The 72,089-nt window shown below is 47.0% G+C and overlaps 1 long non-coding RNA gene and 2 pseudogenes across 1 annotated transcript; all 3 read left to right on the top strand.

Annotated features, from left to right (window-relative positions):
- The first annotated feature begins 9,161 nt into the window (after nucleotides 1-9,161).
- On the top strand, nucleotides 9,162-17,377 carry LOC125539494. Its single transcript, XR_007296890.1, has 3 exons — nucleotides 9,162-9,471; nucleotides 15,776-16,995; nucleotides 17,077-17,377. It is a non-coding gene; the product is annotated as an uncharacterized LOC125539494 (long non-coding RNA).
- A 282-nt stretch (nucleotides 17,378-17,659) lies between these two features.
- Nucleotides 17,660-20,656, top strand: LOC125533909 (annotated as a pseudogene).
- A 7,100-nt stretch (nucleotides 20,657-27,756) lies between these two features.
- LOC125537706 lies at nucleotides 27,757-32,190 on the top strand (annotated as a pseudogene).
- Nucleotides 32,191-72,089: the final 39,899 nt, after the last annotated feature.

The raw sequence follows: 72,089 nt of genomic DNA on the forward strand, positions 1-72,089 counted from the left end.
TGCACGTAGCGTGCCCCCACTGGTTCAGATTCCACTCGACATGGTCCGCCAGGACCGAGTGGAAGAGTGAAACAATAAAGACATTTTTTATCAAGACCTCTGCCGAATCACACATTCGACGGTGGCCTCGGGGACTACACCTAGTGGGTGCACTATGCGTGCCCCCACTAAACTAGAACTACAACTGACACAACCTTGTCGACTCAGCTGAGTAAGTTACTCGACATAAATTCAAACACCTAGTGGGTGTGCAGATGCGAAGTGCAGAATAATAGGAGGATGCATAAAGAAAAGTTTTCAGGTAGCATATCCTAACAGAACAAGCAACAAGATAAGAGTTCAGTCGGAAGCCAACTTACCTGGACATTGGCTCAAAGGGCCGCATTGGCGTCATAAGCAACCTAACTGTTTTCATGCACCACCTTCACTCGCTCCATCATTATGCCAGCTTGGCGAATGGCTTCTGCGACGGCGCCTGCCTAGCCTTCTGGAATGTGATGAGTAGTGAAGAATGGGGTTGGCAGTTCAGTCGCGGCAGCTTGAAGTTCCGAGGCATGAGGCTAGATAGTTGAAGCAAACACTGGTGTAGTTGACGATGTGGGGCGTTCACTTGATACTGGAACAGCGAAAGTAACAGAAGCCCGAGTCACATCTTCAGGCTGTTGAATCACTGGCTCTGCCACCGGCACCGATTGGGATGTCTTGCCAGTTGATGCCTTCTTACTCCTCCTGGGCCTCAGTGGCACGTTCTCGTCGTCATCCGGAAGATCAATGACATGGGGGGAGCTGCAAAAAGAATTAGTCATCAGAATTCAGCGGTCAACAAAATGGCTGAGAAAGCAAAGGCAAGTTTGCAAAGTCATACCTGGGTTAGAAGCGACCATGTCTTCTACGTCCTCATCACCATCCCTGTAAGCAGAAGTCCCAGAAGTAGCAGCTCTACAAGTTTCAAGATTCACTCGGACAAATGAGAAAGAGAGTCGACAGCACAAATCCTCGATCGAAAAGTGGAGACAAGACATTTACGCAGAAGCAATGGGGACGTCAATCTTGATCTTGGGCAGGGTCTTCCGAGGCTTTGGTTCTGTAACTTTTTGCTGCTTCGGGGCTTTCTCAGTCAGCACAGGGGAAGAGGTCCGAGTGCACTTGGAAGTCTGTCCGGTCGGCCTAGCTACTTCTCCATGGACACTCGCTGGGTCGTGCTTATGCTTGGAACGCTTTTCGATGCGAGGTGGTGACTCGACGTCTTCACCACTGCTCGAGTCCTCAGTTTCCTCCTCCTCTTATCCTCCATCAGATTGCCAATTCATGCTTTCGCCTCCGCTTTCCTCTCCCTCTTGGTGCTCCTCTTGCTCCCCATTTGGCATTGAGTACGTCTCCGTATAAACCTGAAAAACAGAAGAGATGACCAGAGGAAAGTCGACTCAGTAAGCAACGGCAAGTCAGAATGAAAAACACTCGGAGATAAGAGACAGGCCTTGTCTGCTTGGTTGTTGGTGTCGAATTGTAAAACTCTTCGGGACCCCCTGGGGTTGTCCTTGTTCCCAGTCATGCTTTGCACCCACTGTGCCACCGTCTTCTCATCAACGTCCTCCGGATGGATCCGAGTGGAATCTTCAATTCCCGAGTACATCCACATGGAGTGGTCACGGGCTTAGAGGGGTTGAATACGTCGACTGAGGAATACCTCGAGCAGATCCATGCCAGTCACTCCTTCATGAATCAGCTGAACTACTCGCTCCATCAACATGGGCACCTCCACCTTCTCTGCTAGAGTCACTCTCAAAAAAGTGGGCTTCTGGACGCGCGCCAAAGAAAAGGGGGGAGACCTGTCGAATGACCTGGGGTCGGCTTGTCTTTGCAATAAAACCAAGTCGACTGCCACCCTCTAACTAAGTCGGGAAGTCATCGCAGGAAAAGCACTCTTTCCCCTCATATGGATACCTAAGCCCCCACACATATGGATCACCTGGGTTCTCTCGTCACTCGAATTGGCCTTTTTCACAGTTTGCGAGCGGCACGTGAAGATGTACTTAAATAGGCCCCAGTGCGGTCGACAGCCCAAGAAATTCTCACACAAGGAGACATAAGCCGCAAGGTACGTGATCATGTTGGGGGAGAAATGGTGGAGTTGAGCTCCAAAGAAGTTCAAGAATGCTCGGAAAAGGGGGTGTGGAGGCAAAGAAAAATCGCGGTCGGCGTGAGTGGCGAGCAAGACGCACTCACCCTCCTAAGGCTGCGGCTCAGATTCATCCCCCGGAAGCCTCCAAGAATCATGCTCGATCAGCCCACTCTCGGCCAGGTCTTGCAGATCATCCAGCACGAGTGTGGATCGGATCCAGTCGCCCTGGCCCCAGCCGCGCGGCAGAGCAGATCTTGATGACGACCCGCCCCGACTCGTCTTCTTCCCTTTCGCCTTCACCGTCGCTTTCTTCACACGCTCCAGGGCGGTGGTCTTGTCCTTCCCCATTACAGCGGATTGGGCTCGAGGTGGGCGGCGGCGCCGGGAGTGGGGACAGGAGCAATGGAAAAACAGAGGAGAAAGAAGGAGAAACAGAGGCGCACTATGCAAATCCTCCAGCCTGACGTCTTATATGGAGTCATTTCCGAGTGATTGACGACTAGGCCCAGGCAATCGTATCAAATCCCGCAACTGTCGCCCGCTCAGTACGTGGCGAAAAAGGCTCCACGGTGATCGAGGCGCCCCTGCCTAATCCATCTCGATTAGTGCGGCCTCCTCCGTCCCACGCACTTCCCAAAAATTTCGAATCCCGTAAGATCCGGGAACTGCAGAGCAACCTGTCAGACTAAAGATTTCTTTCGTATCAACACTCGGAACTTATCAGCAAAAGTTCATTCGACAAAACTAAAAATGGATCAAGGCGACTGAAAAAGAAGTTGAAGCCATCATGTTGTGCATTGATCCCAACAAGACACTTCCGAAGCGTAAAAAATGAGTCGGAAGTATTTTTCAACTCCTCCTCCACTCGAACCCTGAACCATTCGGAGGCTAATGATGAAGCTATGTACCTAGGGTAAGGTCATAGGCCTGACCTAGACACCCTCCCCTAGGACATCACCTTAAAATCAGAAGTATTCAAGGGATACCATCATCCACTCGACCAGAAACGTTCCACTCGGAAGACTCTATGTCACTTGACCATGGCAATGATCACTCGACCGACAGAAGATCGAAAGCCACTCTGAAAAGCAACGGTCGGGCATTTATTCTGTAGACTTAAGTGGTCATTTATGTCACTTTATTATGAGCGTTACCAGAAACGCCCATCTTTATGTACCTTAAACCCTTTGTAACTGAGGGCGGGAGGGGTCTGGCGAACTCTATATAAGCCACCCCCCTCCTCAGGGACAAGGGTTCACATCCCTGTAATACCACACTCATATAATCCAGTCGACCGCCTCCGGGCACCGAGACGTACGGCTTTTACTTCCACTGTGAAGGGCCTGAACTCGTAAATCTTGTGTGTACAACTTCACCATAGCTGGGATCTTGCCTCCTCATACCTACCCACCATTCTACTGTCAGCCTTAGAACCACGACAGGATATGCAGGTGCAGCCACAAGCTGGTTGGTTTGACTAGGGTAAAAATTCAACGGCATACTATATTGTTGTTGTATAGGAGGTGCCGATGAAATAGGTAAAGTTAGACTAGGGTTTTCAGATACACCAACAGTACCACTAGATGACGCAGGCATATTTTTCTTAGCATAAGTATTTGCCATAAAAGAATTTTACGTCATCACATTACCTTTACTAACAATACTTTCAATCACAGCCACTTGTTCTGGAGAAAAAACTTTACTCACAGTGATTACATCTTGTTTGTCAATTAGGGGAGGAAAATTGACGTCTCCAACCGGAGTGATGTTGCCTTGACGGTCCTTCTTAAAACTTACAAGAAACGCCTCCAAATCCTCCTCGTCGTGCTTCTTCTTGAGCGCTTCAAAAGCCTCTTCATGTTGCTTCTTGCGTGTTTCATAGGCTTGGTGATGTTCCTCCGATAGTTCATCAATACTGGGCTTAATGATGTTATCGGCGTCAACTTCTGAGGGCTTGGGGAGATTAGACATGGTTGATGATGATTCTTGATCTTTCGTCCCCAGCGGAGTCGCCAAAAAGTGTGTTCGCACACGAACACGTCACCGTGTACCTCCAACACCGAGGGTGATGCACCGCAGCTCACGTCGAAGGAGACTCGTCCAAAAGCATGGTACGCAAGCAATCCGGCGGGCGCTTTTGAGGACCCGAAACCCTACGCGCCCGGGAGGGACCCTGTTTGGACGCGCGGCGGCTATGGGCTTCCCTAGGTCGGTTGGCCCGCCCCTAGAGCCTCAAGGATCGCTGCCCTTCAACGAAGAAGGAATGAAGAACGAGAGAGAAAGAACAAAGGAAAGATGTAAAACTAGGGTAAAAAGTAGATTGATTGTTCGATTGTGTGTTGTTATTCAATCGGCCGTCACCTCTTACATATGAGGCGGCTGGACTTTCCGTACAAGAAAAGGACTCAAATCCCGTCCAAAACATCAAAAGCTAACCTAATTCGGACTATGAGGGCCGGAACTTCCGGTCAGCCTAGAACTTCCAGGCTAAAATTACATCAACTAGCCCTCTTGCACAGATCCTATAGGTCGCATATGGCTTCGGATCGTGATGGTCCCAAAAGCAAAGTTGTAGATCTTGCAATGGAGAAAAACTCTTCAGTTGATCACCTTTTCATCCGAGGTCATCTTGAGGTTGGATTCGGGCCCGCAAATTTGCAAATAATATTGAAATTCCAGTTTTTTGGGCGCACCGCGTGCAAAGTTTTTGTTTAGCCCGAAACCTCCCCGGAAATTTTGCCTGGAACTTCCATGGCAGACTTATGCAGCAGACCGTTTTGGCTCTAACTTTTGTATACGAACTCCGATTTAGACGTTTTTTATATATCGATCATTTCGACGAGACGAAGACAATCTGTGTAGAAACATTTTTTTATATGAGGCAATCTTGGGGGCGTAGTCAGCCGAATAGTATTCTGAATACAAAATATGAGTACTTCGAACACAACTTCGACCTTAGAGATATGACCGGATGGCTATGGTCCAAATATCAAAAATTCTCCTTTTGACGATACACAACTTTCTCACTTTGAGCACTTCTCCATTTGAGGCCATCTTAATTAAGTTCTTGGTCATGCCAAAATCCAGTGTCAACAACAGGCAGGGGTTCAACCTCAACGCCCCAAATGATCCACAAATATCAGTGACGTTGTCCTACTGCCGCCGAACGTCTCTGTTTTTATGCCCATCAAATTTGGGAAAAATTCTCATAATCCTTAAATATATCACTATAAATTTAATTATATACACATGCACACATACGAAATGAAGTTAAACTTGATTATATATACATACATACTACTTAGTTCATTGAATCGATTGGCCGTAAAATGGCATGCTGCAAATTTAAGATCAAACTATAGATCGACTTCGATCATCATTGTAGCTCCAAAATGTACCTTAGCTAGCTTATATATCTACACTGCTGCACTACAAATAGCGTTAGGCGCTATAGAGCGCAGAAGGAGACCGCATCAGGCCCGCCCTGCACGTGGTGCTCCTCATTGTCTTCCTCCTCGTTTTCACCAACCGGTCACGCGGCGCCTAGAGTGCCGTTCCGGCTGTGTCGAGGATGGAGGCTGAAATAGCGGCAAGCACTGCTGAATCAACCGCGGCCTGCAAGGGGCCATTCGTATCCGCCTCGAGAGCTGAATGGGCAAAGCCGACCACTTCGAGCATGGTCGACTCCCCCATGTCAAAGCGCGCATATACGAAGCCGACCGTGCCCGCGCCAACTTGGAGTGCGCCATCGCAACCCAACCATCGCCTCCTCCTCATGCACGCATTCCGACACAAGCAGTGGCGAATCTAGCATGACAATGGAGGGTAGGCTCAAAAGATTAAGTTCTTAAGCCTAATTAGCAAATACATTGAAATTGTGGCATGTAAAGTACCTTAATATAATTGTAAGTAGAATGTTTAGCTAAAATATGATTTTTGGAGGTAGGCTTCAGCCTATTGAAGTCTCTCTAGTAGAATCGCCACTGGACACAAGGTAGGGCACCAATGGAGCGGAAGCACGTGAGGGGCTGCGGGGCTGGCCGGCTCACCAACCGCAGATCTTGCCTTCGAGACATCCTTTAAGTGATCGCGCAAGGATCGGGGGCAGCTAGTGGGTAGAGCGCGAGCTTGAGGTTAAGGCGGCCCCGACCTTGAGCTGGCTCCTCACCTTTGGGTGGAGAACGGGAAGGCGACTGGAAGATCCGGACCCGTCGGCGCCCTGTGATGGTACGCGGCCATCGGCGGAGTTGCCGACGCCTCGAGATGCCGGTAACCGGCAGAGCCAGGCCTTGCGCATCTAAGCGATGTGATGGTCACGGCCATTGTTCGAGCGACCTACCATGGCAGGGGTGCACGCCGTGTTGGTATTGATCTAAGGCCCAATGGGCTGGAAAAAAACTGAAGGATAAGTTAACGTGAAGGAAGAGAGTAACGAACGAACGTTCGTGCCTCTTGACCCCAACTTACGCGTCTTGGGCGGGGCCAACTATGATTTTGGTCCCCTGCCGCCAACACATATATAAAAGATGGGGAAGTAGCCGACACCTACGAGAGACTATTTCACGTAAGGTTTACTCATGTTCTCCACATCCCTAAAACCCTAACCAATCCGGGGACCGTTGCAGCGACGGGAAGATCATCTCCTAGCTCTGCCCCTATGCCAGGGCAGTGCCGGTGGCGCGCGGAGAGACGACACTGTCTGCTACGACCATCTACCCCGAGCCTATATCGAGCAGGCACGGGACATCACGTCGACTATACCAATGCATGGCTGCTTGCTTCTATTGGTGGTAAGATCCTAACCATCTCTCTGTTCATATGCAATTTGGTGATCTGATGACTAGGCATAAGATCCAATCATGACAATCCTACTGGATTATTTCTAATATGTCGACGACGGACGATTGCTCGGATTTGGGGCGTTTGCGGGCGGTGGGAGGGGAGCAGCAGTGTGTGTGTGTGTGTGTGAGTGTGTGTGTGAGGGAGGGAGGGAGGGCAGAGCGGGGGGTTGACTATTTAATTATGTGGGGAGGGGTTTCTGACGACATGGGCCGACATGGCAGTGAGAGGCGTGGAAGGCGAGGGTCACGCAACAATGGGGATCGTCTGATGCCTTCTAGATACTGCCAACATGGTGCCGTTCAGCAGTGGCAGCACTGACACACTAGCGGTGTTGGGCTTTCACACCACGCCACTAAATCACACCAATCTACAAATGTTCTAGTCATTTTCTAGAGTTTTGTTAAGACCTTTATCTTAAGTTCCTACATTCCATTTGCTCTCCCGGCTAACATAAATAGGCTCTGAAGGATTCGCATGAATCATCAGTGGCTCCTCGTTCTTCAAAGTGTGAATAAATTCAAGTTGTTCCTTGTTAATTAATCAAGTTTAGAAGAACCAGGAGTCTCTAAGGCAATCTCAGCCGGCGTATCGCTTCAGGTTGCGTCCGTTGGACCGGTATGAATCTAACACTGACGCTCTGGACAGGCCCTTGAGCGGCATGAATGCACGGCAATTGCTTCACGCGGGAGAGGAGCAAGAGAAATTTCCGGTTGAGGGTCAGCGTTGGAGGTGGTAGATTGCATTGTAGCCTTCCCAAATTTAAGTATCTTGAGCATCAACATTCCTCGTACGGGCGCTCCACGGATTCACCACAACGGAGAGCACCGTGGTACACCACATGCCTTTTGAAAACTTTTCTCTGCGACGGCAACCCGTAAATTTGCTCCCGTGTCCGTTCGCGGACAGGAGGAACCAGTCCGCGGACACGGATGCTGGAGGACGCCATCCAACCGTAACATGTATATGTTCGCCAGTATATTTAAATTCAAATATACTCCGATCCACAAAACACGTCGGATCACATGAGCGCCGGATCGCATGCCCGATCACAACCAAAAAAAAGGCAAATACGCTTAGTTTTACATGCCCGAATTCAAAAGAACATCAGTCTGCGGTCCGTGCATTTCTGCCCTGTCGGACCGGCAATCCCAGGCAGCTAATCCCCGATCAAGGAGGTGCTGTCACCGTCATGTAGGCAGCCTCCGCGTCCGCATCCACCTCCGTTGCATCCTCATAGTCCGCCGCCGCCAACGCATCTTTCTGCAGCTGCAACATCTGGTAGCGGATGGCTTGCATGATCATTCTTGCATTAGCATCCAAAGAGACGACATTCAAGGTCAACATGTTGGTGTCCTCCGCGTTGACGGCGATCTTCATCCTCTTTTCCTCGAGTGTGGAATGCTACAAAAGCGCGGGCTCCGCCTTCCTTTTGAGTGGGCCAGGGGGTAGAGAGCGACATTTCTTGTGTCCGGAGTCCCGTAAAACCCCCCAAGTTTGTCTCCGGTTTATAGAAAAAATCACGTCCAAACCCCACCGCCGACCGATACAGAACCGTGTTGTATGGCTTTCCATGGTCCAGACGGTTGTGGGAGATTTACAGGTCAGTGTTGGAGATGTCCTGGCCTCTCCTTCCTTGATAAGATAGAATGCATTCAAAAGACACATTTGCCAATGGTTGATGCTCCTTTTTTTTATCGCATGCAGCAGTCGCGACATCCGGTTGACAAAAACACTGATTGACATATACCTAACCAATGAGAAATAAGGGAAGCAACTCAACCGGACGTCGCCAAAAACACTGATTGACATACCTAAACCCTAGCCAAAAACGACGTCCTTTTTTTATCTACTCAATGAGAAATACCTAGCCAAAAACACTGATTGACATACCTAACGTTGGAATGCCCTGTCGCCACATGTAGTTTGAATATAACATGTATATCACCGGAGGAAAGAAAACATAAAGATGCTTTGCAAGTTTGCATTGATTTTTTGCCTGTTCCACTCTAACAGTATAGTACAGTACAAGTGTGTGTATCATAACTATTTTGCCGTAGTTGAGAGGCGTCAAATACATTGTTCTTGTTCAGTGGCGCCCCTTCACCACCCGGATGAGTTGCTTCCCTTATTCCGATGGTGCTATATAAACCCTTCGGCAACGGCAGCCTGTACAGCATCACTTGATCGATCAGTCCGTGCATGCATCTTTTACCCCATGTCGGACAGTAAAGTAATCGGGAGCCGTTCCTTGCCGCCGGCAAATCGCCGGCAGGCGGGTGGTCGTCCTCGTCGAGCCTTCCTCCTCCCGGCTGCTCCCCGGTTGGTGGCAAAGCCTCGCTCGCACCGGCATAGAAGTAGCCCGCTTGACCTTCGATCCGGCTGCTTCCCCCTCCACGCATCATCCAGGCTTCCTTCCACTGAAGCACGCCGCCTCGAATTCCTCTCTCGTACTCGACCTCCACTTCACGGGATCGAGCGGACAGGCCCGACGATTCACTCTTGTTTTGGTAAGATTCCCTGCTCTGGTTTTTTTAAAATTATTATTAGGGTTTTACCTGCACGATTGCACCGGCTCGTTGAGACCACGACAGACTGCTTGACACATTTGTTGTCGTCTGGTCGCTTTGGACGCTTGTACTTCTCGTCTTTGTTTACTGTCTTTCATACTTTTTTAGCGACAAGTAATTTGGAACGTAGAGAGTATATTTCTTAGAATACTTCAATCAAATTCCTCACTTTCTCCTATGTTTGGATACTTTATTATTTGATTGAATTGTTCGACACCTTTTAAAATTTAAACCCAGCCCATATGAAGCCTGGGGGATTTAGCAATAATGTTACATCTATAAAGGTTTACTTAAATTTTTTACATACAAACTGATGTGGAGAATTGTAATTGGTAATAGAGGAACCAATAGCGGGCTCATCCAGTTAAATTCGGGAGGAGAGAGAATTAATTTGAAAGGTTAAGTAAATCTATAGTAGATTTTTATTAAGGACTAGGCTCGGTGCATAACTGAGATTAAAAATCCTAGTACTCATACTTAAAAGGCCGTATGCATCCTTAGTTGGTGCAGAAGTCGGGGAAGTGAAATTCTCCCTCAATTTTTAAGACACCCAAGGACACGTGGGTAGGGAATCCACCTTCCCTCGTACGCTCCAGCCCCCCGCGTCGCTCCCGCTCGGTCGACCTAGGCGGGTCTCCAGTCCTAGCCGTCCCCGCTCCCGAATCCACCTTCCCTCAGCCCGCCACCACCGGAGGACACCGCCGGGATGCGCCCGGGGGTCGACGGCCATGGCGGGGATCTTCCTCTCTCCCACGTCTTACGGGTGGTGTGGAGCCCTTGTGCGTGCGGAGGCGCGACAGATCTAGCGGCGACGGCGATGGCCGCGGTGGTGGTGGCGGTGGCTGGCCTTGTCGTGGGCAACGGCGACTACGGCGTGTCGGGCAATAGCGACTTATGCCGTGGCAGCGCGTCATCCGGCTTCAAATCGACAGCGGCGTGAAGGGCCTGGTGAGCGGTTTGGCAGCACCCTTCGGTCAGATCTGACCTGGCCGGTGCAGCCAGCGATGGTGGTCATCTCTTCCTTCAGAAGTGGTCGGCCTGAGACTGGGTGTTTGGATCTCCAAATCCGTCATCTAGTACTGGCTGCGAGTCAGGGAGACATAGTTGCCTGTGAAAACCGAGCCGACGGCGGGCGATGGCGGTGTTCTGCGTCATTACCTTGATGAAGGCATCATCGTGTGACTACTGGCGACCCACTCGTACTGCTCTGGGGGAAACCCTAGGATCTGGTCTTCCAGATCGGACGATGGCGGCACTGCGGTGTCATTTCTCTCTTAGGAGCATCGTTTGTGGAGCAGCGCTGGAAGTCCAAGGCAGGAGGTGGAGGGGCTTCGTCTTGCACAGACCTTTGGTGAAGATGTCAAGTCATGCCTGACCGACAGGTGCTACGCTTTATCATGCCTGATCGGAAGGTGCTACGCACGACAGATCTTCCGGAGACTTCAAGCTGTGCCGGCTGGTGGTACTTGGCGGCATGGTGCTGAGGTGTACCGGTGGCGACGGCTCAGCAGTTCACGCGCAGGGAGGTGGTGCCGTTGGGCGCCGTGGTGGCATCGACGGCAGCTAGATCGAGCAAGGTTGATGCGCCAGTACAGCTTTGAAGATCGAGTGGTGGCAGTTGGCACGGTGTGTGCCCCATACCCGACAAGTGGCTTGGTTGAGGCCTTAGGTCTTAGATGTTAGGCTTGGCTGCGAGGTTTGTGGTATTAGGACCGGACTATCAGCATCCCTTTATCAACTGGATAGGAGTAGCGATAGATGTTGCCTGGACGGTGGCTTCAGACTTACTGTTGTATTTTTTTAAAGTCTTTTGTGAATAATTAATTAGCTGGGGGTCTTCCTCCTTTTTTAAAAAAATTCTTTCCATGTCTACCATTATTGCTTCGTGCCGCGAGGCTGCTCCGAGCACCGAGCTGGCCGGTGGCCGCCGCATCGCCTCGCCTCCTCGCTCCTTCCCTACCCCGCCACCACACTACTAATCCGCGACCTGCTCCTGCTCCTGCTCCGTGCCCGACGCGGCTCCCCTGTGGCCTCGTCCTCCTCCCAGATTGGTGCGCGATCACGAAACGAGCATGGAGAGCAGCCTCACTGGGCGTGGCGGCGGCGGCGCTGCTCAGCGTTGCGCTGGCCGTGTTTTTCGATGGTTGCGCACAGTGTGCAGTGCTGCGTGCGTGACGACCAGCAGCTTAGGCTCAAGCCGGCCAGCTTCATGCTCCTGTACGTTTGCTCGTGCTCGTGTGCGTCCACGCGAGGTCGCCGCCAGACGGGCGTGATGTGTGTGTATTGCTGCCGGCATGAGCTCGCGCCAGCCTGGCTGCGGGCCGGGGCTGCTCCGACACCCGCGCCATCGGCTCTTGCCAAATAGCCAACTCCTCTTTCTTGTTGATACATCTTGTGCCCCCCGCGTCGCCCCCGCTTGGGCGACTCGGGCGGGGATGAAACCCTAGCCCCCGGAGGGGTAAACCCTATATGACGCATTATGTTTCTTTTTCTATTTGACATAAATTCAAAATTTTGAGGATTTTCAAATTTTGTTCAGGATTTCAAAAAAATTCATATTTTCAGAAAAAATAATTGTTTTGAAAAATGTTCACATTTCAAAAAAAAATTCAGAATTTCAAATTTTGTATTTATTTGTTCATAAATATTCAGAATTTCAAGATATGTTCAGATTTTCAAAATTGTGTGCATGTTTCGGAACTTGGTTCCATTTTTCAAAAAAACACATGTATCAAAACATGTTTGCGTTTTTTTAAAAAGTTTGCAATTTAAAAAAAGTTCATAAATTTGCTTTTTCAAAAAATGTTCCCTTTCTCCAAAATTGTTCATAGATCCAAAAAATATTATTATTTTCACATTTTATTCAGAGTTACAAAAACTTTCCATTTTACAAAAAATATTCACCTTTCCAAAATATGCTAATTTTCTTTAAACAAATTCCTGTGTTTCAAAAATTGTTCAAACTTGTCAAAAAAATTCGTGTTTCCAAATTTTGTTCAAAATTACAAAAAAACTGAATAAAATTAACAAATTTTCTCACAACTTGAAAAATGTGTGAAATTTTCAAAAAATGTTTTGCACTTTTGAAAAATTGTTCAGAATTTAACAAAATGTTCCTGTTACCAAATTTTGTTCTCAAAATTCAAAAAAATTCGGGGTTTTTACCAAATTTAACTCAATGTTCATGTTTTTTTCAGAAAGTATTTTCGAGTTGTTCAAACAATTGTCAGATTTTTAAACATTACTCGCGTTCAAAAATTTCCAGGAAAAGATAAAAAACAAAAAAAAACTCCCTGATTCTGCGTTTTATTGTGTTCTTAATGTTACGAACTCCAGTTTCGTCGTGAACGTGTGTCAGGTCGACTGGTTTGCATACTTTTATTGCGATCATAAGGTGTATATAGTTCGATTCCCAGCTGGGACGTGTTTTTTCTCTTTTTAGACATTCAAATTATTGTGGTACAGTACAAACGGGATCGCTACACCATGGGCCAGCCCAGTCGGGCGTCACTGCGTGCGTCGAGTCGCTATTTGAAGTCATTGCCGGTCTTGGCAACAAGCCGAGATGGTTTGGCATTTGCAGTTACCTTCTTGGCGTCACTGCGTGCGTTCTTTTGTGCAGTTACCTTCTTGAAGTCAAGTCGAGCGGTGTCGCGTATTCATGGAAATATCTGAAAAATGGGAAAGACTGTTTGGAGGGCATGGTTGTTTACTCGGATAAATGTTGTTTGAAAGAGACTCTATCTTTTTTTAAGGGAATGCCGAATTTGAAGGGAATGCCATCATAGCTAGCTTTATTAAAATTGTGCTTGGAGATACTCTATTTTTTTAAGGGAATGCCATCATAGCTAGCTTTATTAAAATTGTGATTGGAGATACTCTATTTTTTTAAGGGAATGCCATCATAGCTAGCTTTATTAAAATTAAAACACAGTTACATCGTCTACGAGCTTACTGACAACAATGTCAAGGGGGTCGTTTAACCAATTAAAAGAAGACTTATTACAATAGCTATGATTTGCTAGCACATGAGCCACTTGATTAAAAGAGCGAAGACAATACTTGAAAGTGACCTTCCCGATCATAGTACCTATATCCACATACTCTGCAAATAAAGTTGTTGCTTCATCCCACCATCTTGTGTGACCAGTACAAAAGTTAATGACTTCGAGTGAATCTGATTCCACCATCTTGAAAGTTTTTTGGCTTTATTAATTTACCAAAAAATAATTGAAACAACTTTGATTTTCTTAGAATTGGTTTTGCCAGGCTCAAATTCGAAGGCCTTGCCTAAAAGCCTGATGACGGGCTAGGCTTGGGCCTCATTCCATGACCCGGCCCAAAAGCCTGGAAAAAGCATGTGAAACATGTGTTTTGTGGACATTATATGAAAAATAGGCATAATATTGCATCGTTTAATCCTGAAATAGGGTATGTATTAACTCCAAATGCAAAATTAGCCATTTTCATGGCTTGAGCATGCATAGTGAGGTCGGTGTTCGTAATGCCCGACCTAAAACCCGCCCTGGTTGGGATAAAGCCCATGTCTTGGACTATAGCAGGTTGGTTATATTCCTTGGCAATTTTATACCATTCAGAGTTTTTTTAAGGGAATACCATTTGGCGAAGTTTATTCAAATCAATGGTTTCATTGTTTATTGTATATGGTAAAATAAAGATAGGGGGTCATCATCCCAGAACAAACTAGACTTTGAGTCATGAGTATGCATAGCTAGTTTTTATGCGAGTACGTTTGCATCCCGTAGACAATGTTTCAAAGTCGCCGAACCAATTCTATGTGCCTTATGGAAACAATCAACAAGGATACCCATATAAGGACTTCAAATCTCATTTAACACCATTGCATGCATCAATAAGTTCTAGCGAACCCAATTCAACTATCATCGTAGAACATTCCAGGTTTTCAAGCATCTCAAAACCTCTCTATAACGCCATTTCCTTGACTATGGTGGCAAGTTTGTAGCTGAGATTATATTTCACTTTAGAACTCTAAACTTCCCTTTGGCCTTGAGTTGGATTGTGATCATCCACCTTTCCAACACAAAGTTTTGTCTCCTTTTTTTGGCTAACTACATTTTCATCATTCTGGGGTTATATTACCAAAGCAGACTATAAAATAAAATCATCACAACAAAGTGTGGGAGCCGTGAACTCAGACTTAGCCCCCATGCAAAAACATTTGAAAAATGACACCCAAAACTAGTAATGCAAAATAATTTATCCCTCAAGGCCAAGTCATACACAACTTTGTGTGTCGCGGCCTGATTATGTCCTTATTGATATCAAGTGGCTGGTACTTACCACCACACCTCTACCGAATCACAAATTATATGTCTTCATGAATATATTCTGAAGACTATTGTTAAAAGTTCCTCTTAGTACATTGCACATTCAAGTTGACCCTTTGACTCCCGCCAAGTCTGTGATGGCGATGTTAACCTGACCATCGCCCTATGCTAGAAAGTCGGTGGTGGCATGGTCGAAGTAAAAGGTTGGAGACCACTCTTTCATTGGTCATTTCCTTAGCTAGATAGTAGAAAATTTGAAGCTCAATTTGGAGTTGAAGTTACCAAAATGTCAAGAGAGTGCAATAAAGCCAACAAGGTAGTTTGGTGGTTAGACACCCTCTCATGCATTTGGAGTTCTTTACGAATTATTGGACGATCAATTGATAAACAAATCTCGCTCATCCTTGCCAAAAATGTGCCATGGGATGATGCATGAGGAGAGTGATAAGATGAACAAGATTGTATAAAGTAAGTGAAGGAGTTGCGAAGAAACAATCTGGGGCGGTGGGCACTCATTGATCTTTTTTTGCGAAAAGATCAGATCCATTATAAAGATTCACTGGAAGTACAAAACACCTCAAATATTCACCAACTAGTGCTAGATACATCTATTTGAGGGACAAGCTGTTTCGAACGGAGGGAGTACTAAATTTTCCTCCACTTGCCATGCACCTAAATGGGCCTTAGAGATTAACCATGGATTATTGTCTTATATGGGCCTAAGTCCATCTATAATCCAACACATTTCCCTCTCTATATCCATCTTTGTAATAGAGCCAGGTGTCTTAGTCATGTCATTTACCTACAATGTAGGAACTCTGGGTTTGGGGGGGGGGGTGGGAGGGCAGCAATGGTGGCATCATATGTGATGTAAATGTATATACATGACTGATGCACAAGTTGATTCATGACACACATGTGTTTTCTTCAAACAGCTACTACAGAGACTATGTTTCTAGGGGAAAATACAAGCCTCCAAAACGCGGTATGGACATCATTGTTGATCCTTGTTTTAATTACATGTTTGAGCCATCTCTCAGTTCATTCTTATCTCCACTAAATATTATGTTGCTTATATATAAACTAGGAACGGTTAGCTAGAATAAGGAAGCAGCTCCTAAGACCTGAATTGTACCCATCATCATACGACACCGCCTGGGTGGCTATGGTGCCCTTGTCATGTTCCCCGCATATTCCATGCTTCCCTCAATGTGTTGAATGGATACTACAAAACCAGCAAAGAAATGGATCTTGGGGTCAGAGTCAAATAGACTCCTCAGTTGACAAGGACATCCTCTCATCAACATTGGCTTGTGTACTTGCACTTAAGAGATGGAATGTTGGTAGTAAGCATATCCAGAGAGGTATGAACAAAGACGATTTAGTTGTTGTCGTTTCAGGTTTTGAATTGATGTGATGAAAATGTTTCTAACAGGTTTGTGTTTTATTGGAAAGTATTTCTCCATTGTAATGGATGAGCATACTACTGCTCCTATAGGCTTCAATGTCATTTTTGCTGGTATGCTTAGCCTTGCCATTGGGATGGGTTTGGAATTTCCAGTTCCACAAACTCATGTTCATGGGATTCTTCACCTCCGGGAGAAGGAACTAAAAAGGTTTGGGATTGACAATTTTGGCATGAAAATTGTGTTATCTTTCACTTTTTTGGATGTGTTTGTACTTTAACAACACCTGGTTCTTGAATTTTGTTTCCATTGACTACTTATGTTAACGGAATTTTACTATCTGGTTTTTCTTACTTTCCCTTTTGAAAGATGAAACTCATTAAGAAGTTTATATTTTTTTTTCAAAGTTTTGCTAAGAACCACTCTTTGAAAGGGATAACATCGTTAGATGTGATTCATATTCGTCTTGTCCATAGTGATGAATCATCAATCAGAATTTGAGTATGCCATGTATATATTGACATAATTCAGAGTTGCTGAGGATAAATCTTATGGAAAAGAAGCGTATATGGCTTATATTTGTGAAGGGCTAGGAAACATGTTGGACTGGTATAAAGTTATGAAGTTCCAGAGGAAGAACGGGTCGTTGTTCAACTCTCCTTCAGCAACTGCTGCTGCTTTAATCCACAATTATGATGACAATGCCCTCAAGTACCTAAATTCTCTTGTGACTAAATTTGGTAGTTCAGGTGGGTCTTCCTACTGTTTCTTGCCAAGAATTTGCAAGGATGCACCATGTTCTCAAATCTAATGACATTAGACTCTTGCAGTACCAACTGTATATCCAATAAATATATATTGTCAGCTTTCAATGGTGGATTCTCTTGAAAAGGTCGGGATATCTCAGCATTTTCTTAATGAGATAAAGGGCATCCTTGATGTAACATACAGGTAATTGATGACAAAGGATATTTATACTTCATAGATTGTAAACTTAACATATCCCCTTTTTAGTTTGTGGTTATAGAGAGATGAGGAAATCATGTTGGATGTAGAAACATGCGCACTATCGTTTCGTCTTTTACGGATGAACGGATATGGTGTTTCCTCTGGTACTTCCTTGGACAGAAATTCCCTATCTTATTAGTATTATCTTGCTCTTTATATTTTTCTACCAATTACACGTGGGCAAGACACGTCTTGGGTAACATAAATTGAATAAGCAAATAAATATTTATTTAAAATTTCCCGTAGCATGCATATCTCCAAGAATGAAGACATGACCCTATTTTGTTAAAAGTAGCTTTTAACAAAATTATTTGATCAAGAGAAGGTAGTGTAGACAAAACGAAATTAGTATTGTTCTATTAGAGGCAAGAAGTACAATTATGAGGCTATTGACGGAACAAAAGAGGGATTACTATTTGTCCAAAGACATTGGATGCAGAATTCTGGATTAGATTAAATACCCGAACAGCATAGATCAGAAGTATCGCATCCAGCTCGTGCCTTTTCTATTATATTGTTATATTTGACCCAATAATTACTATTTGACGCAGATGAGTTGTCTCATGTTTATGAAGCGTCCACATTCCATAATTCACTTCAAGGATATTTAAGTGATACAAAATCTATAATGGAACTATACAAGGCCTCAAAAGTGACTATATCAGAAAATGATTTGGCACTAGATAACACAAGCCACTGGTCAGGCGGCTTATTGACAGAAAAGATGCTCTCTGATGGGGTGCAAACAAGGCCAATCTATGGAGAGGTGCTTGCATGAAATTAAAAGTTCGGAAAATAAATTGATCCATTACTTTGTTGGGGGTACAACTTATGCCCATTAATGCCCTTTCATAATTTTAGGTGGGATATGCTCTCAAATTCCCCTTTTATGCCACAATGGAACGTTTAGACCACAAGAGGAACATTGAGCACTTTGATATTAGAGGTTCTCGGATGTTAAAGACAGAATACATGTAAGTATCTCATTTCTCAAAAATAATACTAGCATGTCTAGTGATATATCATAATAGGAGTTAAAACTTTTTGGGGGGGGGGGGTTGAATCAGGAAATGTCGGGTCAACCAAGATGTACTTTCTTTGGCGGTTGAAGATTTCACTCTATCTCAATCTATTTACCAGGATGAACTCTGTCGTCTTAGAAGGTATTCGGAAAGTTATGCTTACTTTTCTTATTAACTTCCTTTGTTAAAAAAATTGCAAAATTTTGTTGCAACAGGTGGGCGAAGGAGAACAAGCTGGACAAGCTACAGTTTGTACGACAGAAACTGACGTATTGTTACCTCGCAGCAGCTGCTACCTTATGCCTTCCTGAACTGTCTGATGCTCGCATTTCATGGGCCAAAAATTCCGTACTCGCAACTACTGCTGATGACTTCTTCGATGTTGTGGGGTCGAAGGAAGAGTTGGAAAATCTTGTAGGACTAGTTGAGAAGTATGATTCTTTTGACTTCACATCTTTGTCTCTGTTCTTTCTTTGTTGGCACCGCGGATTGTGGGTGTGTGTCTACATTCTCCATCTTATATAGGTCTAGCATGGAGGGAAGTCATTCCTCAAACCTTTCATAGAGAACTGAGAGATGCTCGAGTAGCTAGAACGCTAGGGGTGTGTGTGTGTGCGCGCGCATCTCCCTGGTTGGCCCTTCGTTTCTTAAGTAGTGCTAATGCATCATGCATATCTGACATGTCATGTTTTTTCTGATTTCCTAATTTTTGTCTTAGGTGGGATGAGCACGCCAAAGATGAGTTCTACTCTGAGCAAGTGAAAATATTATTTTGTGCTATCTATACTGAACCAACTTGGAGCATTGGCTTTTGCAGTCCAAAACCGTGACGTTAAAAAGCACATGATAGAATTAGTGAGTTTCATGCGCATCACCTGCTTTTAAAGTCCATTTGTGTTCGGCGTTGACATTTGGTTTTCATCTGCAGTGGGTACAACTACTAAGGTCTATGATGACCGAGGCAGAATGGCGGATGACACAATATGTGCCAACTATTGGAGAATATGTGGAAAATGCAGTTGTGTCATTCGCACTGGGGCCCATTGTGCTCATAACAATGTATTTCGTTGGGCAAAAAGTCTTTGGGAGTGTTGTCAAAGATGAAGAGTACACCACATTATTCAGGCTAATGAGCAAATGTGGTCGTCTCCTCAATGACATCCAAGGCTTTGAGGTATTCGGTCCCTTTTATGGCTAAAAGTGTGTGTCTAATAAGATTTAGTATAGCTGTGTAAGCATATTACTATTTGATTTTTCATTGATGTGGCTACACATATCCCTACATGCAAATTCATCAATCTTAGCATATAAAAATATTTTTTTAGATTAGAGGCACCATAATACTCTTAGTATATACAAATCTTGACAAAAAATTAAATGTTTAGTCATTCATAATACTATTATAAGGACAACTTTGATTAGTGTGATCGCAAAAACACATGAACAGAAAAAACGCTTGCAGTATAGGATTGAAAGGGTGTTTGATTTCCAAGAGGTTGGGGTGGATGAAAACATTTTTGACGAAATCTAATTCAAATAAATCATGAGGGAAAATTTGATACAGTTTGTAATCCTACGAATCGAACAACACACGTAGGAAAAAAATCCTTAGAATCAGAATCCTCCAAAACTCCTTTAAGAATCTGGAATAAAAAAAGGGCTAATAGTTTAGAACAATGTAATCTCAAGTTCCCTCTGAGAATTTACAAGTTTACTCATCGTTTTTGCGTAGTTTATCCTTCTAAATTGTAATCGTGTTGTTCTGACAGATATTTGATATATTGTTGCAGAGGGAGAGCAGTGAGGGAAAACTAGATAGTGTTTCACTGCTTGTTCTACATGGTGATGGTTCTATATCCATAGAAGCGGCTAAAGAGTCGATAATAAGATCCATAGCCTCATGTAGAAAAGACTTGCTAAGGTTGGTCCTTAAGGAAGAGAGTGTTGTTCCCAGGCCATGCAGGGAGCTGTTCTGGAAGATGTGCAAGACATGCCACATGTTCTTCTCTCACACCGACGCATTTACCTCCCCAAGCGAGATGGTCGGCGCAGTGAATGCAGTAATCAGCGAGCCCCTCAATCTCCAGATTAGCAATACATCTTTGCCTGTGCATTCAGAAAGATAAAGATTGTGAGCATTTCACCATGTTCATATTGTTCAACTGGTAAGGTGCTCTCTTAAATAATAGAACTCGGATGCAGTAGCTGTTGCAGTAGAAACAATACCAGTTGGTGTTTAACAGCTTTGATGTGAAGCTTAATCTTGAAGGAAGATCGGTCTCTGGCACTACAGTTTTTTTTTTTACTATTTCACGTGTAAAGTTGGTGTCTGTCTCAGCGTTGTACTTGTTGGTGGTGCATTTTCCCATCATGATGCAAATATATGCTGGTTCCATGGTCTAGAAAATAGTAGGATCCATCTGCATGGATCTTGCACGCTCCTTGATTCACTAATACTTTTTTTTCAGTAAGGACGTCCGATCCGATCCGGTCCATATCTAGCAAAGGCAGGACCGCAGGAGCAGCACATTGTTCATCTTTCTATAATGTAAACTGTGTAGCGTTGATGCAAATTACGACATAAGGTATCTGAACTTGAAACTTCTCGATCCCAGGCATCAAACAAATTCATGATGCTACTCTTTCTATCCTCTTAGGGAAATAAAATGCATAAAACCGTCATTTTCACGTCATAACTCTCAGAAAACCATCATTTTACAAAAGATGACACTTTGCACCCAACTAAAAAAATTTGACAATGACAAAAAACACTGATGAAAAGTGCTAAGCATTTGGCTGACGTCACTAATCGGCTGGATCCACCGGAAAGGTTGAGTTGGAAAAAAACTGACATGTAGGCACGTTTGCCTTGTCTTCTTCCTCCCGAGCAGAGCCAGGGGCTAGATCCCCTACTCACACACGAGCCCCTCTACCGAGGCTGACTGCACCGCCGCCTTAGAGCATCTCCACTAACCTCTCCAGGACATCTTTTTAGGCTCGGTTTTAGGCTCGGACGGCACTTTTTGCCTAAAAACAACCCAGCCACGTCCCCAACGCCTCAGGATGTCAAAATAGTGTCGGCAAACTCAGGCGAAACCCGGCGCGCTGAGTCTCTTGGGGGCGCCGGCGAAAGTTTCAGCGAATCGTGTCTCACCACATATCCTTTTTCTTGGCCCACTTAATCATTCTTCTCACAAATTTTTGCTTGGGATGGAATGTAACTGGGAAGATATTCTCTTTATTTCGCCAGATAACTCCAAGACACCAACTTTTTTGGTTGGGTGATGTTCTCGGGGTGTCAACGGCTGGAGATGCTCTTACGACCTCCTCCTTCCTCTGGTCGTAGCTGAGCCCTGCCGGCAACCAGCAGCAGCTCCCTGCCGTCCTTCTCCTTCCTCCTATCCGCCTCTCGCGCACCCAACTCCGCCGCCCACCGCTGCAGCCATGGGCCGAGCTCGAAGCTCCGTAGCTGCCATGGCCTATGTTCCGACAGGTTCTGGCAGGGGAGCACGGGATGCTCGAGACCGGGATGCACAGGTTCTCGCAGGGGAGCACGGGATGCTCGAGCCGAGCTCGAGCCCGTAGGCCATGGCAGCGCCAGCTTCAGGTGCTCGCAGGGAACGACAGATAGAGGACGGCGCAAACAGGGGGGCAGACAGGAAATGGAGCAGAGCTCACAGCGGTTCGCAAGAGGGGTTCAGCGAGCTCGGGGACGACTTGGACGGAGTGAATCGATGCCTACGAGCTTCGGGCAGAGGCGACAGGGATGAGCTCGATGGCGACGGCTCAGGGCGCCCGCTGTCGCGTGCTTCAGCGAAGAGGTTGAGGGAGACGCGGGGAACCTCCTGGACATGGCCTCTCAATGTTTAGACGACGGTCACGCGGACAATCGATGATGACCGGCGGGGGTTCTCGGTGGCCATGGAGTCGAAGGCCAGAGGAGGGACGAACTCGCCATCAACACTCGCTCCGTCGCGCGCCATAGGTGATTGTGTTCCTTCCCGGGGAAGCGGCGGCGGCTCGCCGGCCGGTCGCCGGCGGCGGCGCGAGGGATGAGTTGCATCTCCTGTGGCTTTCCCTATGCACATATGTATACATGACGTGTTCGATAAAATGCCTTAGCGAGAGGGGAGGAGGAAGAAGATGGTGTCGCAGCCTACGTGGCACCTTTTTTTTCAACTCAGCCTGACATATGGCCTCAGCCGATTAGTGACGTTGGTGAAGCGCTTAGCATTTTCATCAGTGTTTTTTGTCACTGTCAATTCTTCGATTCGGTGCAAAATATCATGTTTTATAAAGTGATGATTTTTGAGAGCTATGAAGCGAAAATGATGATTTTGTGGATTTTATTCCTCTTAGAGCAACTCTAAACGATCCCCTAAAAATAAAAAGGATCCGATGAAGTAAACCCTTAGTGAAGTATTATTACTTCACTAAGTTTTGGCCAGACCTAGCCAATCCTTTAAATATAATGGAGTAAAACTTACTTTGGTTCATATATTTTGTCGAACACCTGCTATGCGCTCCCGTGACGATGCTGACCAAGCCGGCACGGCTAGTGAGCACGCCGGACACGTCGTACGTCGCCTGTTTTCTCATCGCTGTTGTCCCGTGGGTCGGGGTGTTTGATGGGAGGGCACCAACGCAGGGCGACTTGGAGACGAGCGGCGCTGAAATTCGTCCTCCGGACTGTTTCGTTCGAGTATATTTGCTCGGAGGATAAATTTTCCTCCTCTATACGTTTGTTTTAGGGATCGGTTAGGTGCAGCATAAAGGAGTAAAATCGACTTTACCTCCACTAACATCGGAAAAGGAATCGGTTAAAGTGCAACATTCCCGACGTTTCAGGGGGGCGTATGGACGCACGCCATGGATCCTTCCACTGTTATTAAGACTTAAGAGTAGAGACGCCGTGGTCAGTAGGTGCACGTGCGAGCGGCAACCTCACTGTTACATCTGTCCAAACCAGCTTGCACGTCTTTGTATACTCCCGCTAAGTCTCGTACGTAGACGTAGGGTAAATGGAGTACCAGAAAATTAGACTTGCACACAAATGGACAATCTACGGTTCATGCCGGCCACACGGGAGTCGGGACAAATTTCAGTTTTAAGGATCTCCTCCGTAGGACATCGAATATACTACTACGTACGTTCCACCCCAAACTTCTTCTCTGTGTCATGGTCGCGGACTGGTTCAGCTGGCTGTAAGTATAAAAAGAAAAAAAAAAGAAAAACGGCTGCAAAGTGCAACAGAAGATGGAAGCACGGGTGTCATATATGGAAAGAGAAATACGGACGCAATCCTGTCTGTCAGGATATTATCAGGCCGATATGCATGGCACAATCGATGATTTTGCTCTATTTGAGAACACTAACCTGGCCACCTACTCGCATGGCGACATGCACTTCAAAACACAACACAAAAGGCTTTACTGCTTGTCTGCTGCATTACCTATAGCACGAATGCGAATAAATAGAAGCATCAGCCGCTCCTTCGTCCACTGGCCACCACTCCCTCTCTCTCGTTCTATCGAACAATCACGCCGATGATACACAAACATCTACACTACTTGTTCGGGTGATCGATCGGCACATCCCGACCGGGCGTTTTCATGTCGACCACCAAAGTAGGCAGGGCCTCTCCCGTGCTCCCGGCACATGGCGGGCTCAGGCCGGCTTCTGCGTTGGGGGCAAGGTCACCTTGCTCGCACCACCATGGCCGTCGACGTAACCCTCTTCGCCGCCTCAGCCTCGCCCGCGCCACCGACCACGTCTCCAGGCTCCTCGACGATTCCAGCTCTAGTAAAGCGCGCTGCCTCCGGACTCGGACAGTTTCTTCCTGTTTCGGTAAGGAGCCCTAGCTTGCTTGCCCACTTGTGTTTTCAGAGCAGATTTGTAATTTTACCTTTTTTTTAATAATAAAGGGTGCTTTTATTTACTCATAATGAAGCATCACCGAAATACACAACAAAATAAGTCTAGGGCCGTCTTCACGAGTTTGGGGCCCCGGAACGAAATTAAAAATACAGCCCCAAATTCTGAAAAAATCATATAGCTAAACCGTACTCTTGTACTATAACTATATAACTTCAAATATTTTTATTTGGTATCATATTTATAAATAAATTAAATATGGTGTTAACCGAGTAAATTGATATCAAAGGTAAAAATGGCCCATGTTCTACCAAAAAGCATAACTTGTCTTCTAACAATACATGAGCTCTAAGCTTAGCGAGATAGGAAAAAGAAAAAAAGAAAAAACTAACCTTGAAATTTGAATATCAGCAACTATCTTAAAATGTTTTGATGTCTAAGCAACCATCTCTAGAAAATTGTTCTATCAATCTATCCGAACTCTAAACCTCCATCCACCAAGCATAAAGCAATTTATTAATTTTATGAATCTATATGAAATACAATGGCTAATGCTGCAATTTACTAACTACCAACTATGTGACTGTTGTACTACTCAACACATATTGAAACGTTCGATATAACTTAAAAGTATAGTTTTAAATAGCCGGCTATAGCTCCGCTATAGCCCGCTATAGCCTTTTTAGCAGGGTGCCGCTAAATGGTCGCCTTCACAAATAGGCCGCTATAGCCCGCTTTAGCCCGCTGTAGCTCCGCTATAGCTGATTTGGAGGCTCGCCGCTATTTTCCATAGCCTGCTATTTAAAACATTGCTTAAAAGCCTAAGTTTAGAAAATATTATACACCGGGGAGTACATAAATTTAATGAAGAACAGAGGAATAGGAGATTAGACAAATCCGACTTTAACAAATCTTCTTGCCGGTAGCCGGTAGACAATACGCTCTTGCCGTTGTTCGGCAGGGTCGCTGGTCCGTCCTCGTATGAAGGCGACCGTGGATCTCGTGCGTGCTTGCGTCTGGGACTATGCTCTATTGGCAGCTAGGGCCTAGGGCAACGCAAATAGGAAGCAACAATTGGGATTCATAGAAGGAAAAAGAGGTAAGCTAGCGCCTAGAGATCCGACGTAGATATAGCTATTTTGTTGGGCATCTCGGTCAATTTCCCTAGTACTGATTTGGGCCTCCCAAAACTATGCGGTAGCCAACGAGCATGAATAGGTCCACATTCCACATTGCATAATAATGCACACAATCAATTCCAACTTCCAAGGCACACACAAAAAGTAAAGTAAGCAAATAGTGAAGTCGTAAAAGATTGAAATTATGCCTAGCCGAAGCCAGCAAAGAAGCGAAGCAATTAAAATCATGACCGAAGATATACATCAACGACCACCAACACCAACTATCTCCTGGCAAACAAAGAACTACGAGAAAACGGTTCTCCAAAAGCAACACCTCCAGAAAAGGAATGATATGCACATAGACATTGCTAAATCCGATCATTGACGACCAGATAATGGGTTCTCAGCATGTAAATCATGTCCGAGCACTGCCTTCAATAAGGTAACGACACAAAATGTCGCATTTGTCAAGTATAACCAACTAGAGCTATACTAAGATTTTCACCCTAAAGCTCAAGATCAGATACCACGGTGGTGCCAGCGATGAGATCGGCGCGGGCGATCGACAGCGGTGAGGACGGGGACGGGGACGGCACCCTACACATGTGCAAATTCTAAGAAGTTAATTTAAGCTCACATTGTGCATCTAAATCAAATGAACTTCCACATACACTCCTTCACTAAAACCCACAAACCACTCTATTTCTAGAGCATTTGAAATGAGCTAAACTAGCAGTGAGTGATGAAAGGATGAAGTTGCTAACCTTTTACAACACTTGTGTAGTTGGTGCACCGCCAAATCTAGTCAAATCTTGGGGAAAATGTAGTTTGGAGGTTGAGCTTGGAGAGAAGAAAGCTTAAGTGTGGCTCGGGCATTTCACCGAACATCTCATGTGCATAGTAGATGAGAATAGAGCAGCACACACTTCCCACACGCCGGCCTGCCAAAACACAGAGGAGTGAGAGGGCAGGGGCGAACATATATATAGGCATTTTTTAGTCCCGGTTGGTGTCTGAAAGCGGGACTAAAGACTGACCTTTAGTCCCGGTTGATGGTTGAAACTGAGACTAAAGGTCCCAGCCGAACCGGGACTGATGCTTGCCGAGGCCCGACCGGCGTCCTGACCACTCGAACCGGAACTGATGCTCCCATTAATCCCGATTCGTAACACGACCGGGACTGTTGCTATGATCTGGAAAAAACAAAACCATGTTTTCTACTAGTGTTTAGAAGCAAAACCCGTGGCATTGGGGTTCTTTGTGGAGTGCAATCCACTAGAAAGTGACTGCCTGAAAGCTTTAGTAGTATGTTATCATTTGACCCAGAAAGCAAACAATTTCAGCCTATGAAAACATCAATCCATGGTAAAATTTATTATTTTTATTTCATCAACCAATTACCGTGCCACTATACTGACTAAGCTGAAGATCGCCTTCTTTTTTCGAGCAAACGACAGGAGCTCTGCCTTTCCATTAAACCTATCAGTGACATGTCCTGCAATTCCAACCCAATCCTATAAGTAAAACAAACATCAACCTTCACAAAGCCAACTCAAGAACAAAGTTATGGACTGGGACAGGAGGCTACTCGCATGGAGCGACTCCGACATGAAGAACGACGGTGGCTACGGCGGACGTTGTCACCGAGGACCCACAGCACGAGTACGATGACCGGTGCGGCGGCCTTGTGGACGTCGTCACCGAGGACCCACATCACGAGTTCGACGACCAATCCCGCCACAGCGGAGTCCATGCAAGTTGTATATAGGCATTTGGGTCACGCATAAATTTGTAGGTCTTCGGCCGTGACAGCTCGTTGGCGCCTGCATCGCCCAGAGCTCCTCCACCTCCGGCAAGTGCGTTTGCGTCATCCACCGGGAGCGCAGCATGGCGCGGGGCGGTGCTCAACGTTGGCGCATGGCAACTGTTTGACGAAATGCCTGCCTAGATAAAGGTGAAGACGAGGAGAAAGAAGAAGGTGGGGTGTCACAGGCCCACAGCTTCCTTCGTCATCATCGTCCCTTTCTGTCTCTTGTGGAAGTAGGGCACAGTTGCCACGCCTTCGGACGCCAGGGTCGACGCATCCACGGCGCCCACATCCCGAAGGGTGGCGTCGCACATGCCACCTCGGGCTCCAGCGTGCGCAACAGCATCAGGCTGAGCACGACTGCATGGCTAGCCGAACCGTCTACCGTCTACCGCCGTCGCCGTACCGACAACCAAAGCTCTAGACTAACCTTTGGCAATCATAGTCAGCCTTCGTGTGCGTCTTGTGTTTCCAGCCGGTTAGCTGCTATGCACGTGCGTGAGAGTTGTGCGTTTCTGGCCGGTGGTAAATCAATTAGCTTGGCTAGCTTCCCATAGGAGGGTCGATCAAGTTGCTTGCTTCTCTGAACGTGCGTGCCTCGCTGTATCAATCGGCTCTAGCTACCTTCGTGGAAGGTTGTCATGAGCGAAGGAAGAGGAGGAGCATGGAGGCGAGGCCATGGCGGCCGGAGTAGACGCACAGGGCAAGGTGATCCTGTGGGCAGAGAGAGAGGGGGGAAGAAGACGAAGATGAGGTGGTGAGTTCAACGGTCAAAACCATGTCATGTCAGCACAAAACCACTCCGAGCAATCCAAGGAATGAAAATTTTCTGGTTTCAACAATTGAAGAATTAGATTTTGCTGGTTTTAGAGTTGAGGAGCCATTTGTAGACTATCGAAAAAGTTGAGGGACGGAAAATATACTTTTCTCATCTCAAGTTAGATTTGCTAAAGAAATTATATTCTCCATTCGCTGCACAAGGATGAATATACACTTCAAATGTTTGTATGCCTGAGAGTAGCATCAATGTCCCTAGCCTGAAAAAAAGAACATGAGTGATGTCTCAATTTCCTCAAACATTCTTTTTTTATGAGATGTGCCAATTGATTTGTGAAATACATCTCCTATCTTGAATCAGCAAATCTGGTGGAGGCATCTGCCGAAGAAAATGCATGTCTGCAAACCATGATATGTAGTATGTACATCACTAGCAATCATTGTTGCGTGCTGTTTGAGGTTCTTGTCACATGATTCCGGTTTCAACTAAATTAGGAGCGGAAGGCTAGAATAAGGAAGCAGCTCCTGGAACCTGAGTTGTTGCCATCTTCCTACGACACCGCGTGGGTGGCTATGGTGCCCTTGCGGGGCTCTCCTCAAGTTCCATGCTTCCCTCAGTGTGTTGAATGTGTCCTACAAAATCAGCAGAGCAATGGATCTTGGGGTCTAGTCCAAATGGACTCCTCCGTCAACAAGGATGTCCTCTCATCCACATTGGCTTGTGTGCTGGCACTTAAGAGATGGAATGTTGGTGGTGAGCATATCAAAAGAGGTATGAACAAAGATGAATTTTCATACCCTTTATTCTTGTTTTATTATCTTGTATTTTCAAGATTTACCAAATCAATGTGGCCTTGATGCGATGAAAATGGTACTAACAGGACTACGTTTCATCGGAAGAAATTTCTCCATTGTTACAAATGAGCAGAGTGTTGCTCCTATAGGCTTCAATATCACGTTTTCGGGTATGCTTAGCCTTGGGATGGAGATGGGTTTGGAATTTCCGGTTGGACAAAATGAGCTTGATAGGATTCTTCATCTCCGGGAGGTGGAACTGAAAAGGTTTGTCTGTGACAGTTCTGGCATGAAAATCGTGGTGTATTTCACTTCTGATCGTGTTTACAACTTCAGGGATAGCTGGTTTTGAAAGCTAGGTTTTTGGGACTGGCTGCTTGTCTTTTTTTCTTGTAGAAGATGAACATTTTTTAGTACGAAGTTCTATTTTTGAATTATTTTCTAGGAACCATGACTTGAAGGGGAAAAGGGCCACATGTCATTCACATTTGTCTTTTCCTGCATATGTATTACATGTGACTATTATTTCAAAAATCTGGATCTTATAGATATGGACTTGATTCAGATTTGTTGGGGATAAATCTGATGGGAGAAAAGCATATATGGCTTATGTTGCTGAAGGGCTAGGAAACCTACTGGACTGGAATCAAGTTATGAAGTTCCAGAGGAAGAATGGGTCATTGTTCAACTCTCCTTCCACAACTGCTGCTGCACTAATCCACAATTTTGATGACAAAGCCCTACAGTACCTAAATTTGCTTGTCAGTAAATTTGGCGGTTCAGGTTAGTCTATCTAGCTTTCTTTGTCAGGAATTTGTAAGGTCTTAGAATGTGACTAGATACCTAACGACACTAGACTTTTGCGGTGCAAACAGTTTATCCAACAAATATACATTGTCAGATTTCATTGGTAGATTCTCTAGAAAACATCGGGATATCTCAACATTTTTCTAGTGAGATAAAGAGAATCCTAGACGTGGCATACAGGTAATGGTCGTGAATAAAGTTCTGATATGTATCTTCCATATCTTGTAAAATTCATTGTATCCACTTTGCAGTTTCTGGTTACAGAGAGACGAGGAAATCATGCTAGATGTAGCAGCATGCGCAATGGCATTTCGTCTTTTGCGAATGAATGGATATGATGTTTCCTCGGGTACTTCCTTTGGAAGGGAATTTCATGTCTTACAAATGTTATCTTTCTGTTTTTTGTATATTTAATTTAACTCACTAATTTCAATTAACGCAGATGATTTGTATCATGTTGATGAATCCACTTTCCATAATTCACTTCAGGGATATTTAAATGATACAAAATCTATATTGGAATTGTACAAAGCTTCAAAAGTCAGTGTATCAGAAAAGGAATTTATCCTAGATAACATAGGCTACTGGTCAGACAGGTTATTGACAGAAAAGTCGTTCTCTGATCGGGTGCAAACAACACCAATCTTTCAAGAGGTCCTTGCATGAAATTTAAATCTCAGAAAGTGGACTAGTTCTAGCTTTTATTGGGTATTTACTGTTTCTATGTTTTTTGTAATTTCAGGTTGAGTATGCTCTTAAATTTCCCTTTTATGCCACAGTGGAACGTATAGGCCACAAGAGGAACATTGAACACTTTGATGTTTGTAAAATCATATAAATAAAGATGTTCGGCACCAATTCCAGACATTTTGCTGAATTAGGCCATGTGGTGTCAACCAAGATTTCCTGGCTTTGGCTATCGAAGATTTCAATGTTTCTCAATCTATTTACCAGGATGAGCTCCTGCATCTTGAAAGGTAATGTAACATCTATGCTCTCTTGCCATATTAACTTTCTTTCTTAGTTAATTTGGAAATACTTGTGGCAATAGTTGGGTGAAAGGGAACCGGCTGGACCAATTACAATTTGCACGGCAGAAGCTGACATATTGTTATCTTGCTGCTGCTGCTACTATATTTCCTCCTGAACTGTCTGATGCTCGCATGTCGTGGGCCAAAAATGGTGTGCTCACAACTGTTGTTGATGATTTCTTCGATGTTGGTGGATCAAAAGAAGAACATGAAAACCTCATAACATTAGTTGAGAAGTAACCCCTTTGGTCCTTCATTTTGTAAGTGGAGTTGGTGTGTCGCGCATTGCTAACACGTTGTGGTCCTGATTTGCTAATGTTTATCTTAGGTGGGATGATCACCCCAAAGATGAGTTCCGCTCTAAGCAAGTGAAAATATTGTTTTATGCTATCTATACTACAGTCAATCAGCTTGGAGCAGTAGATTCTGCAATACAAAACGATGATGTTCGAAAGCACTTGATAGAATTAGTGAGTTTCCATTGTGTTTGCCTATTTCTCAAAAAAAAAAATTTGTTCAGCACTGACATGTTGAGTCCATCTGCAGTGGCTACAGCTGTTGAGGTCTATGATGTCTGAGGCAGAATGGCGGATGAGAAAATATGTGCCAACAGTTGAGCAATACATGTCAAATGCAGTTGTTTCCTTCACACTGGGGCCCATTGTGCTCACATCATTGTACTTTATTGGGCCAAAGCTCTCGGGATGTGTTGTCCAAGATCAAGAATACAACGGGTTATTTAGGCTAACGAGCACTATTGGTCGTCTCCTCAATGATATCCAAGGCCTTGAGGTATTTGGGTTCCCTTTATCCTCAACTTCGTATCTACGCACGTCACATTCACATATGTATTCTAAATCTAGTATAGCTGCATAAACATATGCTATTTTCAAGTTATATATGCTTCAGACACCACAACAGGGAAATTCCTTTCATCTTAATATGTAAAAATATCATGATGGTTGCCGAACAAACTGTAAACAGGTATGTGGTAAGATAGAGGCACTATAGTAATCCTCAGGTCTAAAAGTTCTAACAAAAAACAAAAATTGCAGTCATTCATGATCTTGTCAAGAATTTATTCTTGTAAAACACACATCTATGTGCTTGTATGGTATTCTTAGGAGTTCCAGACGATGGTAGAAGACGGACTGATGTTTACTCTTAGAAGCTACTCCGTATAATACATCTAGTAGTTGTGTATCCTGTTATTATATAATAATAATAATAATAATAATAATAATAATAATAATAATAATAATAATGAAGAGAATAGTAGTAATTACTCATCACTGTTGTCTCATGTATTTTCGACCTGCATGCTGTACTTTGGTACCCTGACAATCTTTTAATCTATTTATTACAGAGGGAGAGCAGGGAGGGAAACCTGGATTATGTCTCACTACTTGTTCTCCACAGTGGCGGTTCTATGTCAATTGAAACGGCTAAAGAGATGATACAGAAGGCCATAGCCTCATGTAGAAAAGGCTTGCTAAAGTTGGTTCTTAGGGAAAACACAGTTGTTCCTAGGCCGTGCAAGGAGCTGTTCTGGAAGATGTGCAAGATAGTTCACTTGTTCTACTCTCAGACTGATGGATTTAGCTCGCCAAACGAAATGGTGAGCGCGGTTCATGCAGTTATCACCGAGCCGCTAAAACTCCAAATCAACAATCCACCTTTGCCCGTGCAGTCAGAAAATTAAGGGTTCCGTGTATTTTTCCTTGTTGTAATGGATCAATCAATCAGGTGCTCTCTTGAGAAAAAACTTATGGATCAGATAACAGCCAGCAGTACGGATACACTGTGTATGTGGTACATCAGAAACAACTACTGTACTACATTTGTTATTCAACCTCGTATCTAAATATGTCACATTTGCATATGTATTATATATTTGGTATAGCTGCATAAACATATGTTATTTTTAAGTTATATGCTTCATGTAAATTCCTCGTATAAACTGTGAAGCTCCGTATCTGCTGCGTGGTGTTGATCTTTTCTTGTGTAGAGCCCATGCCGTTCTCGGCATTGTACTCGCTGGTGCACTTCTATGTTGATGCAAATATGTGCTAGTCGCATGTTGTATAAAAGATAGCAGGTCGGTCTGTACGGATTTTGCTTGTCCTGTGATGTTCGCAAGCTCTGCCACATCTTGTTCTTAGCTTTTTATTACAACAAGATGGATTTCCTGATTTTTGACCTGTCAATATGGAGCGTGCTTTTAATACTCAAACTGTACCGGTGCAAATGATCAAACTACGCTGAAGGTTGAAATGGATGGTCTTATAAGGGCATCTCCAGCCGTTGGCCCCCCCAGGACGCATAAAAATCGCCCCCTGGGGGCGAGCCGGCGATACAATCGGCGTTGGGGGCGGTTTTGCGCCCAGTCGTCGCCCCCAGGCGCCGAAATTGGTCCACTTTGCAGCCCAATTTCGGCGAATAAAGGGCCCATGTGGGCGAGAATAGGCCCATATTCGGCGTGGTTTCGCCGTGTCTCGACGTTCAATTATCAACACAATTATTTCTTATCACATATTTCATCACAGTAAAATCAAATACTTCAACAAAATAGTACAACAACAAATAGTTCAATACAAATTATATAGTTCAACAAATAAAAACTCGTATTTCATCACACGGCGTCCCCCTTGAGCCTCCATATGTGCTCAATCAGATCTTTCTGCAGTTGATGATGCACCTGTGGGTCTCGGATCTCCTGACGAATATTGAGATAGGCAGTCCAAGTTGCCGGTAGATTGTGATCAACTTCGGCTAGTGGCCCCTGCCTGTAGTATGGTTCAGTGTCAAACACTGGGTCTTCTTGCTCGCTCTCGATGATCATGTTGTGCAAGATGACACAGCAAGTCATAATCTCCCACATTTGATCTTTGGACCAGGTCTGAGCGAGGTACCGAACAACAACGAATCGAGATTGGAGCACACCAAATGCCCGCTCGATATCCTTCCTGCAAGCCTCCTGAACTTCCGCAAACCAGGCGTTCTTGCCTCCTGCCGCAGGGTTTGAGATCATCTTCACAAATGTCGACCATCTCGGATAGATGCCATCTGCTAGGTAGTACCCCTTGTTGTATTGGTGCCCATTGATCTCGAAGTTCACCGGAGGAGAATGGCCCTCAACGAGCTTGGCAAAAACAGGAGAGCACTGCAGTACGTTGATGTCATTGTGAGTTCCTGGCATATCAAAGAAGGAGTGCCAAATCCAGAGGTCCTGTGTGGCTACTGCCTCAAGCACCACACTGCAACCGCCTTTGGCGCCTTTGTACATCCCCTGCCAACCAAATGGGCAATTCTTCCATTTCCAATGCATGCAGTCGATGCTTCCAAGCATCCCAGGAAATCCTCTTGCTGTATTCTGGGCTAGGATCCAAGCAGTGTCTTCCGCATTGGGTGTTCTCAAGTATTGTGGCCCAAACACTGCCACCACTGCCCGACAGAACTTGTAGAAACACTCTATGCTGGTGGACTCGGCCATGCGCCCATAGTCGTCGAGTGAATCACTGGGAGCTCCATATGCAAGCATCCTCATCGCTGTCGTGCACTTCTGGATGGAGGTGAATCCAAGAGCGCCAGTGCAATCCATCTTGCACTTGAAGTAGTTGTCGAACTCCCGGATGGAATTCACAATCCTGAGGAAGAGCTTTCGGCTCATCCGATAACGGCGCCGAAATGTTTTCTCGCCATGAAGTGGAGCATCGGCGAAGTAGTCGGAGTAGAGCATGCAGTAGCCTTTGAGACGATGCCGATTCTTTGCTTTCACCCGCCCCGGCGCCGAGCCACCTCGCCGCGGCTTTTCATTGCTCGCCAGCAGCTGGGCGAGGGCGGCGAGCACCATGAGATGCTCTTCTTCCTGGACGTCGGCCGCGGCTTCCTCCTCCAGCAGCGCGGCGAGCTCTTCCTCGTCATCCGAGTCCATTGCCGAGTCAGGCAAAACGCCGAACACCTTGCGCTCGGTGGGCGTGTACCCGCCGCTAAACCGTGCCTCTGTGGCCGGAAATGGCGGCCGGAGACGCCCAGCTGCTGTGGGAGGGGCTGCCGCGACGAAGCGCTGCTATTTTCCGGCGGGGAATGGCTATCTAGCGGAGTAGGGCGGCGGCCGTTGCCGGGATATAGCTAGTGGTGGCCGAGGGCGCGGGGGGTGCGAGGCGAGTCGGGGGAAGAAAACCTTGACTTTTCCCTCTCGGTGTGGGCCAGGCGTGCTTTTCCCTAGCGCCGGAGCCCCCAACTGCTCCCCAGCGCGCCGGGTTTGGCCTGTGACCGCCGGGCGGAAAAAAGGTCCGAACCGGCGATTTTCGGCGTCCTGGGGGCGCGACTGAGCCGTTTTTTCAGCGCCGGCGCCGAAAAAGAGGCCTGGGGGGGCCTGTTGGGGGCGCGGCTGGAGATGCCCTAAGTTCTCCAGAGCAGGAATTGATGGTGCCATGGGGGCGGCTTGGAGCTGTTCTACCGAGGTCTTGTATTTATATCATTCACAATTTCAATCATCATAATTTTCATTCATCTTAATGCTCTCCTTCTCAGTTGTTGGAATTGCTGAACAAACATGTGAGCTTCTTTTTTTTTTTGATGAAACGCTGTCGGAGCAGCTTCTCTTTTTCATTTATAAGAGGAAAGGTGTTACAAGTATTTGGTCGGAGCAGGCCGCTATACATCAACTGTGCCAACAGCCGGCAACCCAGCAACATACATCAGCACATAATTCAGTCCGGCTCTCGAGGTCTGTCCAAAAACAGCCGAATCCTATGACGCCCAGCCTGGTTCCATATCCTAAATTCATCAATCATCAAGTTGAAGACCGCGCTGACGGTGGACACCTTGCTTTGGAAAATCTGGGCATTCCTCTCGCACCACGTGAACCACCAGATTGCCACTGCCAGACCGCCCCAGCCCTTTGAGTTGGTCAGGTTAGCGTTCACCATGTTGGACTCCCACCAGTCAGCAAGGCTGGTTGTCGCCGCCGTCGGCGCAAGAGTGGTGGGAAGGTTGCAGCGGTTGAGCATCAGACTCCATAGAGCTTGGGTGTAGGAGCAACGTGCTAGGAGGTGATCAGCACACTCGTCCGCCGCCCGGCAGAGAGAACAAATTGGGTCGTGCGGCCATCCTCTTTTCTGCAGGTTATCTGTTGTAAGACATTTTCCTAGGATCGCAAGCCAAGCGAAAATTCTGCATTTTAGCGGAGCATCAGCCGCCCATATGTGCCACTGACCGGCGAGGCGATTACACCCCTCGAACTGCACGGCATATGCAGTGGCCGAAGAGTAGGCGCCATTCGGCATCCATCTCCAGATCACTGAGTCGGGAGTTCCTAGCAGCAGGTGCACATCAGCAACCGCCTCCCAGAGCTTTGTGAATTGGATAATAGCTGCTGGCGTAAGAGGGCGACGCAGGTGTTTGATCCAACGGCCATCTTGTAGGACTTGGGACACCGTGAGGTTTTTGCGAGTGCAGCAAGCAAATAGGTCTGGCGCTGCACAACTCAAGAATACCCCATTCAGCCAAGGCTCATACCAGAACTTAATCCTTTCCCCAAGCTTCTGCGCAGACAGAATCTAACATTGCCTGCTAATTTGTTTTTTGGTGGAAGCCAAGGAATTTTACTGCTGCTAATTAACTAGTGCTACTAATTGGGGTTAGCGCGAACACCAAGTTAGGCACATATTTGGCTTAAACTAATTTGGTCAAGAAGTAAGAGGGTCACAATTAAGCATCTGCTTGACCAAAGAGGCAAAGAAGCTAGTATAATTCACATGGCAAGGAATCACCTTTGCACAATATCAGCCTTACCATAATCAAAATCACACAAACATCAGCTACTTACAAAACCTGCAGTGTTTTGTGGCCTAGAACAAATGGAACACATTATAACACCCACATTCCATCGAAAAATTGGGGCTCATCGATCACCACTTGGAGGAGGAGGCCGTTGTATAACTGAGGCTCAGACAGCGGTGCGGTGGATCAGCCACACCCATCATATATCCGAAAGAAAGAAATGGGAAAGGTCGGTGGCAGAAAGAGTACAAAGAACAGATCAATCCGCGTAGGACGATGATGATACTTGTTGCCGTTTTAGTTCCCACTCTTCCCTTCACTCAGGAAAAAAGATGATCCCTAAGTTTAAACAAGCTCCTGGGTTTTATTTAAAAAAGAGAGGGATTCCTGGATTTAAATAAGTTGGTTCCGCTGAACCGGAGGCTCTCAGTGGTCCAGTGAGTTTTGCTCACGGCGCATCGTTGGTGGATTTTTTTCTGAATACGCTAAGCAGCGTATCATTTCATTAATAGGTGGAAGAAGAATACAGAGTGCAGCTCACTCGGGCGTACACAACTAGGCACCCGAGAGAGTGCATAGCGAGCAGCGGAGGAGGATGCTCAGCCTCGGTACAAAGATCAAGTTACAGTGATGATCCTATCTAGACCTCTGTCGCCGGCCTTAGCCCAGCGGCGTGCCTCATCTTTGATCAGCTGCACAAGCTCGTCTGTGGAAGGACGGGCACCATCAAAGATGGCCGCATTCCTGTGTTTCCAGATCTCCCAAGCCGTGAGGGCGATGATGGGGTTTAGTATGTGCCTGAGGCCGCCTGGGGAAGCCGCCGTGGCCTACAACCACCAGTCGAAGAAGGAGGTCGAGCTGAGCATGGGAGGTGCAACAAGTCGACACCAAGAGAGAATCTCGTGCCAGGTGATCCGCGAGAAGACGCACCCCGCTAGGAGATGGTCGATAGTCTCGAGCTCCTGGGAATAGAAGATGCACTCCGGATCGTGTGCAAGGCCGTGTCTCACATGACGCTCCACAATCCAGCACCGATCAAGAGATGCGAGCCGAAGGAAGATGTAGGATCGAAAGTATGTCTAGAGGGGGGGTGATTAGACTACTTGACCAAATAAAAATCTAGCCTTTTCCCAATTTTAGTTCTTGGCAGATTTTAGCTATCTTAGCACAAGTCAAGCAATCTCCACACAATTCAAGCAAGCATGCAAAAGAGTATATGAGCAGCGGAAAGTAAAGCATGCAACTTGCAAGAATGTAAAGAGGAGGGTTTGGAGGATTCAAACGCAATTGGAGACACGGATGTTTTTGTCGTGGTTCCGATAGGTGGTGCTATCGTACATCCACGTTGATGGAGACTTCAACCCACGGAGGGTAACGGTTGCACGAGTCCACGGAGGGCTCCACCCACGAAGGGTCCACAAAGAAGCAACCTTGTCTGTTCCATCACGGCCGTCGCCCACGAAGGACTTGCCTCACTAGCGGTAGATCTTCACGAAGTAGGCGATCTCCTGTCCTTACAAACTCCTTGGTTCAACTCCACAATCTTGTCGGAGGCTCCCAAGTGACACCTAGCCAATCTAGGAGACACCACTCTCCAAGAAGTAACAAATGGTGTGTTGATGATGAACTCCTTGCTCTTGTGCTTCAAATGATAGTCTCCCCAACACTCGACTCTCTCTCACAGGATTTGGATTTGATGGAAAGAAGATTTGAGTGGAAAGCAACTTGGGGAAGGCTAGAGATCAAGATTCATATGGTTGGAATGGAATATCTTGACCTCAACACAAGTGTAGGTGGTTCTCTCTCAGAAAATGTGCATTGGAAGTGTAGGTATGTTCTGATGGCTCTTTCCACGAATGAAGAGTGGGTGGAGGGGTATATATAGCCTCCACACAAAATCTAACCGTTACACACAATTTGCCAAACTCGGTGGGACCGAATGGTTAAACTCGGTCGGACCGATTCAGCAAACTTAGTGACCGTTAGGATTTTCGGTGAGACTGAGATGCAACTCGGTAGGACCGATATGGTTAGGGTTAGGGCATAATGTAATCTCGGTGTGACCGATTACACAAACTCGGTAGGACCGATTTTGGTAATAAGCTAACCAGAGAGTTGGTCAGGTAAACTCGGTGGGACCAATTCGCTCATCTCGGTGAGACCGAAGTGTTACAAAAGGGAAACAGAGAGTTTACATTGCAATCTCGGTGGGACCGATCGCTCATATCGGTAAGACCGAAACGTTACGAAGGGAAACAGAGAGATTACAATCCCATCTCGGTGAGACCGAGATCCCTATCGGCGAGACCGATTTGCCTAGGGTTTGTGGTAGTGGCTATGACATTTGAAACTCGGTGGCGCCGGATAGAAAGAATCGGTGGGGCCGAGTTTGACTTTTGGTTTAGGTCATATGTGGATGTGGGAAGGTAGTTGAGGATTTTGGAGCATATCACTAAGCATTTTGAGCAAGCAAGCCATTAAGCAACACCTCATCCCTCCTTGATAGTATTGGCTTTTCCTATAGACTCAATGTGATCTTGGATCACTAAAATATAAAATGTAGAGTCTTGAGCTTCAAGCTTGAGCCAAACTTTTTGTCCTTAGAATTTAGAGGGATCCACTTTCCTCATCCATGCCATGCCATTCATTGAGCTTTTCCTGAAATATTAATCTTGGAATAATGTTAGCTCAATGAGCTATATGTTGTTACGAATTACCAAAACCACCCAGGGATAGTTGCACTTTCAGAAGAACTTGTAGGAAAGGGGGGCCACCCCTTCCACATCAGACGCCAAGTGGGCGGGGACGTGGAGCCGAGGAAGAGCGCCTTGTAGCAGGATTTGGCAGAGTAGATGCTATTCGCAGACCATTTCCATCTGATGGTGTCCGGGGTGCTACAAAGCTGGATTCCATGTAAGCGGCACCAGAGATCGATGTACTGGACCACCTCGACAGGCCCCAGGCTCCCATGGATGTCATGAATCCTAGCCTGCTTGTGAAGGCCGTCAGAGACCAGCGTGTGCCAGCGCCTACGCTGCGGCACCAGAGCAAGCAGCTCGGGGGCGAACTCGGAGATGGCCTGCCCATCAAGCTAATGGTCACACCAGAATCGGCAGGTTTTTCCATCTTCAAGGGTCTAGGAGGTAGATGCATGGAAGAATTGTCTGGTCTCCACATCGCACGGCACCTCTGATACGTCTCCAACGTATCTATAATTTTTGATTGCTCCATGCTATATTATCTACTGTTTTGGACATTATTGGGCTTTATTATCCACTTTTATATTATTATTGGGACTAACCTATTAACCGTAGGCCCAGCCTAGAATTGTTGTTTTTTGCCTGTTTTAGGGTTTCAAAGAAAAGGAATATCAGACGGAGTCCAAACGGAATGAAACCTTCGGGAACGTGATTTTCTCAACGAACAAGACCCGGAAGACTTGGACCCTACGTCAAGAAAGAAAAGAGGAGGCCACGAGGTAGGGGGATCGCCTACCCCCCAGGTGCGCCCTCCACCCTCATGGGCCCCCTGTTGCTCCACCGACGTACTCCTTCCTCCTATATATATCCACGTACCCCAAACGATTAGAACAGGAGCCAAAACCCTAATTCCACCGCTGTAACTTTCTGTATCCACGAGATCCCATCTTGGGGCCTGATACATCTCCAACGTATCTATAATTTTTGATTGCTCCATGCTATATTATCTACTGTTTTGGACTATATTGGGCTTTATTTTCCATTTTTATATTACTTTTGGGACTAACCTATTAACCGGAGGCCCAGCCCAGAATTGCTGTTTTTTTGCCTATTTCAGTGTTTCAGATAAACGGAATATCAAACAGAGTCCAAACGGAATAAAATCTTCGGGAACGTGATTTTCTCAACGAATGTGATCCAGGAGACTTGGACCCTGCTCCAAGGAACAAAAGAGGCGGTCACGAGGGTGGGGGGCACCCCCCTAGGGCGTGCCCCCTGCCTCGTGGGCCCCTCGTTGCTCCTTCGGCGTACTTCTTCCTCCTACATATACACACGTACCCCCAAACGATCAGAATAGGAGCCAAAAACCTAATTCCACCGCCGCAACTTTCTGTATCCATGAGATCCCATCTTGGAGCCTGTTCCGGAGCTCCGTCGGAAGAGGGCCGTCATCACAGAGGGCTTCTACATCATCATAGCCTCTCCAATGAAGTGTGAGTAGTTTACCTCAGACCTTCGGGTCCATAGTTAGTACCTAGATGGCTTCTTCTCTCTCTTTGAATCTCAATACAAAGTTCTCCCCCTCTCTTGTGGAGATCTATTCGATGTAATCTTCTTTTTGCGGTGTGTTTGTTGAGACCGATGAATTGTGGGTTTATGATTAAGTCTATCTATGAATAATATTTGAATCTTCTCTGAATTCTTTTATGTATGATTGGTTATCTTTGCAAGTCTCTTTGAATTATCCATTTGGTTTGGCCAACTAGATTGGTAGTTCTTGCCATGGGAGAAGTGCTTAGCTTTGGGTTCGATCTTGCGGTGTCCTTACCCAGTGACAGAAGGGGCAGCAAGGCACGTATTGTATCGTTGCCATCGAGGATAACAAGATGGGGTTTATTTCATATTGCATGAATTTATATCTCTACATCATGTCATCTTGCTTAAGGCGTTACTCTGTTTTTAACTTAATACTCTAGATGCATGCTGGATAGCGGTCGATGAGTGGAGTAATAGTAGTAGATGCAGAATCGTTTCGATCCACTTGTCACGGACGTGATGCGTATATACATGATCATGCCTAGATATTCTCATAACTATGCTCAATTCCGTCAATTGCTCAACAGTAATTTGTTCACCCACCGTAGTATACTTATGCTCTTGAGAGAAGCCACTAGTGAAACCTATGGCCCCCGGGTCTATTCTCATCATATCAATCTCCATTACTTCAATCTTGCTTTGCTTTTTTACTTTGCCTTTACTTTTTACTTTGCATCTTTATACCAAAAATATTATATCTATCAGATCTCACTCTCGTAAGTGACCGTGAGGGCTTGACAACCCCTAATCGCGTTGGTTGCGAGTAGCTATCGCTTTGTGCAGGTACGAGGGACTTGAGCGTGGGCTCCTACTGGATTGATACCTTGGTTCTCAAAAACTGAGGGAAATATTTACGTTACTCTGCTGCATCATCCCTTCCTCTTCGGGGAAAACCAACGCAAGCTCAAGACGTAGCAACAAGGATTTCTGGCGCCGTTGCCGGGGAGTCTACGCAAATAGTCAACATACCAAGTACCCATCACAATCCCTATCTCTCGCATTACATTATTTGCCATTTTCCTCTCGTTTTCCTGTCCCCCCAATTCACCCTTGCCGTTTTATTCGCCCTCTCTCTCTCCCTATCCTCCCTCTCTATTTGCCTCTTTTTGCCCGTTTGCTTTTTGTTTGCTCGTGTGTTAGATTGCTTGTTTGTCGCGATGGCTCAAGATACTACTAAATTGTGTGACTTCACCAATACCAATAATGATGATTTCCTTAGCACTCCGATTGCTCCTCTTACCGATGCTGAATCTTGTGAAATTAATACTGCTTTGTTGAATCTTGTTACGGAAGATCAATTCACTGGCCTTCCTAGTGAAGATGCCGCTACTCATCTGAATAGCTTCGTTGATTTATGTGATATGCAAAAGAAAAAAGATGTCAATAATGATGTCGTTAAATTGAAGCTATTTCCCTTTTCGCTTAGAGATCGTGCTAAAGCTTGGTTTTTGTCTTTGCCTAAGAATAGTATTGATTCATGGAACAAGTGCAAAGATGCTTTTATCTCTAAATATTTTCCTCCCGCTAAGATCATCTCTCTTAGAAACGATATTATGAACTTTAAACAACGCGATCATGAACATGTTGCACAAGCTTGGGAGAGAATGAAATTAATGATACGTAATTGCCCTACTCATGGTTTGAATTTGTGGATGATTATACAAATTTTTTATGCCGGATTGAATTTTGCTTCTAGAAATCTTTTAGATTCGGTCGCGGGAGGCACTTTTATGGAAATCACTTTAGGAGATGCTACTAAACTCCTAGATAATATTATGGTTAATTATTCTCAATGGCATACTGAAAGATCTTCTAATAAAAAAGTGCATGCGATAGAAGAAATTAATGTGTTGAGTGGAAAGATGGATGAACTTATGAAATTATTTGCTACTAAAAGTGTTTCTTTTGATCCTAATGATATGCCTTTGTCTACTTTGATTGAGAATAACAATGAATCTATGGATGTGAATTTTGTTGGTAGGAATAATTTTGGTAACAACGCTTATAGAGGGAATTTTAATCCTAGGCCATATCCTAGTAACCCTTCTAATAATTATGGGAATTCCTACAATAACTCTTATGGAAATTATAATAATATACCCTCTGATTTTGAATCTAATATTAAAGAATTTATTTCTTCGCAAAAGAATTTTAATGCTATGATTGAAGAAAAATTGTTTAAGATTGATGATTTGGCTAGGAACGTTGATAGAATTGCTCTTGATGTTGATTCTTTGAAACTTAGATCTATTCCATCTAAGCATGATATCAATGAGTCTCTAAAAGCCATGAGAATTTCAATTGATGAGTGTAAGGAAAGAACCGCTAGGATGCGTGCTTCCAAAGATGCCTTTATTAAAGCGTGTTCTTCCAATACCTATGAAAATCAAGATGAAGATCTGAAAGTTATTGATGTGTCTCCTATTAAATCTTTATTTTGCAATATGAATCTTGATGAAACTGAATATGATCTTCCTTTACCTAGAAGGCGTTCTAAAAATTCGGAGTGTTTAGATCTTAATGATGAAATTGATGAAAGTGGGATTGAAAGAAATAAAAATCTAGATGTTGCTAAACCCACTATATTGGATTTCAAGGAATTTAATTATGAAATTTGCTCTTTAATTGATTGTATTTCCTTGTTGCAATCCATGCTAAATTCTCCACATGCTTATAGTCAGAATAAAGCCTTCACCGAACATATTGTTGATGCCTTGATGCTATCTTATGAAGAAAAACTTGAGTTGAAAGTTTCTATCCCTAGAAAACTCTATGATGAGTGGGAACCAACTATTAAAATTAAAATTAAAGATCATGAGTTTTATGCTTTGTGTGATTTGGGTGCTAGTGTCTCTACTATTCCCAAGACTTTGTGTGATCTACTAGATTTCCGTAACTTTGATGATTGCTCTCTAAACTTGCATCTTGCGGATTCCACTATTAAGAAACCTATGGGAAGGATTAATGATGTTCTTATTGTTGCAAATAGGAATTATGTTCCCGTAGATTTCATTGTTCTTGATATAGATTGCAATCCTTCTTGCCCAATTATTCTTGGTGGACCTTTCCTTAGAACGGTTGGTGCGGTTATTGATATGAAGGAAGGGAATATTAGATTTCAATTTCCATTAAAAAGGGCATGGAACACTTTCCAAGAAAGAAAATAAAATTACCATATGAAACTATCATGAGAGCCACTTATGGATTGCCTACCAAAGATGGCAATACCTAGATCTATCCTTGCTTTTATGCCTAGCTAGGGGCGTTAAACGATAGCGCTTGTTGGGAGGCAACCCAATTTTATTTTTATTCCTTGACTTTTGCTCCTGTTTAGTAATAAATAAATTATTTATCCTCTGTTTTGGTTGTGTTTTTTGTGTTTAATTAGTGTTTGTGCCAAGTAGAACCGTTGGGAAGACTTGGGGAAAGTCTTGTTGAACTTGCTGTAAAAAACAGAAACTTTAGCGCCCACGAGAACTGCTGTCATTTTTATTTGGAGAGGATATTTAGTTAATTCTTTTTGAAGATGATTAAGAGATAAATTCCTCAAGTCCAGTAATTTATTTTAGAATTTTTGGGGTCCCAGATATTGCGCTAGATACAGATTACTAAAGACTGTTCTGTTTTTGACAGATTCTGTTTTTCGTGTGTTGTTTTCTTATTTTGATGAATCTATGGCTAGTAAAATAGTTTACAATCCATAGAGAAGTTGGAATACAGTAGGTTTAACACCAATATAAATAAAGAATGATTTCATTACAGTACCTTGAAGTGGTCTTTTGTTTTCTTTCGCTAATGGAGCTCACGAGTTTTCTATTTTGAGTTTTGTGTTGCGAAGTTTTCAAGTTTTGGGTGAATTCTTTTGATGGATCATGGAACAAGGAGTGGCAAGAGCCTAATCTTGGGGATGCCCATGGAACCCCCAAGATAATCCAAGGACACAAAGAAGTCAAAGCTTGGGGATGCCCCGGAAGGCATCCCCTCTTTCGTCCACTTCCATCGGTAATTTACTTGGAACTATATTTTTATTCACCAACATGATATGTGTTTTGCTTGGAGCGTCTTGTATTATTTGTGTCTTTGTGTCTTATTATGCCACAATAATCCTTGCTGTACACACCTTTTGAGAGATCCATACATGAATTAAAATTTGATAGAATACTCTATGTGCTTCACTTATATCTTTTGAGCGTAGTAGTTTTGCTCTATGTGCTTCACTTATATCTTTTGAGCGTTATAATTTTGCTCTATGTGCTTCACTTAGATCTTTTAGAGCACGGTGGTGGATTTGTTTTAAAGAAACTATTGATCTCTCATGCTTCACTTAAATTATTTTGAGAGTCTCTTAATAGCATGGTGATTTGCTTAATAATAATATGCTTGGTATTCAAGATTTGTGAAACTTTCTTTTGAGTGTGTTGAATACTAAGAAAAGATTGAAGCATGATAATTGTTTTGAGATATGGAGGTGATAATATTAAAGTCATGCTAGTTGAGTAGTTGTGAATTTAAAGAATACTTGTGTTAAGGTTTGTGATTCCCGTAGCATGCACGTATGGTGAACCGTTATGTGATGAAGTCGGAGCATGATTTATTTATTGATTGTCTTCCTTATGAGTGGCGGTCGGGGAAGAGCGATGGTCTTTTCCTACCAATCTATCCCCCTAGGAGCATGCGCGTAATACTTTGCTTTGATAACTTCTAGATTTTTGCAATAAGTATATGAGTTCTTTATGACTAATGTTGAGTCCATGGATTATACGCACTCTCACCCTTCCTCCTTTGCTAGCCTCTCTAATACCGCGCACCTTTCGCTGGTATCATACACCTACCATATACCTTCCTCAAAACAGCCACCATACCTACCTATTATGGCATTTCCATAGCCATTCCGAGATATATTGCCATGCAACTTTCCACCGTTCCGTTCATGACACATTTATCATTGTCATATTGCATATCCCGGTACACCGCCGGATGCATTCACATAGAGTCATATTTTGTTCTAAGTATCGAGTTGTAATTGTTGAGTTATAAAAAAATAAAAGTATGATGATCATCATTATTAGAGCATTGTCCCAGTGAGGAAAGAATGATCGAGACTATGATTCCCCCATAAGTCGGGATGAGACTCCGGACGAAAAATAAATAAAAAAGAGGCCATAAAAAAAGAGAAAAGGCCCAAACAAAAAAATGAGAGAAAAGAGAGAAGGGACAATGTTACTATCCTTTTACCACACTTGTGCTTCAAAGTAGCACCATGATCTTCATTGTAGAGAGTCTCTCATGTTATCACTTTCATATACTAGTGGGAATTTTTCATTATAGAACTTGGCTTGTATATTCCAATGATGGGCTTCCTCAAAAATTGCCCTAGGTCTTCATGAGCAAGCAAGTTGGATGCACACCCACTTAGTTTCTTTTTGAGCTTTCATATACTTATAGCTCTAGTGCATCCGTTGCATGGCAAGCCCTACTCACTCACACTGATATCTATTGATGGGCATCTCCATAGCCCGTTGATACTCCTAGTTGATGTGAGACCATCTTCTCCTTTTGTCTTCTCCACAACCACCATTCTATTCCACATATAGTGCTATATCCATGGCTCACTCTCATGTATTGCGTGAAGATTGAAAAAGTTAGAGTATGAAACAATTGCTTGGCTTGTCATCGGGGTTGTGCATGATTTAAATACTTTGTGTGGTGAAGATGGAGCATAGCCAGACTATATGATTTTGTAGGGATAACTTTCTTTGGCCATGTTATTTTGAGAAGACATAATTGCTTTGTTAGTATGCTTGAAGTATTATTACTTTTTATGTCAATATAAACTTTTGTCTTGAATCTTTCTAATCTGAATATTCATACCACAATTAAGAAGATTTACATTGAAATTATGCCAAGTAGCACTCCGCATCAAAAATTCTCTTTTTATCATTTACCTACTCGAGGACGAGCAGGAATTAAGCATGGGGATGCCTGATACGTCTCCAACGTATCTATAATTTTGATTTCTCCATGCTATATTATCTACTGTTTTGGACTATATTGGGCTTTATTTTCCACTTTTATATTATTTTTGGGACTAACCTATTAACCGGAGGCCCAGCCCAGAATTGCTGTTTTTTTGCCTATTTCAGTGTTTCAGATAAACGGAATATCAAACGGAGTCCAAACGGAATAAAATCTTCGGGAACGTGATTTTCTCACCGAACGTGATCTAGGAGACTTGGACCCTGCTCCAAGGAACAAACGAGGCGGTCACGAGGGTGGGGGGCGCCCCCTCCTAGGGCGCGCCCCCTGCCTTGTGGGCCCCTCATTGCTCCTCCGGCGTACTTCTTCCTCCTATATATACACACGTACCCCCAAACGATCAGAATAGGAGCCAAAAACCTAATTCCACCGCCGCAACTTTCTGTATCCACGAGATCCCATCTTGGGGCCTGTTCCGGAGCTCCGCCGAAAGAGGGCCGTCATCACGGCGGGCTTCTACATCATCATAGCCTCTCCGATGAAGTGTGAGTAGTTTACCTCAGACCTTCGGGTCCATAGTTAGTACCTAGATGGCTTCTTCTCTCTCTTTGAATCTCAATACAAAGTTCTCCCCCTCTCTTGTGGAGATCTATTCGATGTAATCTTCTTTTTGCGGTGTGTTTGTTGAGACCGATGAATTGTGGGTTTATGATCAAGTCTATCTACGAATAATATTTGAATATTCTCTGAATTCTTTTATGTATGATTGGTTATCTTTGCAAGTCTCTTCGAATTATCCGTTTGGTTTGGCCAACTAGATTGGTAGTTCTTGCCATGGGAGAAGTGCTTAGCTTTGGGTTCGATCTTGCGGTGTCCTTACCCAGTGACAGAAGGGGCAGCAAGGCACGTATTGTATCGTTTCCATCGAGGATAACAAGATGGGGTTTATTTCATATTGCATGAATTTATCTCTCTACATCATGTCATCTTGCTTAAGGCGTTTCTCTGCTTTTAACTTAATACTCTAGATGCATGCTGGATAGCGGTCGATGAGTGGAGTAATAGTAGTAGATGCAGAATCATTTCGATCTACTTGTCACGGACGTGATGCCTATATACATGATCATGCCTAGATATTCTCATAACTATGCTCAATTCTGTCAATTGCTCAACCGTAATTTGTTCACCCACCGAAGAATACTTATGCTCTTGAGAGAAGCCACTAGTGAAACCTATGGCCCCCGGGTCTATTCTCATCATATCAATCTCCATTACTTTAATCTTGCTTTGCTTTTTTACTTTGCCTTTACTTTTTTACTTTGCATCTTTATACCAAAAATGCGAAAAATATTATATCTATCAGATCTCACTCTCGTAAGTGATAGTGAAGGGCTTGACAACCCCTAATCATGTTGGTTGCGAGTAGCTATCGCTTTGTGCAGGTATGAGGGACTTGAGCGTGGGCTCCTACTGGATTGATACCTTGGTTCTCAAAAACTGAGGGAAATACTTACGCTACTCTGTTGCATCATCCCTTCCTCTTTGGGGAAAACCAACGCAAGCTCAAGACGTAGCAGGGCCTTTTCCGGAGCTCCGCCGGAGGGGGTATCGATCACGGAGGGCTTCTACATCAACACCATAGCCCCTCCGATGATGTGTGAGTAGTCTACCTCAGACCTACGGGTCCATAGTTAGTAGCTAGATGGCTTCTTATCTCTTTTTGGATCTCAATACAATGTTCTCCCCCTCTCTTGTGGAGATCTATTCAATGTAATATTCTTTTTGTGGTGTGTTTGTTGAGACCGATGAATTGTGGGTTTATGATCAAGTCTATCTATGAATAATATTTGAATCTTCTCTAAATTCTTTTATGTATGATTGGTTATCTTTGCAAGTCTCTTCGAATTATTAGTTTGGTTTGGCCTACTAGATTGATCTTTCTTGCAATGGGAGAAGTGCTTAGCTTTGGGTTCAATCTTGCGGTGTCCTTTCCCGGTGACAGTAAGGGTAGCAAGGCACGTATTGTATTGTTTCCATCGAGGATAACAAGATGGGGTTTTCTTCATATTGCATGAGTCTATCCCTCTACATCATGTCATCTTGCTTAAGGCGTTACTCTATTTTTAACTTAATACTCTAGATGCATGCTGGATAGCGGTCGATGAGTGGAGTAATAGTAGTAGATGCAGGCAGGAGTCGGTCTACTTATCTCGGACGTGATGCCTATATACATGATCATACCTAGATATTCTCATAACTATGCTCAATTCTGTCAATTGCTCAACAATAATTTGTTCACCCACCGTAGAATACTTATGCTCTCGAGAGAAGCCACTAGTGAAACCTGTGGCCCCCGGGTCTATCTTTATCATATTGATCTCCTACTACTTTGTTATTTCCTTTGCTATTTACTTTGCTTTTATTTTACTTTGCATCTTTTATCATAAAAATACCAAAAATATTATCTTATCATATCTATCAGATCTCACTCTCGTAAGTGGCCCTATAGGGATTGACAACCCTATTTGCGTTGGTTGCGAGGATTTATTTGTTTTGTGAAGGTGCGAGGGACTCGCGCATAGCCTCCTACTGGATTGATACCTTGGTTCTCAAAAACTGAGGGAAATACTTACGCTACTTTGCTGCATCACCCCTTCCTCTTCGGGGAAAACCAACGGAGTGCTCAAGAGGTAGCAACCTCCAGGTGGTGCCAGGGTGGTTGGGATCCATTTCCTGAAGCCAAAGCCATCTAGCGCGAAGGGAGATTACGGTGAGGTGTAGATCACGCACACCCAGGCCACCATACTCCAGAGGACGGCAAATACGCCTCCAGTTGATGAGATAGCAGCCGGAGTTGGCATCCTTCCGACCATGCCGTAGGAAGTCGCGAATGATCCCGTGGACTCTTTTGAGGATCGTCGGGTTGATGGCCATGGCGAGAAGGATGTGAACAGGCATAGACAAGAGGACATGCGCATGAGGGCGAGCCGCTCGGCGAACGAGAGGAGCGTGGCTTTCTAGGTAGCCAGCTTCTTGGTGAGCTTGTCCAACAAGGGGAGGAGGGTTGATGTGGGTGTCTTGCGGAGCGAGAGAGGGAGCCCAAGGTAGACGATGGGGAAGGTGGTCACCCCGCAAGCCAGGGTAGAGCCCACGGCCTTGGCCATGGTATCATCACACCGAATGGGAGTGGCGGAGCACTTGAGAAAGTTGGTGCGAAGGCCCGAAGCATCTCCAAACACGCGGAGCAGCTCGCGGATGGCTGTCAATTCCTTGGTCGTTGGATGGTAGAAAATGACCACATCGTCGGCAAACATCGAGATGTTGGATGCCGCATGGCGGGACGTGAGCCGCTGGAGCAGGCCGGAGCGCACGGCGTGCTGCAATAGAGAGTTCAGGGTGTCGATGACGATCGCGAAGAGGATCGGGGAGGTTGGGTCGCCTTGCCGAAGGCTGTGCGCGTGGTCAACCAGAGGGCCTGGGTTCCCGTTGATGAGAATGCGCGAGGAGGTAGTGGAGATGAGAATGCAGATCCATTCACACCACCTTCTCCCGAACCCAAGATGCCGGAGGACCTCGAGGAGGAAGGGCCATGAGACAGTGTGGAACGCCTTCGTAATATACAGCTTAAGGAGTAGCCGAGGTAGTTTGAGATTGTGCAGTTGTCGTGTCGTCTGTTGAACCAGCAGGAAGTTGTCATGCACACATCTCCCGGTGATGAAGGCTCTTTGGTTGACGGAGACCAGCTTGGTGATGACCCACAAGTATAGGGGATCTATCGTAGTCCTTTCGGTAAGTAAGAGTGTCGAACCCAACGAGGAGCAGAAGGAAATGATAAGCGGTTTTCAGCAAGGTATTATCTGCAAGCACTAAAATAATAGGTAACAGATAGTTTTGTGATAGGATAATTTGTAACGAGTAACAAGTAACAAAAGTAAATAAAGTGCAGCAAAGTGGTCCAATCCTTTTTGTAGCAAAGGACAAGCTAGGACAAACTCTTATATGATGTAAAGCGCTCCCGAGGACACATGGGAATATCGTCAAGCTAGTTTTCATCACGTTCATATGATTCGCGTTCGGTACTTTGATAATTTGGTATGTGGGTGGACCGGTGCTTGGGTACTGCCCTTACTTGGACAAGCATCCCACTTACGATTAACCTCTATTGCAAGCATCCGCAACTACAACAAAAGTATTAAGGTAAACCTAACCATAGCATGAAACATATGGATCCAAATCAGCCCCTTACGAAGCGACGCATAACTAGGGTTTAAGCTTCTATCACTCTAGCAACCCATCATCTACTTATTACTTCCCAATGCCTTCCTCTAGGCCCAAATAATGGTGAACTGTCATGTAGTCGACGTTCACATAACACCACTAGAGGAGAGACAACATACATCTCATCAAAATATCAAACGAACACCAAATTCACATGACTACTAATAGCAAGACTTCGCCCATGTCCTCAGGAACAAATGTAACTACTCACAAAGCATATTCATGTTCATAATCAGAGGGGTATTAATATGCATATAGGATCTGAACATATGATCTTCCACCAAATAAACCAACCAGCATCAAATACAAGGAGTAATTAACACTACTAGCAACCCACAGGTACCAATCCCAGACTTGGAGACAAGAATTGGATACAAGAGGTGGACTAGGGTTTTTGGAGGAGATGGTGCTGGTGAAGATGTTGATGGAGATTGCCCTCTCGCGATGAGAGAAGCGTTGGTGATGACGATGGCGATGATTTCCCCCTCCCGTAGGGAAGTTTCCCCGGCAGAACAGCTCCGCCAGAGCCCTAGATTGGTTCCGCCAAGGTTCCGCCTCGTGGCGGCGGAGTCTCGTCCGGAAAGATGGCTTATGATTTTTTTCTCATCGAAAGACTCCATATAGCAGAAGATGGCCATCGGAGGGCCACCAGGGGGCCCATGAGGTAGGGGGCGCATGAGGTAGGGGGCGCGCCCAGGGGGTAGGGCACGCCCCCCACCCTCGTGGGCAGGGTGTGGCCCCCTGGTGAATTTCTTGCGCTCAGTATTTTTTATATATTCTGAAAACGTCTTCTGTGAAGTTTCAGGACTTTTGGAGCTGTGCAGAATAGGTCTCTAATATTTGCTCCTTTTCCAGCCCAGAATCCCAGCTTCCGGCATTCTCCCTATTTAATATAAACCTTGTAAAACAAGAGAGAATAGGCATAAGTATTGTGACATAATGTGTAATAACAGCCCATAATGCAATAAATATCGATATAAAAGCATGATGCAAAATGGACGTATCAACTCCCCCAAGCTTAGACCTCGCTTGTCCTCAAGCGAAAGCCGAAATCGAAAAATATGTCCACATGTTTAGAGATAGAGGTGTCGATAAAAATAAAATACGGACATGAGGGCATCATGATCATTCTTAGAATAGCAACTTATATAATTATTGTCATATGATCTCTTATGCTAGAGTAACAATTCAATCACAATTTCAAGTATGAATCATAAACTTCATTGAAAATTAGCAAACTATAATCTCAGTCATTGGAGCAATTGCAATTTATCATAACATAGGAAAGAGTCAATATATAAGAGCTTTTCAGCAAGTCCACGTACTCAACTATCATATAGTCTTTCACAATTGCTAACACTCATGCAATACTTATGGGTATGGAGTTTTAATCGGACACAGAGAAAGATAGGGGCTTATAGTTTTGCCTCCCAATGTTTTACCTCAAGGGTAATGTCAACAATAATAGCTCATGAAAACTCACATCCAATTAGCCATATATACCAGGATCTTTCCAACATGTTGTGCTTGCCAAAAGATAAAATTTAAAAAGGAAGGGTGGAGATCACCATGACTCTTATGTAAGGTAGGAGATAAAAGTAAAAGATAGGCCCTTCGCAGAGGGAAGCAGAGGTTGTCATACGCTTTTATGGTTGGATGCACAAAATCTTAATGCGAAAGAATGTCACTTTATATTGCCACTTGTGATATGGACCTTTATTATGCAGTCTGTCGCTTTTATTTCTTCCATATCACACGATCGTATAAAGCTTATTTTCTCCCACACTAATAAGTCATACATATTTAGAGAGCAATTTTTATTGCTTGCACCGATGAAAACTTACTTGGAGGATCTTACTCAATCCATAGGTAGGTATGGTGGACTCTCATGGCAAAACTGGTTTAAGGGTGTTTGGAAGCACAAGTAGTATCTCTACTTAGTGCAAAGAATTTGGCTAGCATGAGGGGGAAAGGCAAGCTCAATCATGTTGGATGATCCATGACAATATAATTTATCTCAGATGTAAGAAAACATAACCCATTACGTTCTCTTCCTTGTCCAACGTCGACTCTTTAGCATGTCATATATTAATGAGTGCTCACAATCATAAAAGATGTCCAAGATAGTTGTAACACCCCGGATGTAATTTACCTTATATGTATCCCAACTCTTGCCGTTTCCGGCGCTAAGTTATTTTAGTTCCTCGGGTTCGGGTTTTGTCTCCGTGTGTTGTTGCCTTTGTCATGCATCTCATATCATGTCATCATGTGCATTTCATTTGCATATGTGTTCGTCTCATGCATCCGAGCATTTTCCCCGTTGTCCGTTTTGCATTCCGGCGCTCCTATCTCCTCCGATGGTCCTTTCTACCTCTTTTCGTGTGTGGGGGTTAAACATTTCCGGATTGGACCGAGACTTGTCATGTGGCCTTGGTTTACCACCGGTAGACCGCCTGTCAAGTTTCGTGCCATTTGGACTTCGTTTGATACTCCAACGGTTAACCGAGGGACCGAGAAGGCCTCGTGTGTGTTGCAGCCCAAGACCCTTATAAAGTGGCCCAAAACCCACTTAAGATCACTCCATCATATCGGTCGTTCGATCACGATCGCGTGGCCAAAAACCGCACTCCATTTGGAGCTTCCTAGCTCCCTCTATGCCTATATAAAGATCCCTTCCCCGAAATCCGGATGAAACCCTAACCTCCCCATCCCCTCGCGCCGCCGGACGAATTTTCGCCGGACGGACGTGTCCGGTCCGCCCGCCAGCGCCATGTGGCACCTTCCGATTCGCCGCCACCCCGCGCCCACTTCACCGCGCCGCCACCCGCGCGCCGGCCCGCCGGGGCCCAGGCGGGGCCCTCTCGGCCCGGGTCGCCACCCGCCGCCGCCCGAGGCTTCCTCTTCCTCCTCCCCGTGGCCGAGCCCGCCTGACAACGTCCTCCGCCGCCATCGCCTCGTCGCCGGCCAGCAGGAGCTCGCCGGAAGCCGCAAGCTCGCCTCCCCGCGCCTCCTCACCTCCCCGCGGTGGCCGGAGCCGCTTCCCCGCCGCTGGATCCGGTCGGGAGAGGCCGGATCCGCCTCTCCCTCACCTCCCCGCCACTTCTTCGAGCTCACCGGAGCTGCTGTGAGCTCATCGGAGTTGCCTCGGTTCGCGTGCCGAGGAACCCTAGATCCGGACTCGGTTGACTTTCCCCCTCTCCCCTTATATTTTTTTGCGTTTTTCATCATGTCGTAACTCCGCATCCGTAACTCCGTTTTGGGCGTGTAGCATATCAAAATGTTCGCCTCAGAGAGTACCTCATTTCATCTCACTGCATCGTTTTCATTTGAGCTCATCTTGATGCCCGAAATGCTGTTGGAAGAGAGCTATATGAGATAATTGTCAGATCTGCTGCATCAAATAGCTATTTGTCATTTTTGCCATGATTAATGTGTGCATGATATGCTCCTGAGTTCTACATGAGTTTTGTTATATGCCATGCCATCTTTACAGAGGTGCTTACCATGTATTTTTGCGATATGTGTGGTGACTAGCACAAGCTTGCAAAGTAGTGCATTCGTTAATGCTGATTTCAGGGACTTGATCTGTTTTTATCAATATGCCATATGTTCATGTTGTTTCCTAGTGATCCGTGCCTCTTTTGAGGATGATCAGTAAGGATGATTTGTTAATATTGTGGTGCTCTATCCATTCATGTCTTTGTTTGCATTTATGGAGCACCCTAGCTTGAGTCAATCGAGCTCTACTTTTGCTATTTCGTGAATCCTGGCAGATTGTTGACTTGTTAGCGATTTTGCCAAGGATGTTGTTATTGATCCGTGCATGCTATGTTGTTACTCTTGCCATGTCTAGCTTCTATGTTATGTATTCTTGATGGGTGTATGCTTAGTCTATCATGCCATGCTCTGTAGTGAGTGCGTCGAGCTCGTGAACATGCCTACTCGTTAACAGATTTGCATGCTCCAGTTTTTCTCTAAGTCTGTAACCTAATTATGTTTTTGCCATGTTCACATGCTTGCAATTGTATTTTCTGATCCCTTTTGGCTCAAGGTCACTAAGGGACCTTTGTTAAGTGCTTTGAGTAGCTCCATGCCATGCATTGCTTTGCCATGTTAAGTTCCTGTAGCATATAGTTTTCATGCTCCAAAGTGTGCTACCTGATGTTAAATTCTAGACTTGTGTTAATTTCACCAAGTCTGAAACCTGTTATCGTTTGCATTTTTGCCATGCTTGTTTGAACCTGTTAATGGATGCATTAGCCGTAGCTCACTGTTCATCTTTTGTCAAGCATCATAAGTGGATACCTGCCATGTATTTTGTTGTCATGTTTGATTGCTGTAGCATAATTTTCTTGATGTATTTAGATGGCTACTTGCTGTTTATCGCAGACCGGTGCCATATTTGTTTTGCTTGCCATTTCCAAACCGTGCATCCGATTCCGGTGATCTTTATATCGATTTCAACCGAAATCACCTCACCTTTCCAGTGGCACTCTTGGATTTCCAAGTTGAGGCCAGGTTCAATCATTCCTTGTCAAATCTTGCATTTGCATCACATATCGCATCCCGCATAGCATACCATGTTTGCATCATTTTTGTTTGAGCTTTGCACGTGGTTGATTGTGTTCCTTTTGCTTGTTTGTCTTGTTTGGGTAGAGCCGGGAGACGAGTTCGCTAACGAGGAGCCCGTTTGTCGGAGTTAATAACCATGGGTAGCCTAACCGGCTCCCCCTGGCCCTTCTGAAAAAATTACGAGTCGATCCGGCTCTCAAGAATCCAAGACACGGGGCCGCCTTCCCCTTGCCGGCTGTCTCCCAGGCCGGCTATCGGAAGACGGCCCGACTTCAGCCCTCATGAAGAAAAGCTACGGGAGGGCCGGCTCCAAGAAGCCAGCCGCAAGAAGGCCGACTCCAAGAAGCCGGCTCCCACAAAGCGGTCAAGATCGTATCCTCGAAGTCTGCATCCACATAACGGCGATGTGACGGGGCGTGGCTACAGTGAGGCCTACCACCCCCGAATCCTGGAGCACGCCTGGCGTAGTGCGCCGTACGGGTGGCCATGACCCGTCCAGCGCGGCACTGTTTCCACGTTAACCCTGATGTCATCCACGACGGGCTGCCAGTACGGCCCACGGGCGGTGGGCCCCTTCAGGCAGAGAGACACCTGAAGGCGGCCAGGCCACCCCCAGTCGGCCCAAGACAGAGCCGGCTCCCCACAGCCAGCTTGCCACCTACCTCGAAGGAGACGCTCCATTAAGGAGACAAGACGTGGCGAGGCTACAGCGATCACCCGCCGGACGGCGGCACTGTAGCCACGCCCACCTCGGCGAAGCCCTCGTCACCAAGATTGAGCAACAGTAACCAGCCCCCGACAAGGCCCTGGACAGTGGGGCCTGCCTGTCGACCAAGGAGCCGGCAGCCGTCGGGACCCACCATCCGGCGGCCCCCAGCAGTTGGCGCAGAAGCCGGCGAGTGTAGACACAGACGGTTGGGCCCCACGCCCAGCCGGATTACCATTGTACCCCCCGGGGGGTAGGCCTATATAAACCCCCCGGGGCACGCATGCAAAGGGTTGATCCCTGCTAGTTTTAGACACCGCATAGGGAGGAGAAGAGAGCAAGCCGTGCCCTTCTTCCTCCTCTCACCGAACAGCTCAAGAAGCATCGTGTAGTTACTTGTTCATCTAGTGATCATGCGGAGACCCCGCAGAGCAGCAGTAGCGGTGTTATCTCCACGGAGAGCCCCGAAGCTGGGTAAGATTCGCCGGCGTGCATGTCTTCGCCTCATCCCGTTTCCAGGCACCGGCGACGTCTTACTGGCTCCCACAATGATAAGCCACCCGTTGGCATATGTCGCACCTACCACTCGACATTTGGCGCCCACCGTGGGGCCAGGTGCACCGTCGTCCGGAGATCTGTTCTGGACGGGAACCCTCTTCCTCCCCCGCGAGCATAGCCAGCCCGGCACGCCCGATGGCGCTTGCCACGACGCGCTCCAAGGCGTCACCAACGTCTGTGCGGTGAGCAGCCTCGCCAATCTCCTTGACAAGACCCTCATCTCCGACGAGCTCGCCTCCGACGCGAGCACCGACCACCTCGTCAACCACCTCGGCCAGCTCCACGTCTCTGGCGAGCCTGCTGTGGACTTGGATTCGGTTGGCTCCACCGATCCGATGCCTGTCGACTCCGACACGGCCTCACTCAACACTTTCCCCACCAACTTCGCAATCTATAATGACCCGCTTCCTCACGCCGATGGCTGCGACGCTGTCACCACCGAGGTGATGGTCATCGGCCATGGCGGTGCTTCTGACGAGAGCGCCCACGACGCCCCGCATGCGGCGGTCAACGACTTGTCCATCCCCCTCCCGGCCGATGCCGACGCTGAAGCACTGGAGGCTCACTGCCTCGCCCTCCTCGCGAAGGGCCGGAAGTTGGTTTCCATGAGACGCCTTGCTGAGGCCCACCGACGCGAGGCCGACCGCGCCGCCTTTGGCACGCCGCCCCCAGGCGGGCCCAGCCAGGCCGGCTTTTTCAGACAGCGCGGCACTGTCGTCGCCGATACGGTAGGAGTCGACTGCCCAGTCTACGCTACTCCACTCGAGAACCTGCGCGCCGCCCAGGCGGCCGTAGACGAGCTAGATGGACTAGGGGCCGAAGAACTTCCCCACATGACCCGACGCATCTAGCAGCTAATCGATGCAGCCGCGCAGCGGCACGAAGCCGACGCCCGCGCGGAAAGCCCTCCCCCGCGCCGAGATCACGACGCGACGTCCCGGACGCCGACTACGGGTAAAACCCGCGCGCGGCGTGAGAAAGAGCCGGCTGCCAGCCGAAGCCGAACCCGAATCTCCATCGAGCGAGACGCAGAAGGCCACCCCCGGGCCGTGGAGTGGCGGGGCAACCCGCCTCCGCCTCGGCCCCGTGGAGAGAGATATCCCACCCCACCGCCTGTTGCGCATCCGACTCTCAGCGGCCGGCTAGGTTGCCGCGAAAGAGTCGGCGAGAACGACGCCCACCATCGGATCGACTGCTTGGCGCGATCCCTGGCGCTGGAAGAAGAAGACAATGTCGGCCCGCCTTGCTTCGGTCCTCGCATCCGTGACGAGCCTTTCCCCAAAGAGTTCTCGCTCCCAAGAGACACGCCCAAGTACAACGGCTCCGTGAAGCCGGAAGATTGGCTGATCGACTACTCCACGGCGGTTAGCATAGCCAACGGCAACAGGCATGTTGGCGTGAAGTACGTGCCCCTCATGCTGCAGGGCACGGCACGGACCTGGCTCAACAGCCTCAAGCCATACAGCATCAACAGCTGGCTAGACTTCACAGAAGCTTTCGTCCGCAACTTCACCAGCACCTACAAGCGAGCTCCCAAGCCCAAACAGCTCTCCTTGTGCGTACAAGGCCCCGCCGAGTCCACTCGCGACTACCTCACGCGTTGGGCGGAGCTCCGCAACTCTTGTAAAGGGGTGCATGAGGTGCAAGCCATAGAATACTTCACCGCCGGGTGCCGAGAAGGCACCCTCCTCAAGCACAAGCTCCTCTGTGACGAGCCGACTACCCTCGACGAGCTTCTGGTCATAGCGGACAAGTACGCCACTGCCGACTCCTCAATGAAGACCGAACTCCGGGTAGACACGTCCGGGAAGGTACTCAACCCGGCGCCCAAGACGCCGGCTGGGGACTCCAGCTGACGCCCACACCAGAACGACCACAAGCGCAAGGGCCCCGTGCCGCCCTCCACCAGTCGGCAGGTGGCCACAGTTGAAGACGAGCAGCCCGAAGCGCGATCCGCACCCAAGAAGCAGAGGGGCGGCAAGCCGGCTTGGCAGCCGGCCTTCTCCTACGAGCAGACTCTCGACGCCCCGTGCAAGTTCCACAGCGGCGCGAAGCCGTCCAACCACATGACCCGGAAGTGCCACTGGCTCACCCGAATCTCCAAAGGCGAAGGGCTTGCGCCGCCTCCGCCTGCCGGTCCACCGCCTCCGGCTCCGCAGCCGCCGGCCGCTCGGCCCGCAGTCGGAGCCGTGCACGATGAGTTCCCCGACGAGCATGCCGCCTATGTCATCTTTACAAGCCAGCCCGAAGACCAGCGCAGCAGACGCCGAGAGCACCAAGAAGTCAGCGTTGTCCCTGCCAACCCCGCCGAGCACATACACTGGTCAGAAAAACCCATCAGCTAGAGCCGGGCCGACCACCCAGAGGTGATGCCGTCTCCCGGCTCTTATGCGTTGGTTTTGGATGCCACCCTTGCAATGGATAGACGCGCCGCCCGTTTCTCCCGCGTGCTGATAGACGGTGGGAGCAGCATTAACATCATGTACCGTGACACCCTGGAGAAGCTGAATGTCAAGACGAAGCAACTCATGCCTACTCGGACTGTGTTCCATGGCATCGTACCCGGCCTGTCCTGCGCCCCCATTGGCAAGATCAAGATTGATGTACTTTTTGGGGACAAGGAGCATTTTTGCCAGGAGGCGATCTGGTTTGAAGTGGTGGACCTGGAGAGCCCCTACCATGCACTGCTTGGCCGACCTGCCTTGGCCAGGTTCATGGCAGTTCCCCACTACGCATACCTCAAGATGAAGATGCCAAGCACCAAGGGCATCATCACCATAGCCGGCGATTACAAGAAGTCCTCCGAGTGCGCAGCAGCCAGCAGTCGGCTGGCCGAGTCCCTTGTGATTGCCGAAGAAAAGAAGATGTTGGACCGAGTCGTGGCCATGGCCAGCAAACAGTCGGCCTTGTCCCCCGATCCCAAGGAGCATGATGCTCAAGGATCTTTCCAGCCGGCCAAGGAGACGAAGAAGATACCTCTTGACCCCGGGCACCTAGAGAGGTTCGCCATCATTGGGGCAAGCCTGAACAGCAAATAGGAAGGCGAGCTCGCTGATTTCCTCCGTGAGAATCGGGACATCTTTGCATGGTCCCCCAAGGACATGCCGGGTGCTCCGAAGGAATTCACCGAGCACAAATTACATGTCCGAGAAGACGCAAAGCCAGTCAAACAACCCCTCCGCCGACTGTCGGAGGAGAAGAGAAGGATTGTGGGAGAGGAGATAGCCCGGCTTCTGGCAGCTGGCTTCATTATGGAAGTTTTCTTTCCAGAGTGGCTCGCCAACCCGGTCCTCGTGCTAAAGAAGAAGAACAAGTGGCGCATGTGCATAGACTACACGAGCCTCAACAAGGCCTGCCCCAAAGATCCCTTTGCCCTGCCAAGGATTGATCAAGTGATAAACTCCACGGCCGGATGCAAGCTGTTGAGTTTCTTGGATGCTTACTCAGGGTACCACCAGATAAAGTTAGATCCGGCAGACCGCCTGAAGACCGCCTTCATCACGCCATTCGGAGCCTTCTGCTACCTGACTATGACATTCGGCTTGAGAAATGCCGGTGCCACTTTTCAGCGTTGCATGCAGAAGTGCCTCCTCAAGCAGCTCGGCAGAAATGCCCACGTCTACGTAGACGACATTATGGTGAAGACGGAGAAGCGCGGCACCTTGCTGGAAGACCTCAAGGAAACATTTGAGAACCTACGCCGGTTCCAAATCAAGCTCAAACCCGAGAAATGCGTGTTCGGAGTGCCAGCCGGCCAGCTCCTAGGCTTCCTGGTCTTCGAACGCGACATCGAATGCAACCCAGTAAAGATCAAGGCCATTGAGAGAATGGCGATTCCCACCAAACTTCGAGACGTCCAGAAGTTTACCGGATGCTTGGCCTCCCTGAACCGCTTCATCAGCCAGCTCGGAGAGAAAGCTCTTCCCCTCTACCGCCTCATGAAGAAGACCAACCACTTCGAGTGGAATGACCAAGCCGACCAAGCTTTTCACGAGCTGAAGAAGATGCTGGCCACGCCGCTTGTCCTGGCGGCGCCGACTGAGAAAGAGCCCATGCTCCTCTACATCGCCGTAACCAGCCGGGTGGTCAGCACCGTCATCGTAGTCCAACGCCCAGAAGAAGGCCGAGCCCAGCCGGTCCAGAGGCCGGTGTACTATTTGAGCGAGGTGCTGTCTACCTCGAAGCAAAACTACCAGCACTACCAGAAGATGTGCTACGGCGTGTACTTTGCCGCCAAGAAGCTGAAGCCCTACTTCCAAGAGCATCCCATCATAGTCGTATGCACCGCCCCGCTGGCCGAGATCATAGGCAGTCGGGATGCATCCGGCCGGGTGGCGAAATGGGCCATCGAGCTGGCCCCCTACACGATCTTCTACCTGCTTCGCACCGCCATCAAGTCCCAAGCATTGGCCGACTTCCTCGTCGACTGGGCCGAGACCCAGTACCTACCGCCAGCTCCCAACTCCACTCATTGGCGCATGCACTCTGATGGTTCCAAGATGCGCACCGGCTTGGGGGCCGGCGTCATCCTCACCTCTCCCAAAGGCGACAAGCTCAGATACACGCTGCAAATTCACTTTGCCGCCTCCAACAACGTGGCCGAGTACGAGGCGCTCATACATGGGCTCCGGCTTGCCAAAGAACTCGGCATTCGTCGGATCCTATGTTATGGCGACTCAGACTTGGTGGTCCAGCAATCATCCGGCGACTGGGATGCCAAGGACGCAAATATGGCAAGCTACCGTTTCCTCGTTCAGCAGATCAGTGGGTATTTCGAAGGATGCGAGTTCCTCCACGTACCACGAGCCGACAACGAGCCAGCTGATGCCCTGGCTCGAATAGGCTCCACTCGGCAAGCAATACCAACCGGTGTCTCTCTACAGCGCCTCCTCAAGCCGTCTATCAAGCTGTCTCCAGAGTCCGATTCCATCTTCGTGCCGCCTGACCCCGACGCGGCCGGGTCCGGCTCGAAGAACCAAGCAGGTGACCCGGGGACTTCGATAGTCGGCCAGGGGGCATCAGCAGGTGGCTCGGGGACTTCCGTAGTTACGCCCGACCCGGGGACTGCCACACCTGGCTCGGGGACTGTGGTAGTCGTCCAGGAGACTACACCAACACAACAGGCGGCGGCCGACTCCAGTATTTCACCACACAGCCCGCCCGTCCTGGTCGCAGTAGCCGTGTTGGCAATAAAAGAGGTCGTAGCTCCATCATGGGCTCAATCCATCCTCAACTTCCTAATAAACCAAGATCTGCCAGCTGACGAAGTAGAGGCAAGACAAGTCCAACGCCGAGCCGGAGCATACACAATCGTCAACAAAGAACTCGTCAAGCGCAGTGTCACTGGAGTCCTCCAGCGATGCGTCGAGCAAGAGAAGGGCATTGCAATCCTCAGAGACATCCACCAAGGAGAATGCGGCCACTATGCGGCCTCAAGATCACTCGTCGCCAAAGCCTTCCGCCATGGTTTCTTTTGGCCGACTGCTTTGGATGATGCCAAGGAGTTAGTTAAACATTGCAAAGGGTGCCAACTCTTCAACTCCAAGCAACACATGCCGGCTTCAGCACTCAAGACCATTCCCCTCACTTGGCCCTTCACCGTTTGGGGACTAGACATGGTGGGCCCATTCAAGACGGTGCGCGGCGGCATGACACATCTGCTTGTCGCCGTGGACAAATTCACCAAATGGATTGAGGCAAAGCCGATCAAGAAGCTGAATGGGCCGACTGCCGTCACATTTATCACAGATATAACAACTCGGTACGGCGTGCCACACAACATCATCACTGACAATGGCACGAATTTTGCCAAGGGAGCCTTGGCACGTTTCTGCGCGACGCAAGGCATCCGGTTGGACCTAGCGTCCGTTGCCCACCCATAGTCAAACGGCCAGGTCGAGCGAGCCAACGGCCTCATCCTTTCCAGCATCAAGCCCCGACTGGTCGTACCACTTGAGCGTTCGGCCGGCTGTTGGCTCGATGAGCTACCGGCCGTCCTCTGGAATCTGCGCACTACACCAAACAAGTTAACCGGCTTCACTCCTTTCTTCCTCGTGTATGGTGCCGAGGCGGTCATCCCAACTGACATCGAGTTCGACTCGCCTTGGGTAACCATGTACAAGGAAGCGGAGGCCAAGGAGCACGAGAAGACGGCGTCGACCTGCTGGAAGAAGGCCGGCTGTTAGCCCTCAGCCGGTCCGCCATCTATTAGCAGGGCCTGCGCCGCTACCACAGCCGGAAGGTCAAGCCAAGATCCTTCCAAGAGGGCGATCTTGTGCTCCGGCTGATCCAGTGAACAGCCGGCCAGCACAAGCTCTCGGCCCCTTGGGAGGGCCCCTTCATCATCAGCAGAGCCTTAGGCAACGACTCCTACTACCTGATCGACGCGCAGAAGCCGAAGGCACGAAAAAGAGACGACTCCGGCAAGGAGTCGGAACGACCATGGAACGCCAACCTCCTCCGAAGATTTTACAGTTAAAATGCAGTATGTATCACGCTAACTTTTGTACTAAGTACGAGACAAATAGGCCCCCCGAGGAGAGCTCGGGGTCTGCCATCTTTTATCTATGAATGAAAAGTATCATGCTTATGACCTTGTCATTACATTAACTTTTTCTGTCCGGCACCGGGTTCGCCTAGTCGGCCCGGGGACTGGCCGCCTGGAGTTATATTAGAAGTCCTACCCGCAGTCAGACAAGTAGTGTGCCGGCTCCCAAGCCTTCTCTTGCCAAAAGTCGCAGATCGAAGAACCGGCTGTCCGGCTGGCAAGAGTTAAAGGCAGGAAAGGGCGCCCACACGAAAAATGGCTAGGGACTAACGGACTAATATAACAAAAGCCGGTTTTTCTCCCACCGCCGATCGACTACCAGAGTAGCCGGCCGGCCGGCTTCCATTCACCTCGCTTCAATCTAAGAAAGCTCGAGTACTTGCCTTCCCAAAAGGGGAAGGCGGCAAAGGAAACAGCCTAAGGATAGAAAGCATACATGAATGGAAACCAAACACGCACACAATAATATTTACATAAAAGAACTTCAAACGGCCGCATTCAACATAGTTCGAATACACCCCCAGTGGGTGGAACTGCGCAAGTTTAATAAAGTTGTTCAAAAGGCAACAAGCAGGAAAAACAAAGGACGGCAGACTAAGCCAAGGGAGCGACTGGCGAGTCAGGCAGGTCGGTGGAGACGGCAGTGCCGGCTGGAGGAGTGGCCGGCTGGCGAACCTCGGCATGATCACCGCCTCCAGGAGAGGGCGCGCTAGCACGCGCCTTGTTGCCGGAGGCACGATCAGGCTGAGGCTGGCTGCCCGCTTCACTAGTCGGCTCAACGTCTTTGCCTTCCTCTTCTTCGTCGTCTTCGCCTTCATCGCTGGAGGCGATCTCCTCTACCGAGTCTTCACCCGCTGCCGGGTCCAGCCCGAACCACTCCTCCGGCTGGGCAACGCCGTCGTCATTAATCTCAGGAGCGAAGACGCTGATGTCAGTACACTCGGCGATCGTCGAAGTGCGCTGAGCGATAGCTGGCCGCACCTCCTCCAACTCTTCATCGGCCTCCAGCCGCCAGGTGCGCAGCTGGTCCAGGTTCAGCCCCGGATACCAGGCTCGGACGAACTCCAGTGCCCGCCCAGCTCCAAGCCGGGCTGCCGACGCCTTCCAGGCCTCGAAGCGGCCAATCGCCACCTCCAGCCAGTCGGCAGTCCGACTCGGGTGCGGGAAATTGTCTCGCTTGGCCAGAGGGCGGCCAACACCTGCGCCCCGGCGCGCTGGAGGCGGCGGAGCATACGGTGAGCCGGCTGCAGCCGGGCTTGGACCGCCAAGAGCTCCTCCTCAAGCGTCCGGCTCGCGTCCGGCACGATTTCAGCCCCCGCCTGCCGGCTTGCCTCGCGATGGGCCTCGATGGATTGGGTGGCGAAGATGGAGTAGCCGGGAAAGTAGTCTGCACAGAGAACAAAAAGCAGCACAAGCCAGAACACAAATCAGGGATCAAGGGGCAAGCAGGGAGTGAAGAAGGCGGCTTACCGTCGATCAGATCTTTGATATGACTGAAGCCCTCGCTCAGCGCCTGCTTCGCTTTAGCCCAGCCCGCCGCTTTGGTCTCGAACTCGGCCTTCAGGGCGTCCTCGTTGTCCTGCGCCTTCTTCAGGGCCGCCTTGTGGCTCTCCTCCTGGTCGGCCAACTTCTTGGCCAGGCGGTCACGCTCCAGGACCAAGGCGCTGTACTCGGCTTCCTTGGCGCGAAGGGCGGCTTGGGCCCTGCTGAGCTACTCCCTCAAGTCAGCATTGGCTCCTGCAAGCATGAAGACAAAGGAAATTAATAAGGTGAAGTCGTCAAGGAAGATCCGACCCGGCTGCTCAGTAGTCTGCCCGAATCTCGGGGACTACACCCAGTGGGTGCGCTGACGAGCCCCCACAGGAGATGAACGAGACAAACACGCACTCCGGCTGCTGGTCAGGTCCTCGGTTCTCCGGCCCAGCTCCTGAGCCTGGGAGTTGAAGGCGGCTGCGCGAAGGTTATGATACTCCTGGAAGATTATACAGGAGGCAAGGATAAGTTAAGTTGTCAGAACCTAGTAAGTTCCAAGCCGCCTGCGCAGCAGCCGGCTCGGAACTCGGGGACTACACCCATGTTGGAAATATGCCCTAGAGGCAATAATAAAAGCATTATTATTATATTTCCTTGTTCATGATAATTGTCTTTATTCATGCTATAATTGTGTTATCCGGAAATCGTAATACATGTGTGAATAATAGACACCAACATGTCCCTAGTAAGCCTCTAGTTGACTAGCTCGTTGATCAACAAATAGTCATGGTTTCCTGACTATGGACATTGGATGTCATTGATAACGAGATCACATCATTAGGAGAATGATGTGATGGACAAGACCCAATCCTAAACATAGCACAAGATCGTATAGTTCGTTTGCTAGAGTTTTCCAATGTCAAGTATCCTTTCCTTAGACCATGAGATCGTGTAACTCCCGGATAAAGTAGGAGTACTTTGGGTGTACCAAACGTCACAACGTAACTGGGTGACTATAAAGGTATACTACGGGTATCTCCGAAAGTGTCTATTGGGTTGACATGGATCAAGACTGGGATTTGTCACTCCGTATGACGGAGAGGTATCACTGGGCCCACTCGGTAATGCATCATCATAATGAGCTCAAAGTGACCAAGTGTCTGGTCACGGGATCATGCATTACGGTACGAGTAAAGTGACTTGCCGTTAACGATATTGAACGAGGTATTGGGATACGGACGATCGAATCTCGGGCAAGTAACATACCGATTGACAAAGGGAATTGTATACGGGGTTGCTTGAATCCTCGACATCATGGTTCATCCGATAAGATCATCGAGGAGCATGTGGGAGCCTACATGGGTATCCAGATCCCGCTGTTGGTTATTGACCGGAGAGTCGTCTCGGTCATGTCTACATGTCTCCCGAACCCGTAGGGTCTACACACTTAAGGTTCGGTGACGCTAGGGTTGTAGGGATATGTATATGCAGTAACCCGAATGTTGTTCGGAGTCCCGGATGAGATCCCGGACGTCACGAGGAGTTCCGGAATGGTCCGGAGGTAAAGAATTATATATGGGAAGTCCTGTTTCGGCCATCGGGACAAGTTTCGGGGTCATCGGTATTGTACCGGGACCACCGGAAGGGTCCCGGGGGGTCCACCGGGTGGGGCCACCTGCCTCGGGGGGCCACATGGGCTGCAGGGGGTGCGCCTTGGCCTACATGGGCCAAGGGCACCAGCCCCAAGAGGCCCATGCGCCTAGGGTTTCAAGGAGGGAAGAGTCCTAGGAGGGGAAGGCACCTCCTAGGTGCCTTGGGGAGGAGGGATTCCTCCCCTTGGCCGCACCCCCCTAGGAGATTAGATCTCCTAGGGCCGGCGCCCCCCCTTGACCCTCCTATATATAGTGGGGAGATGGAGGACTTCTTACCCTTGCCTTTGGTGCCTCCCTCTCCCTCTCCAACACCTCCTCCTCCTCCATAGTGCTTGGCGAAGCCCTGCCGGAGTACTGCAGCTCCATCACCACCACGCCGTCGTGCTGCTGCTGGAGCCATCTTCCTCAACCTCTCCTTTCCCCTTGCTGGATCAAGAAGAAGGAGACGTTACGCTGACCGTACGTGTGTTGAACGCGGAGGTGCCGTCCGTTCGGTGCTAGGATCTCCGGTGATTTGGATCACATCGAGTACGACTCCCTCATCCCCGTTCTTTGAACGCTTACGCTCGCAATCTACAAGGTACGTAGATGCATCCAATCACTCGTTACTAGATGAACTCATAGATGGATCTTGGTGCAACCATAGGAAAATTTTTGTTTTCTGCAACGTTCCCCAACAGTGGCATCATGAGCTAGGTCTATGCATAGTTCTCTTGCACGAGTAGAACACAATTTGTTGTGGGCGTTGATGTTGTCAACTTTCTTGCCGCTACTAGTCTTATCTTGCTTCAACGGTATTGTGGGATGAAGCGGCCCGGACCAACCTTACACGTACGCTTACGTGAGACCGGTTCCACCGACTAACATGCACAAGTTGCATAAGGTGGCTGGCGGGTGTCTGTCTCTCCTACTTTAGTTGGAGCGGATTCGATGAAAAGGGTCCTTATGAAGGGTAAATAGAAGTTGAAAAATCACGTTGTGGCTTTCACGTAGGTAAGAAAACGTTCTTGCTAGAACCCTACTTCAGCCACGTAAAACTTGCAACAACAATTAGAGGACGTCTAACTTGTTTTTGCAGCAAGTGCTTTGTGATATGATATGGCCAAAGTTGTGATGAATGATGAATGATCTATATGTGATGTATGAGATGTTCATGCTATTGTAATAGGAATCACGACTTGCATGTCGATGAGTATGACACCCGGCGGGAGCCATAGGAGTTGTCTTTATTTTTTGTATGACCTGCGTGTCATTGAGAAACGCCATGTAAATTACTTTACTTTATTGCTAAACGCGTTAGCCATAGTAGTAGAAGTAATAGTTGGCGAGCAACTTCATGGAGACACAATGATGGAGATCATGGTGTCATGCCGGTGACAAGATGATCATGGAGCCCCAAGATGGAGATCGAAGGAGCTATGTGATATTGGCCATATCATGTCACTATTATTATTTGATTGCATGTGATGTTTATCATGTTTTTGCATCTTGTTTGCTTAGAACGACGGTAGTAAATAAGATGATCCCTCATAATAATTTCAAGAAAGTGTTCCCCCTAACTGTGCACCGTTGCGACAGTTCGTTGTTTCGAAGCACCACGTGATGATCGGGTGTGATAGATTCTAACGTTCACATACAACGGGTGAAAGACAGATTTACACATGCAAAACACTTAGGTTGACTTGACAAGCCTAGCATGTACAGACATGGCCTCGGAACACAGAAGATCGAAAGGTCGAGCATGAGTCGTATAGAAGATACGATCAACATGAAGATGTTCACCGACATTGACTAGTCCGTCTCACGTGATGATCGGACACGGCCTAGTTAACTCGGATCATGTTATACTTAGATGACTGGAGGGATGTCTATCTAAGTGGGAGTTCATTGAATAATTTGATTAGATGAACTTAATTATCATGAACTTAGTCTAAAATCTCTACAAATATGTCTTGTAGATCCAATGGCCAACGTAGTCCTCAACTTCAACGCGTTCCTAGAGAAAACCAAGCTGAAAGATGATGGCAGCAACTACACGGACTGGGTCCGGAACCTGAGGATTATCCTCATAGCTGCCAAGAAAGATTATGTCCTACAAGCACCGCTAGGTGATGCACCTGTTCTCCCTGCAGAACAAGACGTTATGAACGCTTGGCAGGCACGTACCAATGACTACTCCCTCGTTCAGTGCGGCATGCTTTACAGCTTAGAGCCGGGGCTTCAAAAGCGTTTTGAGAGACACGGAGCATATGAGATGTTCGAAGAGCTGAAAATGGTTTTCCAAGCTCATGCCCGGGTCGAGAGATATCAAGTCTCCGACAAGTTCTTCAGCTGTAAGATGGAGGAAAATAGTTCTGTCAGTGAGCACATACTCACAATGTCTGGGTTGCATAACCGCTTGACTCAGCTGGGAGTTAATCTCCCAGATGACGCGGTCATTGACAGAATCCTTCAGTCGCTTCCACCGAGCTACAAGAGCTTTGTGATGAACTTCAATATGCAGGGGATGGAAAAGACCATTCCTGAAGTATTTGCAATACTGAAATCAGCAGAGGTAGAAGTCAAAAAAGGAACATCAAGTGTTGATGGTGAATAAAACCACTAAGTTCAAGAAAGGCAAGGGTAAGAAAACCTTCAAGAAGGACGGCAAGGGAGTTGCCGCGCCTGGCAAGCAAGCTGCCGGGAAGAAGCCAAAGAATGGACCCGAGCCCGAGACTGAGTGCTTTTATTGCAAGGAAAGTGGTCACTGGAAGCGGAACTGCCCCAAATACTTAGCGGACAAGAAGGCCGGCAAAACAAAAGGTATATGTGATATACATGTAATTGATGTGTACCTTACCAGTACTCATAGTAGCTCCTGGGTATTTGATACCGGTGCAGTTGCTCACATTTGTAACTCAAAGCAGGAGCTGCGGAATAAGCAGAGACTGGCGAAGGACGAGGTGACGATGCGCGTCGGGAATGGTTCCAAAGTCGATGTGATCGCCGTCGGCACGCTACCTCTACATTTACCTACGGGATTAGTTTTGAACCTCAATAATTGTTATTTAGTGCCAAGTTTGAGCATGAACATTGTATCAGGATCTCGTTTAATTCGAGATGGCTACTCATTTAAATCCGAGAATAATGGTTGTTCTATTTATATGAGAGATATGTTTTATGGTCATGCTCTGATGGTAAATGGTTTATTCTTAATGAATCTCGAGCGTAATGCTACACATATTCATAGTGTGAGTACCAAAAGATGTAAGGTTGATAATGATAGTCCCACGTACTTGTGGCACTGCCGCCTTGGTCACATAGGTGTCAAACACATGAAGAAGCTCCATGCGGATGGACTTTTAGAGTCTCTTGATTACGAATCATTTGACACGTGCGAACCATGCCTCATGGGTAAAATGACCAAGACTCCGTTCTCAGGAACAATGGAGCGAGCAACCAACTTATTGGAAATCATACATACTGATGTGTGCGGTCCAATGAGTGTTGAGGCTCACGGTGGCTATCGTTATGTTCTCACCCTCACTGATGACTTGAGTAGATATGGGTATGTCTACTTAATGAAACACAAGTCTGAGACCTTTGAAAAGTTCAAGGAATTTCAGAGTGAGGTTGAGAATCAACGTGACAGGAAAATCAAGTTCTTGCGATCAGATCGTGGAGGAGAATACTTGAGTCATGAGTTTGGCACACACTTAAGAAAATGTGGAATAGTTTCACAGCTCATGCCGCCTGAAACACCTCAGCGTAATGGTGTGTCCGAACATCGTAATCGCACTCTATAAGATATGGCGCGATCTATGATGTCTCTTGCCGATTTACCGCTATCTTTTTGGGGGTATGCTTTAGAGACTGCCGCATTCACTTTAATAGGGCTCCGTCGAAATCTGTTGAGACGACACCGTTTGAATTATGGTTTGGGAAGAAACCTAAGCTGTCGTTTCTAAAAGTTTGGGGATGCGATGCTTATGTCAAGAAACTTCAACCTGAAAAGCTCGAACCCAAATCGGAAAAATGCGTCTTCATAGGATACCCTAAAGAAACTATTGGGTATACCTTCTACCTCAGATCCGAAGGCAAGATCTTTGTTGCCAGGAATGGGTCCTTTCTAGAGAAAGAGTTTCTCTCGAAAGAAGCAAGTGGGAGGAAAGTAGACCTTGATGAAGTATTACCTCTTGAACCGGAAAATGGCGCAACTCAAGAAAATGTTTCTGAGGTGCCTGCACCAACAAGAGAGGAAGTTAATGATGATGATCAAGATACTTCTGATTAAGCTCCTACTGAAATTTGAAGGTCCACAAGGACACGTTCCGCACCATAGTGGTACGGCAACCCTGTCTTGGAAATCATGTTGTTAGACAACGGTGAACCTTCGAACTATGAAGAAGCGATGGCGGGCTCGGATTCCGACAAATGGCTAGAAGCCATGAAATTCGAGATAGGATCCATGTATGAAAACGAAGTATGGACTTTGACTAACTTGCCCGTTGAGCGGCGAGCCATAGAAAATAAATGGATCTTTAAGAAGAAGACAGACGTGGATGGTAATGTGACCGTCTATAAAGCTCGGCTTGTCGCTAAGGGTTATCGACAAGTTCAAGGGGTTGACTATGATGAGACTTTCTCACCGGTAGCGAAGCTAAAGTCCGTCCGAATCATGTTAGCAATTGCCGCATTCTATGATTATGAAATATGGAAAATGGACGTCAAAACAGCATTCCTTAATGGTTTCCTTAAGGAAGAATTGTATATGATACAGCCGGAAGGTTTTGTCGATCCTAAGAATGCTGACAAGGTGTGCAAGCTCCAACGCTCGATATATGGGCTGGTGCAAGCATCTCAGAGTTGGAACATTCGCTTTGATGAGATGATCAAAGCGTTTGGGTTTACGCAGACTTATGGAGAAGCCTGCGTTTACAAGAAAGTGAGTGGGAGCTCTGCAGCATTTCTCATATTATATGTAGATGACATACTTTTGATGGGAAATGATATAGAACTCTTGGACAGCATAAAGGCCTACTTGAATAAGATTTTTTCAATGAAGGACCTTGGAGAAGCTGCTTATATATTAGGCATCAAGATCTACAGAGATAGATCAAGACGCCTCATAGGTCTTTCACAAAGCACATACCTTGATAAGATATTGAAGAAGTTCAATATGGATCAGTCTAAGAAGGGGTTCTTGCCTGTGTTGCAAGGTGTGAAATTGAGCTCAGCTCAATGTCCGACCACGACAGAAGATATAGAAGAGATGAGTGTCATCCCCTATGCCTCAGCCATAGGTTCTATTATGTATGCCATGCTGTGTACCAGACCTGATGTAAACCTTGCCGTAAGTTTGGTAGGAAGGTACCAAAGTAATCCCGGCAAGGAACACTGGACAGCGGTCAAGAATATCCTGAAGTACATGAAAAGGACTAAGGAAATGTTTCTTGTTTATGGAGGTGACGAAGAGCTCGTCGTAAAAGGTTACGTCAACGCTAGCTTCGACACCGATCTGGATGACTCTAAGTCACAAACCGGATACGTGTATATTTTGAATGGTGGGGCAGTAAGCTGGTGCAGTTGCAAGCAAAGCGTCGTGGCGGGATCTACATGTGAAGCGGAGTACATGGCAGCCTCGGAGGCAGCACATGAAGCAATTTGGGTGAAGGAGTTCATCACCGACCTAGGAGTCATACCCAATGCGTCGGGGCCAATCAAGCTCTTCTGTGACAACACTGGAGCTATTGCTCTTGCCAAGGAGCCCAGGTTTCA

The sequence above is a fragment of the Triticum urartu genome, chromosome 2 (assembly GCF_003073215.2).
Source record: "Triticum urartu cultivar G1812 chromosome 2, Tu2.1, whole genome shotgun sequence".
Taxonomy (NCBI): Eukaryota; Viridiplantae; Streptophyta; class Magnoliopsida; order Poales; family Poaceae; genus Triticum; species Triticum urartu.